The following is a 52201-nucleotide window of genomic DNA, read 5'->3' as shown; positions in this document are numbered from 1 at the left end:
TCACAAGTGTTGATTGTATGAATTAAACCAATATTTTGCATAAAAGAATTTTAGGACACGAAATCTTTGCAGATAATCAAAAATGTTTCAAAGTGCAAATAACATATATAAATATGCAAATATACCTGAAGCTATTGTTTAATGTTTCACATGCCCAGAGATGATATCCACCCCATCATTACAGTTTTAACACACCTTCCCATACCTACCCCATCGACAGTGCTGAGTCATTTCTGGACACATTTTACTGTAAAAAATAAAGTACTTTTGGGCATATTTTTAACATATATTTATATATGCTAAATCTGAATGCTTTCCATTTTTCTGGCATTCATTGCTAATTCATCCTTAAAAAAGTAAAAAGACAATGCAAAATACCTTAAAAGATGCTTACTGATTAATGAATGGTGACTTCTATATAAATTTAAATATTTAAAAGAAAAAGAAATTTTTGGGATTTGAACCCGATCCCGCTATTTAATAACATATGATTGACACATTTATTTTGCCACAAAAGTCTTTAAATATGCTTCATCTTTTGTTTCATATAAACATCAAAACAGGTTTTTAGCATGAATCAAGGCATATATACATGTAAATAATAACTGCTGGATGGTAATTTTATTTTTGATCTTCAAATAGGAGATTATTTTATGATATTTTGGCCATTACTGGCCCGAGATAGATGTGCTGAATGCCTGTAATTCTGGTGCAATATGTGAATATGTCAACCATATTTTTGTTAACAAGTTTTCAACACAATAGAATCAAATTGGACTGACTTCAAAAGACAATAATTCTTTCAATTATGGTATACTGAAGGTTTTAAAAGAATGATCTACATCTGTTTATTTAAAGTTACTCTGTTAAAAAAAATCTTTTTTTACAAGATACCCAAATTTACACAGAGGCACATTACTGGGTGTGTTTCTACGCATGTTTTCTTCTTTTGATTAAAGTTGTGTATTTCATTTCTTTTACTCCATTATTTTTTTTTTATTCTATTCTATTTTTTGCTTTTTTTTTATTAAAAAAATTGTGAGAACAAGATTACAATTTGTTATAATTTGTTTGTATGTTTGAAACAGGCCTCAATTTAGATAGTTTCGCCATTTGCCTGCTGTCTTAATTTAAAATATTAGATTGTGAAATTGTAATACATGTTTCTTAAAAATCAAGAATCTTGAAATTCCTTGATCTTGAACATACTATAGATATTAGAACTCTTATATCTTTAAATTTGTTATATTAGAAATCGTCTATCTTGAAATTCCTTATCTTGAACATACTATAAATATTGGAATCCTTATGTCCCCTTGAAAATAATAGTTCTTAAAGCTATTGCAAATCTTGAATTAGATTCTTAGATATCATAGAATATTATATAATATTGATAAATGGATCTTCAAATTTCGTACCTATAAGCAGGGGTTTTCAATATAAATTTTCTTACCCAAAACTTAGAGTAGTCTTATTGCTTTAATAAACATTTTACACCTATCAAGTCAGTCGAACAGTTTCATATTAAAGTAGTCTGAATAAATTATAATAAAATTAATGAGGACATTTTCAGTATAAACACAGCCGCACCTCTGTATACTATTTACGTTTAACTCAACGTCTATGTAAAATCAACACATAAAAAATAAATCACCAACAGATAAACCTGTCTAAATTAAGATGTTTTTAGTATCTTCTGATATGACATAATTATGCATTTCCTGTCAATCAAAACAACGTCTGCATGATAGCGCGTGGTGAAGAGTACCCATTTCCTGTGCTACACGATAAAACTAGTATTAAAGCACACATCGACACAAATTTATCGTGCATTACAAACATTTATCGTGGCATCGCCTAGCTCGAGGCATTTTGGACTGTTTCCAAACTTTAAAGCATGACTAATATACCATTCGTTTCTTTTTGACAGGTCACGTGAACATTCAGTATAAATACAACGTTTCGCGGGCTAAAGTGTTTAGTAGTGAAATAGGCGAGCAGTGTATTGGATTTATAAATAAGATACGCTACGAGAATGCTCGCGTAGTGGATGTAAAGCTGATGTTAAAACATAAACTACCATAAAGTAAACGTAGCTATCAGCTTAGCTTTTTGTGCATGGAAAGAAATATTGGATTTATACGCTATGAGAATGCTCGCGTAGTGGATGAAAACATAAACGTAGAGAATTGTTAAAGCTATCAGCTTAGCTTTTTGTGTACAGTGTTAGTACATGGAAAGGATCGACTTGTTTAAAACAGCAAGTTCATCGCTATTTAATGTTTACAAATTTCCGAAGGAAAACAACAATGTAAGTATATATAAAAAGTTCATAACATTTAACAGTATTAGATATTTTTAATATACGGAATAAATGTGTTTTCATTGTAAGCTGTTTTAACTGTCAGTTTACTTGTAGGGATTACGTTTAAGAAGAATAAGAGTGACTGCCCCCACCATTTATAAATAAGGATATAGAAGTGGGGATAACTTAAAAAACTCGTTTATTTCTTTTTTCGTTTTATTTTTTTGTTTTTGTTTAATAAGGCAGCATTTATAATAAACATAAATTATATCTCTGGGAATTTTATTTTGATTTTAAAACCTTAATAAAATCATATATATAAGATTGAAACTGATTGTATGAAGAAGAAAAATATATAGACAGTATAAGAAAATATTACTACTTAATTATCTGGTCATACCAGATTACTCATATAAAGCCAGGGATACATACTCAAGTACAAATATATGAAGCGTAAACCCTGTATAGCGTGGTAATTTGATAACTTTCACCTCAATATATTTACTCTATATTATGAGTTAACTCTAATAAACCACATTGAAATACAGACAAACATCTTGGTTCCCAGCCAGAAAAGTTATCAATAAGCAACATGCTGTTTTTATTCACCAGCATACACTATGCGATAAGCGTAAATACTGCTAAAGATTTGAAAAAGATTTATAGCAGTTTGCACCTTATCTGCAGAATATCTTCCTTTTATAAATACTTGTATCCCAGTCTCTTATGCTAACGTGAGCGTATAGAGTTCATTGACATGAAACCCAAAGGGTATCTGGCCTTTTCACATTTTGTATTTAAACAGCTAAACATACCACAAGTACATTATTTAATATATCTTAAAGGAATTTTGAACAGTTTCCGAACTTGACATTTCATTACAATGTTTTACTTTCCTTTTTATTCAAAATGTTTCAATTATGTAACTTGTTGTCTTTCTTTATTTTTTTTTCTTTTATTTTTTTTATCATTATATATTAATCAAAATCTCCACCAATTTCCAAAAGTAAGCATAGATATAAATATTGTATACTTAAAAAGGTTATAAATCGATGTATATTGTCAAGGGTCATTGACAGACCTAAATAAATCATTATTTTTCCATAGTTATACATTGTAAATGATATTAGTCGTTTGATGAATAAACTTTAAGAAAAGTTATCGTGGCGTAAAATTATATTATCAGAATTTCTGCGAATCATGAAACATCTCATCTGGACATCATTTTTAAAAAAAAAAATTGCAGGTTTGAAAATGCAGGATTTTATGGCCACTTTATGCCAAAGAGGTCAAATTGGCAGAATTCAAACTGGTATAATTTGCTTGTTATAGATAGGGTGTTAGCTGCTTATATTTTATCATGAATATCTGTGGATATTCGATTTTGGAATGGGATTTTCGTGCATGTATTTCTTGGAAACGCAGTCTCCCCCTTCTGTCATCCTTGTAATTTTGTTTTACTTAACTTTTGTATTGATATAAGTGCATGTATACGGTCGCAGGTGTTTCCCTGAAGAACAAAAAGCAATTTTCGGAACAGTATTTTTTTAAAATAAATGAATACATAATATATTATTTTTTCGAATATATTCAAAAAAGAATTTATTCAGTTTAAACCTGTCTAAGTTATTGCCTTTAATATCATATTCTTTCATTTAAAATTCTTTTTCTCTTGTAGTAGTAGTTTTAACAGATATATTTTTATAATATTAAATTCAGAAATAAATGAAATGCTCAAAAGTATTTCTCATATAATTTTTACAAGATGTCATGTGCATCATACTGTTACCTGTTTAATTTCTTTAAATAGGACCTGTCCCACCCTTTTACTTACAACTTAAGCTTTTATGAAAACGATTTCAAAATAGATTTCTAGTACCATAATTTATATGAAAAAAATGTATGAAAATATATAGAAATAAATAAAAATGTGATTAGTTTTCAAGAGGGCTGGAAAAAAGTTTTATAGTACTGAATTACTAAGTTGATCTTGATGGCACATCGGTAGAAATGTTATGTATATTACCTTAATAATTCCGAGCACAGCTTACATTGTAAACTAGTGGTTGACCGATCTACTCGTACTAAGAAAAAAGTTTTTTAAACGCCCAATCGGTTGATTATAGCAGTAATTAATCAACACATTTGTTTAATTTTTTCATAGAATAAGCAATAAATAAAATATTATTGTACTGACAGGTCGAGAGGAGGACATAATGGTTTCAAAAGATGGCCAGCGGATGGAAAACAGTATAGAGGATTTAATGAGAGGGATCGTTTTGAAAGAGATAATATGTTTCATAAACAGCAGCCATCTAGATTCCAATCAGGCTACCATCCCCAGGATCGTCGGTATAATACTGACCAGAATGCAAGATATGCGCAGTTCCAGCATGTACAGCATCGACAACACCCGCCTTCACAGGCTTGGAACTATGACTCATCTTACGATTCGAGACAAAAGTCATACCATGATAATAAAGAAAATAAGAATAATCCAAATTATCAAAGGTATACGCCACCGAGAAAAGAAGATAATCATGATCGTTTGCGGGATAAACGCAAGAGGTCTCACTCACCGCAAAGGCGTCGACGTGGTTCCCGGTCAAGAAGTTCAGAAAGTACTCATTCTAGAAAAAAACGAAGGATAAAAGAGAAAAGAAGACATTCGAAGTCACCTGCAAACAAAAGTGATTTTTTAAATAAAGGAAATTCATTTCAAAGGGAGAACAGAAGACAGAATGAAGATCAACCAGATGAAAGATATTATAATAGAGATCATAGAAACAGTAGAACACCAGTGGTGACAAAATTTCACAGAAACAGTCGGGCACCAGTGCCATGGACAAAATATCACAAGAAGAAAAAATTCTTTCCCAGTTATTTCATAAACAAAAATCGGTATACATGGAGAAAACCCACTGGTAAAAAACATGAAAATAGCAATGGAGTAAGTTTGGGGAAAAAACTTACAATACCACCAATATCAAATGATGAATTTAGCCAGCGGAGGGAGGAGGCTGAGAGTGAAGGCGACAATGAAGAAGGCTGTTTGACAGATGACTTGGAAGAAGGTGAAATTGATACTGGCAATGATAGTTTAAACGAAAGGGCAAGGAGAACAAAAAAGCAAAAACGGAGACAATCAGAAGAAAGTAAAATAAAGCAAGAAAGAGAAAGCAAAGGTAATTACACAGACGTTAAAGATGTTGTTGCATCCAACACTTGTCTCGAAGAGCTTAAGCAAGAACGTTTAAAAAAATTCCCAGTGGAGGATCTGAAAGCAGAAAAGAATGAACGACATTCTTATGTTCAAGACACATGCAAATTCTTCAATAGAGTAACCTCTGATAAAACGCTGAGCACAGGTGACAATAAAGATGTTGACTGTTTAAAAAAGGAAACAAACTTGGTAAGATTTGAAAACAATACACGTAAAGAAAATGATTCCAACCTCCCTGAAACTAATCCAGAAAAAAACAATACACTAAATTTAAGCAATGAAAAAACAAACGACCTCAAAGGTACAACAAATGCTAAAACCGATACTGAAGTATACGAAGATGTTACAGTACCATGTAAAATTAAATCAATTAAGCAAGGAAAAAGAGAATCGGTTGATAAGCTTGGAGAAACATTACGACTTACAAAAAGCAGTTTCATTTGTGAAAACAACATGATACAAAAAATTGTGTCATTGGCAAGCAAGTCATTAGTTGATAATAATTCTGATATTGAAAGTGAAATGGACGGCAAAGATTCAAAAAATGTTATCTTGCCAAAAAATAAAGGCCAAGTAACGGACGTAAGCAAAGAAGTAATGGAAAGTGGGGAAGGTGAATGTGACAAAATGTCAAGTGTTGAAGTTTGCAAAGATATGACAAAGCCTAATGCAATGAAATCAAGTGAAACCATTGAAATTCCTAAAAGGACTGGAAAAGATAATACAAATTTTGAACAAAACAAAATAAACAGACATATCAATGAAGTTCAAGTGAATGATTACTTAGATATAAAAAATGACGAGTCGCCTAACTCTTCACATAATGTACACGATGACAATCCTAGCGAAAAAGTTGAAAACAAAGTAAATGTGAAAGGAGGGACGTTGGAAAAGGTGATACTGACAAATAAGAATGAAACGTTTGTCAAAGATCAGAATTACATTGAACCGAAGACATTTTCTTCATCATGCGGAAATCAAAACTTATTTCCAATTAAAACCAATGGCAGTGAATTAAAAAGAAAGAAAACAGGTCAAGAAAAAAGTGAACCAGAATCTCGCGACAATGCAGTTGTTGAACGTCCGATTACCCCTCCTCCTTATACATCTCAATCAAGCAAACAAAACAAAAGGTATTATTTTGAAAATGGTCCTTCATTTGCCCGGTTCGGAGAACACCAGAATCAACCTGATCAATCTGATGCAATAGGAACACAATATAAAACAAAAAATTATGCAGAATCAAACAATCTAAGACATTCAGTAACGATTTCATCGTCTGAAGATGACAAAGAAACATTTTCGTCTTCTTCTAGAAATTTAGACAATGCAAAGAAAAATGAAAAGCTTGCATTCAAGCAAAGTACTTCTGTTAATAACAAAAATGGCTGCCCGACTGTGAATAAAAGTGGCTGCCATGACAGACAAAAGCTTTCACTTAAAAACAAGTCAAAGCACACAACATACATTGAATCAAGTAAGAACAATTCAAGAAAGCGCCATGGAGGTGTTCACTCAGCAACAGCAATTTTAAGTGGTAAGTATAATCCCAATTTTTAAGTAAAAATATTATAATAAAAAAATCTTAAATCGAATGCTAAAAATAGTTAGTTTCTCATATTCTAATTCGTATCTTAAGTTTTTTACTTAACATTGAAAAACTATCACTATGATACTTAAAAATAGTGTCTTAAATGTAAGAAACACATCTTTATGGCTAAAATGAAAAATAATTACACAAACGTATGTCATCTTTATTACTTGCGATCATGTTTTAAGCTGAATGCCTGGTTCTCTCAATTACTTTACAAAATTTATTCATATAACTGCTTTTTTACAGGAAGGAAAAACCAGCCAAGTGACGGTGTATTTTATCCACTTGGAAAACACATTGAAGACAAGCACAAAGTCATTAAAACTGTTCCAGCTGAACAGCAAACTGAATGTCCTAAAATACAAAATGAACAAAATCCAAAAGAAGGAAACGTAGAAGTAATTTGCGCTCAAGAAGGTGATAGTGTTCATCGTAGAAATTCAAAAGTTGAAGATTCAGAGAAAGAAGAGAGTGTTCCAAGGGTGAAGGAAAGTCTATTTAACAAAAACAAAAGAAGGATTTCACACTTTAATAGTAATAGTATTGAGTCTAATGCAAAAAAACCTAAAGTATTTCCAAGTGACACAAAAGCCAAGTCCAGCATATACAATGGTCCAGCATGTAAGTCTCCTATTGGTAATATTTTTGAAAAAATGGAAGACAAATTTCTCGTCAGCTCGAATGATAAAACTGGAACTAATCGCACGTTAGATAGGAAAATTTCTCTGGTCAGCGACAGAGATGCAAAAAAGAAAATGAGTAAAGAAAACGTTGAAAAATGTTTTAAACTTAAAACTAAAGGTGGCTTAAATGTACAAGAAATTGAGAAATCGAAACTGTTCTTTGTGAAAGAAAATGCAATGGAAACTGCCGAAACTAAATCTGTGAATGGTAAGAAAAATATAGCTATTGAAACCAACGAAACAAACAACAATATCCTTAACACTGTAACTGAGATAAAAATGTTGTCAAAAGACAACAATAGAACATGTTTGAATGTAAAAGAAGATGATAATGATAAAAAGATTGACAAGAAGAATGATGAAATGAATCTAAGTAATCCAAGTGAGAACACTGTTGAAATGAAAACAGTTCAGTGTACAGTCGAAGAAAATTCAACCGAACACAATGACAAAGAAAATCAAAATGCTTCTGGCATAAAACAAAATCATAAAGGATTACAAAATCATTCACAGAATTGGAACAAAGAACCAGACATTTGGATCAATGACACTTTGATAGGAAGAGAAGATTCGGACACATGTGAAACTCGGAAGAATTATCACGATGAAAGTGAAGGTATACAGAAAGAACAACGGAAGCCACTTGGTGAAAATGAAAAACATCCTAAATGTACAGCAAATGGATTGTTTTTAAATGAAAAAGCAGTCGAAAATGTATCAGAATCTGAAGATGACATGGATGACATTGAACCAATCGAAATGATTGGGTCAGTGTTCATGAATGATTTCAACATTGATGATGGTGATACTGAAAATAGTTTAACAAGTAAAAGAAGTATCGAAATTAATGAAAATGATTTGAAAGTCGACTATTGTGATGACAGCATAGTATTTCGAAGAACAAATTCAGATGGTGAATCAGAGATTATTGGCAACATTGACGAGGGGAAAGAAAATGAAACTAAAAATGAATCAGAAGGGTACAGTCAAGTTTCTCATTTAAATTCCCCAACGTCTAAAGAAAGCCTTTCTAAAAGTGATTCTAAGGGTGATATGTTAAGTTTCTCAAACACAGATATAGAAAAAAATGATGAAACCGGAAAAGAAGCTGGCTCCAATAGGTCTCCGACTAGATGTTTTAGAAAAACAGAGCGAAAGAGGTTTTCAGCTCAGCTTGAAACAATTGGAAAGAAGTTTGATGAGGAGAAAGCTGATGAAAATAAGGAAACTCAATTAAAAATTAACTCAAACTCGCTCAAAGAAATTATATCAGATAATGAAAAGACACAGAACGAAACCGAAAAGATACATTGCACAAAATCTACTGAATGGTTAAAGTTAGCTAAAACCAACATGCAAAATTTAGTCAAAGGGAAACCCAAAACACAGAAACAAACAGACACTTCTACTCAAGACGAAAATGATACATATGAAGAGGATTTACCGAGTGCCAAGAGAATCTTGCAATGGGTAAGTTTGATGTATATAACCATATGTTCGACATAACCTTGACCATGAAATAATTTCAATTTTATATCAGTGTATTTTTTGAATCTGTTTATAATCATTATATATGGTAATTATATGTACAGGGCTTTGACAAACTTTTTCTGGCATATTATGAAGCTCATGGAATGGAAAGCTGAAATTCTTAATATTCCTTATTGACTAAACTAATCTATGAATTAAACGAGAGTCCATGTTTTTATTGAGGTCTTTATCTTAAGTGGTCTATATATTCAGTTTTATTTGAATTTGCATATCAATAAGGAGATTGATACAGTGAAATTATTATTCAGGTATGTTTTATTTAAATATTAACGATTGACGTCTTTGTATGTCTTATTATCTATTTTTACTCTGTTTTCTAGGATGCCCAACAGCCAATTATGGAGAGTGTTAAAAGAAGTCAGTTTTACTTGTCTGCAACAATAACTACCTCATCTCAAAGCTTGTCAACGTCATCCCAGTCCGATAGCGGAAGGACTTTAAAAGCATCAAAATCTAAAGTTATATATAAAAGTCCTGATGGAACATCAAATCATGAGAGTCAATTAACTGCAAATTGCACTATCAAAGGAATACATATGTCTATCTCATCTTCAAATTGTGCTGAAGAAACTTACGAAACTAGTGCTTCTGTTCATAATCAAGCTGTCCAAAACTTAGAAACGTTGACGTCTTTGTCTAGTAATTTAGATACACATCAAAGTGTCACAAGGAAGGCGTCAAATATAAATTCTAAACAAAATGATGTTATAGCACAGAATCATTCTGTCATGAGAAGCCAAACTGGACAGTTTAGCCAACACAATCTGAAAGAAACAACAAATGAACGAGCACAAAAGCCAAACATGCCAGACAAACACTTGGACATAAATATTACAGCAAAAGAAGTTGTGTCAAACAATCCGTTGATAGATCAGCCATGCTTCGAAAATGGTTATCGTGATATCTCGGCACCAAGTAGTCAGAGCAAAAATGGTGCAGCTCTGTCACCTATTATTGCAAACGTGCCTATGTACAGTCAACTGACAGCACCATTGATGGATCGGAATACTCGTGTAGAAATAAATCAAGCTCCATTTAATTTGATGTGTCAAACTAATCCTGATGCCACGAACAACAATTTCATGACAAAACCACCAGTTATGAGTAGCAATCTACCGATAACTAATCATAACGCGGTGACACCAGAAAACTTTACATTGGCGTATGCACAAGTTGAAATGCCTGGAGTGCGGGAACCAGTTGGGCCGAATACCAGTCCGCAAACAACAAAACCAGTTTCAAGACCGGATGCAAAACATCCAGGTACTGATGTCCAAGATTTACAGACACAACTTCTCCGTGAAGTTTCAAAAGAAGAAAGACGATGCCAATTGTATAGAGAACTCTGTGACCTAGACAACATCAACACTGGTGATTGTAAGTATAATACAAAGCCTTTTTACATATTATTCCATTATAAAACCTGATGTTATGAATTTAATAAATTTGCAAGCAGTATATGGAGGTATATGTATTTAATACATTTATTTCATTTTAAAATTTGTTTGATCTTCTACATGCAAACAGTCAATGACTGAGCATTTATAGATTAACATTCATTTCATTCTAAATAATCGGTTCATTATTTAAACAATTAAAAGAAAAGAAATGAATGCTTACATTATTTTTATTGGCATCTTATATTTTTACAGTTGGACTGGACTTATTGCTTTTGTCAAAGAAAAGCGAATTAAGAGGATTAGCGTACGTTAATAAAGGTTTGCTATTTTTTTTTATTTACAAAACAAATATTTACGGTACAATAAGTAATTTATTTTAATTTCGATAACTTTATGGAATCGCGATATTATTAATGATAACATTTATTTAAATAAGTTGTTTTCAATGAATTAATTCGATTTGTTTTACCAATTATGTACATGTATGCGGTTAACGTTTACATCTTTATGCATTTTAGAATATTTACGTATGAGAACAGAACGATACGCGAACAACTTTCAACAACAACAAAATCAACAACAACAACAGTCATTTCAGTCAAGTAGTGGACATAGAAATACAGAAGGTTGGTTTCCTAATTAAGTTTATAATGAATGTTTGTAAGAGACACAATACTAAGTGTCGGAAATAATCTTATAAGTCAATGAATGAAAGAATATGAAAAGGTTACGAAAACTCCATACTGAACATACATGATCATCCTGACATAGAGTCTAGTGATTATAAGCTAGTTTAATGACTTAAGTAAGGATACAGTTTAATTGACTCTTACACATTATTTGTAAGATTTCAGCTTTTAAAGAGTTAACGTTATTGAAGGTATTTTAATTGGAACAGGAGAGTTAAATTGTAAAATAAAGATAACACCTTGTTGTATTTGAAGTACACGGAAGCTGTGTGGCATAATGGGTTTTGACCATGTGCTCAACTTTTTTGTGATGCTTCAAAAAAATATTCCGCTTTCATCATTCAAAATATATCTCAGTTATAAAGGATATCGTTTCAGAGAGAATTCATTACTTGGGTAACCTTAAACGAAGTCAAAAGTAGACATACAACAGAAGTGTTATGTAGTCTGTAAAGAGTTCAAACCATTACGTCATCAAAGCTGTTTTAGCTTTCTGCACAACAACAAACAACAACAACAACAAAGCAAGGACGACCATCGATAGCGTCAAAGGTTCAAGAATGAAAATATTTATAAACAACATCAAAGCTAGAAACAGAGCTAGACTGCTCTTCAACGCATCAAAGCTAAAACATTTAGCAATTACATCAACGCTTACTGACAACGTCAAAGCTAAAATGTTTTATTTACAACATCAAACCTAGACTGTGTATCATCAAAACAAAGCTAAAACGTTCATCAACAACATCAAAACCAGACTATAACTGATTTCAACAACATAGAAGGTGAAAACTTCATGAAGCCAGACACCAAAGCTAGAAACTTAAGCTTATCCCAACATTTTAGCCAGAAGGTTTATCAACAATATAAAGCTATTACCAACAGAAAAGCTAGAACCTTATCAAAAACATCTAAAGTTACAAAAGGATATGGTCGGCAAAGATTATCTTCAGAGATGAAATATTAAAAAAAAAAGACGTGAAAGATTTGATATACATGTATACTAGCTTATGTAATGGAAGAAAAACAACCCTGGTATATTGAGACCACATGTACATTTGTCTTTATATATGGTGAAGGTGTAATTATTAGGGTATATTGAGACCATTTATGTACATTTTTCTTTAAATATTGTTTTGTAAAGTGGTGACGGTGTATTTATTGTTCAGTGTTCAACGTATCTCTTTATAACGTTTATACCTGGTGTTTTAATTAGTACTTATAATCAAAACAAAGCAGAAAGTTTCAGTGTACTTCTAAACCAATAATGGTAAAGCTGTTCCGTTTTAAATGAAAGACATAGTCAAAATATTGTGTTCACTGTATACATTACATTTCTTAAATATGTTTATAAGATTATTATATATAGGTTTGGGTTTTGTTTTGTTTTTAAATAAAAGATATTTGTCTTTTTCGAAATACCGCTAGTCCGAATGTTTTTTTATGAAGACAGAATTGTATTATTTCATACAAAATAGTTTTACTTTTAATAAATACATAGGTATCGGTTTATTTACCTTGATAATTACCTTTATTATTTGTTGAATCATTTACTATGATATTTTTTAACCTCTTCAAGTTCTACAGTTTTACATATGTAAATACATGTACATTGTACTTAAAACATGAAAGCATTGTAAGATAAACCTGCAGCACGTTTTATCGTAAGCAATTGCATCAATTATATCGGATTTATTGGATGATTTTAAGTCAAACTGTTTATTATTAAGTAATCAATATCATGAACATTTTTAAAAGGCAGCTATATATTTGTTAAATAAGACACATTGACCTCATAATTATGCACTGCTGATATTTTTACCCAGCGTGTTTAAGCCAGATGTAAATCATCAAATTGTTGTTATCGTGAGGCACATCCTTACAGCTTCTATGATATCATAAACATCAATGTAGTTTTTATGTAGCCTAGATTTGTGACGGGTTTTATGCTAGCTAGTTTGTATTGCATTATAAGGGTTTTAAAATTGAGTACAATAATATTACACCAGTCATTATTTAGACGTTGTCCTAAGTTTTCATCTTATGAGGTTGTTTATAGATTCACATTGTGCTGGTAAAATGTGAATGTACGGTAAAGAAAATAGAATTAATAGCTTACATTCCGCATGTGCAACAAATTTAAGTTTAATTGTTTCCTTTTTCTCACAGGTCAACATCTAATTCGGTATCGTAGAAATGTTTCTATACAGAAATGTTTCTATACGAGTTCTAACCTATACATAGACAGTAGATTTGCCGGAATATATTTGTTAAAATCAATTTTTATTATCCATATTTTTGCATCTTAGTGATTAGAACGTTAGAATTTATATTAAATATACTACATGTTTTCTGCGTTTGTCTTTCTTTACTCCCCAGTATGTCAATCTATGGAAGTCGTTACGAACGATATTTTTCAATATTATCGCTTCACGGCACCTGCACAATTAAAAATATCATTATTTATCCATCACTATGAAAATAACATTATAAATGGATATCATTGTGCCAAATTATCACATTAATATGCTTTTATGTTTGGGGTTATTATCCGAGCATGATCTTAATCAGTTTCTACCAGCTGAAAATTTATAGTACCATCGAAGAAAAAAATATCAGAGAAGAAGAAACCATGATTGCTTATTTCCAAGACTTGGGATTTTTGCATATAAATTTTGTTTAAACCGCGAGGATATTTAAAGACGTCGTTAATGGACTAAATTGTTTAACTGGCACGATTTTTTTTTTTTGCTTTTTACCTTACATTTGTAAAGAAAGCGGTCGCAATGTAGGCGCACGCTATTTAGAGAACGTAATCTTTAGAGAGTCGAGGATATGTCAAATTTCATTACCCCATTTACTGAATGTTAAAATACATCTCGTAACTAGATACCTTTACTATCTCAAGTTAGGTCTCTCGCCCAATAGTTATCCTAGTTATCGCAGTCATATCCTAAACTCTTTTATCATGTTGAAATAACCGTCCTTATTCTTTTTATATGTGACATAGACCGTAAATGTGACATATGAATGAAAGATGCAATTATTAATGTCGGTTAACAGGTGGAACTAATTGACCATTAATTTATCAAAAGTCACATAAAGATGAAGCATTACGCGAATATACAAACTGTTAATGACTGTTGTCTTCCTTATGATGAATGACAGCGCAAGCTAGACGGTCTCACTAAACCCCAAGCAAACGACGCACAGAGCAAGAGCGTTTGACTGAATAGGGCGATCGGGGTTCGATTCCCGGACGGTCCAGGTCACTTTCGTTGTGTTTGATCATGAAATCCTTTCAACGATCATTCGCACTGTACTTCTACTCTGGTATGTACAGAAGTTATCAGTTCACTGCGAAAGTGAAGGCAACTTTGAAGTACGCGTAAACTGCTTGACAGACTGACCAGGAACGATGTGGTGGCTGAACTGTGCTCTGGTAATTCAGTATGCTTACTTTCGCGATCAGGAGTGAAAACTACCTACACAACCGCACAAAGCATACATTATTAGGTATGTTTCACAAGAAACGCATGCAGACGAAACAAATCTGTGAAGGATATCAACGGGTACAATGTGTTTAAGTGCACACAAACGAGAAAGCAACATGGGTAAGAGCTGAAGTAATTAGCTGATCGCGTGTGCATTAAACACATTCAGTTAATATTTGTTATACATTGTATATGAATTGAACTCGGTAAAGAATTTCATGTTTTATTGCAGCAGCATATCGGATATTATAGTATGTCTACTACCTGGCCAGTCATAGCATGTCAGATGAAAAATTGCGGGTGGAAGATATTTGGCCTATTCCCACTGCTACACGAGGCGTCCGTGTTCAACAAATAACATTGGCCGTATGGCGGATAAAAACGCATAGTATTAAACAGTTAATACACGAAAAATAAAAAAATATAAGAAAAACACGTGGATTGAATTTAACGCTTGGAAAGGAAAACAAAAAAAATCCCCATTCATTGCACGTGTTAGTGTCCGAAATATCTTCCAAATCAAGAAGCAAAACTAGCACTCCGACTACACTACCTGTCCAGAGAAAAACGGTAAGCACAATATTGCCATATAAAACGCAATCAATGTACATGAAAGGCCTTTGTCCGATGAAATTTATTTTGTGCATGCAGAAAATCTTCCGCCCGATACACCTGCAATTAAGAGTAAACGAGACAGCTGATTCGCCTTAAGCAATGGATATACACAAAGTTAAATGTAGCTCCTAGCTCAGAGCTGTCAGAAAACTTCAATAACTCTGCATAATACAGTAACAATTAATGTCGTGGTAATTTATAGTATCTATGGATTGGTCATCTAAGATCTATAGATGAGTCAGGCAGGTTGTTGAAAATATTGGGTAATAATTAAAGTACAATCAACAATGTCAGTTTTCATTTTAGAGAAGATAGCTTTCTGATAAACATATACATGCAAATCGTCTGCAACAGCTAATCTGTGAAAGACTTAAATAAACGAGCCACAACAAGCGGGAACAATGTCAGTTATATCAAATGCGTTATTTTGTCAAAGTATGAAGACAATTCATTCAATTCATTAAATTTAAAGTTTTTGCCAGTTACAACACTTCAAGGTCAAGGTCATATATGAGTTAAGGTCAGTTTGGTTATCTTGAATAAGAATGAGGACAACCAATCATTAGAAGCCAAGTAGTTTGCATCGGACTAGTAATCTTGTAAGGGCAGTCCATGTGGTTACAAACTTAGGGAAGACGTTACTTGAGCAAGAAATACACACGTACATTGCTTAGTACTGGTTGGTTTCAGTTACACAGATTTTATATAAACTAATTTACTAGTATTCATTTATAACAAAGCTATTGTCAGTTACAGCAAAAATCAAGAAAACTACTATAATTTGATCTTCACGGAAATAGGTCGCGGCCATTTATGAGCAAAGGTCAAGTTCAGTCTGGTCTTTGTGAAGGGGTTGTACAAAGGGTTGTCGTGTCCAGGTACGAAAACAATCTATTAAGATGTAAAACGAATATGATCAGTGAGGGTGTAACATTAAATTTAGAAATGAATACATGGGCCATTTTCCAACGTTAAAAACCCTTGGTCATTTTCCATCATTTAAAATCGACTAACATTAAATTGGCAAACTCAATGACATCAGCGATAGCTTGACTTGTTTTAGTCTAAATAATAGAGCTAAATAATAATAATAATAATAATATCAATTGTATGTCCTTTATAAGAAGAGCACATTCTATACAGTTACGGATATAAGGTAAGCTATATACTTTCAATGCCAATCGTATATATAGAAAAACACAGTACATAATTATGTATTACATGTATTTGTATATGAATTAACACCATGTATATATGAAATGATTTTATTTCTTGTATGTATGTATGTATATATTCTTACGCATTAACTTTAGATCACAAGTATACATACAAGTATATATTTAATTGCTCCAAATTCGACAAAGCTTGGAAAATCCATTATGTTTATAAGGGTAAGATAAAACAGCAAATAATTTAAAGGTGCTAAGATGATGTGATTAATTAAGAAACTGTAGAAAGAATATCTTACGGATACCAGGGAGGTATCAGTCGTTGACGATAGTTTTGTTTTGTCCAAACATTACAAAGATATAGCCAATTTTAGCAAAATTCAATGATTTGCATTTGAAGGTCAAGCTCGTTTTAAAATCAAGGTCAAATTCAGTTTGTACTATACTTGAAGGTGCTATATAAAGGGTTGTATTGTCCAAGTATGAGGATAGTTCATTCACTTATGTCGGAATTGTAACCAATAACAGCAAAATTTAAGCAAAAAAAAAATAATTTGATCTATTAAAGGGCAATAACTTTATGTATGATCTGACCGGGACATGCCAATGATATCTCTTTTTGGTATTGATGGTTCCTATAAAGCTTCGTTGAAATCCGCTTAACAGTTACAGAGAAATAGTGCGGAAACTAATGTTAATCTGAATACAAATCAGGGGCCATAACTCTGAGTTGAATGGTCCTGCCCTGACTAACAAGTGAGATGCGCATCTCCTTTTTGCTCAAATAAAGTCTCATTGAAATCAAGTCATAACTTGCCGAGAAAAAGAAAAATTCGGACGGACGGATGGACAGACATTCTCCTTAAATCTGGGGTTATTTCGAGATAAATGTTCTATTTGATACAGGTCTAACTACACCCCTTGACTTGTGCTCGAAATTTCAGATCATTCGTTCCCTGTAACAATATGCCTTTAAAGTTACAACTGATGTTGTTGTTATTGTTGTTATTGGTTTATTTATATTCTACTGATTATACTCTAGAAGATATATTAATATATTTCTTTGCTATAGGAACGCCTCTTACTAGTGATTGGTTAATTGATTTCTGCGTTGATATTATCGATATACAATTCTCCTTTCGGGGAGAAGCGATAGAGAGATGGATTAAAACAGATCATAAAAATAAATGACCTGGGTTGTTGTCGTAGTTAGGGAAATAAACTTAGAAATGACTTTGTAGTTGTTGTTTAACTCCCATCTTGTTACATGGTGGCTTATTTACCTTTACCATATATTCCAACAGCAAACTTTATAATACCGGACAAACAGGACAGAAATATGCATGACCTTAACCTAGTTGCATCATACCAAGTAGAGAGTAATGCAATGATGATTAATAAAGCAAGAACAAAGTATGCTCTCCTTGATCACGACGAGTTTGAAAAATGCTCACACTCTAAGTGGTGTACTACAAAATCCCCAGTTTACCCCGTCAATCTTGCAAAATTATGTTTAATTAGTTTATTTTTAATGAATAATGACGCAGTTGAAAAGAACTGTGAAGTAACGGTTACTTTGGACAGGAAATTACCTATGGGAATTACTCTTTTTTCAAATCAATGGGCTATTGTGACTAGAGAAAACCTAACTTAATTTATAAACTAATTATACTTTTAACTGTAACATTATATAAACTAATTATTATGTCGTATGGATGTACAGCTCTGGTTCATTAGAGGAAAATAAACACGGTTTAACTAGGAAATATTATCGTTTTCATTGTACATTACGTTATTGTACTTTTAATTGTCGTAGAGGTTGAAGATTAAAACAAAACTGTTAGCCATGCATAAAGACTGGACAAAAAGAAATGGCAACCCAGGGTATAAAAAGGCAATTTTAACTTGTTTCGCCTCTTTTCCTTCATTCTCAAAATTTCTGAGAAAACGGTCATCAAAGTGATTTTACAGAATCTCACAATTGAAGAAAGAAATATCATAGTAAAATGCTGAGAACATCAACTTTAATCATAGCATAAACAAAGCAGTCCCCCTGACCAAATGCGAAAGGAAAATTAATGTTCGACAAACTTTGTTTAATCAACAACCAACACCGTGACGAACAATAGAGTAGTTAATAGTTCCTCATCTCAATGACTATCAAACAGATGTGATTGTTCACACCGTGATTTATTGTGGATTATTAAAAAATATAATCTTTAAAAGAATATACAGTTTTGCTGATTACATTGCTAATAGAATATTGGTGCTTTATTATTCCAAGAGGACTTCCATTGTTAGGACGCCAATAACTGGATTAATTTCCCGGAACTTTAGAACTTTAGTGACATATTTTTCTTCATATCATATGTGTCTATGATTAATCTTCGGAATCATTATTCTTAAGTTGAGTCGTTCAAAGAAAAATATCTTGATTAATTCTCTACTTGTAAATTGACTCAGTTAAAAAATATCATCATAAATCAAAGATCCGTAGAGAATAACTAAGTATTTGAAAAGGTGTCATGTGTATGACATTCTTTTAAACTAAAATAATGTCTTAAGTGAGGGGCGAATCTGTAACAATATGCCTTTACATAACTGATTTGTTGTTACTGTTATTCCCTGCGGTCTGGAACCGCAGGGTTATTTACGCGTATAACTTATTGATGGCATGGAGGAGCACGCTAGACCTGTTTTCGGTACTTGGAGGAGGTGATCTGTAAAACACGATTGAATTGACCTTTTCGAAACTGGCTAAATCCGGTTGTCGGTACGCGTTAAAATTATCATTGTATCTAAAAAAAACTTTTGATATTTCTAATTTTTCTAAACAACCGGTTTAAAAAAACTTGAATGGATGTTTGAAATTATCTTGTATCTCAAACAAACAATAAATTGTTTATACAAAATTTAAACAAGGAAACAAGGAACATCGCAAGCGATGCAACCAGGTTTTCAAGGCAAAATATTTCAGCAGAAGCTTGTCATTGAAGGGGCATTTGTTTTTTAATTGAACTTTTAGGAGGAATTATGGCTTTTTTAATATTCCTCAAACAAAAATTGAAAATTGAGAAATTTTATGTTGTCTATTCAGCCTTTTTTTTCCCAAAAATGTTTTGAAAAAAGGTAAACATCTTTATTTTTGCTTAATTTTTGCGTCCTTGTCATTTTCTTTTTTTCAAACAAATATTGGCGTGTGGTGTTTTTGGTGCGATATCAAGAAAAGTATGTTCACAATTTTAAAAAAAATACTTGAATGATGTCTTGGAAGAAACATGGGAATATAGTGAGCGCCAGGGCACTTGATGACAAAGCTTCTGTGAAAGTTTGGTCAAAATCCATTGAGAAATGTAGAGAAGTTGCGCACTGTAGAAATTGTTCACTATATATTCTGTATAAGGAAAAAATATACAAAGGGCCATAATTCGGTCAAATATTATCCAATCAACAAAACCCCGACAATATGTGCCAGGCACTGATAAACAAAGCTTCTAAGAAAGTTTGGTCAAAATCCGTTGAGAAATGAAGGAGGAGTTGAGCACAGAAGAAATTGTTCTCTATATATTCTGTATAAGGAAAAAATATACAAAGGGCCATATGCGGTCAAATATTATCCAATACAAAACCCCGACAATATGTGCCAGCACTTGATACAAAACAGCTTCTAAGAAAGTTTGGTCAAAATCCGTTGAGAAATGTAGGAGGAGTTGCGCACAGAAGAAATTGTTCACTATATATTGTATATAAGGATAAAAACAAAGGGCCATAATTAGGTCAAATATATACCATTGCAAACCCTGGCAATATGTGTCAGGGCACTTGATGACAAAGCTTCTGAGAAAGTTTGGTCAAAATCCGTTGAGAAATGTAGGGAGTTGCGCACAGAAGAAATTGTTCACTATATATTTGATATAGTAGGAAAAAAAACAAAGGGCCATAATTAGGTCATAATATTATCTAATCGCAAAACCCACCGACAATATGCGCCAGGGCACTTGATGAAAGGCTTCTGTGATAAAAAAACCTTGGTCAAAATTCCTGACAAATGTAGGAGGAGTTGCGCACAGAAGAAATTGTTTACGCCCACCCGCCCGCCGACATACCTCAATCTAATAACCAGTTTTTTCCTTCGGAAAACCTGGTTAAATAGTCGTAGTGGCATCTGCCAATAATAAAAAGAGATATTTTCTGCGTAAATTTGTGTGTTTACTTTATTTTATTTTTTTTTGCTTGGAATTATTCATAAAGAATGGTAGGCTTATTTAATCATTTTCTTTTAAAAAAGAAATAATTGTTTAATGTTCGACCTTCTCCTGTCATCAACGGTCACCAGTTTCCAAAGACCTTCTTCTATTTTGATCGATTATTGTCAACTATATTCCTGATACAAACGTTTATTTATTCCCCTCTCCCAAAACAATGTTGAAAATAGTTAAATGAAATATCTTTATATCATTCCCCGCAGGAAACCATTTTACTTGTTTATATTCTACTGATTATACTCTAGAAGATATATTAATATATTTCTTGGCTATAGGAACGCCCCCTTACTAGTGATTGGTTAATTGATTTCTGCGTTGATATTGTCGATATACAATTCTCCTTTCGGGGAGAAGCGATAGCGAGATGGATTAGAACATATCATAAAAATAAATGACCTGGGTTGTTGTCGTAGTTAGGGAAATAAACTTAGAAATGACTTTGTATTTGTTGTTTAACTCCCATCCTGTTACATGGGGGTTAATTTATACACTGTGCCGTTCTACAGAAATTAGAAACTTCGACATACTTAATGTCAAGCTTTATTTAGTTTCATTAATATTCAGAAGAAAATGCATATCGTATTTATAATATTGTTAAAATCTAAGCTATGCCTTCTGTAATGATCCCAAAATATTATTTATTATCGTGTCAGTAAACGACTGGTACAATTACCATTTTAGTAAATGAATAATAATGTCATAACTTGAAAAATACTGTTCTATTTTAGACGATGACTTGCAAATATTTGAATAATTATGGCTGTTCTATTTTTGACGATGCCTTGCAAAAATATGATTTATTACTGCACTTGTAAATGACCGTTCTATTTTTGATGATGACTTGCAAATATTTGATTAATTACTGTTCTAGCAAATGACCGTTCCATTTTTGACGATGACTTACAAAAGTATTTGATTAATTACCGTTCTAATAAATGACCGTTCTATTTTTGATGATGACTTGCAAATATGTGATTTATTACTGCACTTGTAAATGACCGTTCTATTTTTGATGATGACTTGCAAATATTTGATTAATTACTATTCTAGCAAATGACTGTTCTATTTTTGACGATGACTTGCAAATATTTGATTCATTACTGCACTTGTAAATGACCGTTCTATTTTTGAGATGACTTACAAAATTATGATTAATTACTGTTAAGAAAATGACCGTTCTATTTTTAACGATGACTTGGAAATATTTGACTAATTACTGTTTAAGTAAATGACCGTTCCATTTTTGGCGATGACTTACAAAAGTATTTGATAAATTACCGTTCTAATAAATGACCGTTCAATTGGACGATGACTTACCAAAAATATTTGATTTATTACTGTTCTTATAAATGAACGGTCTATTTTTTGACGATGACTTACAAAAGTATTTGATTAATTACCGTTCTAATAAATGACCGTTCTATTTTTGACGATGACTTGCAAAAATTTGATTAATTACCGTTCTAATTAATGACCGTTCTATTTTTGACGATGACTTGCAAATATTTGATTAATTACCCCTGTTCTATTTTAGACGACTTGCAAATATTTGATTACCATTCTAGTAAATGACTCTTAATTTAGACGATGACTTGCAAAACTATTTAATTACCGTTGTGATAAATGACTGTTCTTTTTTAGCCGACCACATCAAATATGTTTTATTGGTTACCAATAAAATAATACATTTAAGAATTGAGGCATTTGTTTTTAATGATAACAACTAGTTACTTCTTTCTTATGATTCATAATCATATGTTTTCCACGTTTTAGATCCATATGAGACGAGTTGGAAACCAAGTAAATTTATTCCTATTCAATCACACAGCAACATAAATAACAAACTCAACATAACATCAACAGTTTAATGTTAAAGTTCAGTTTAACTACATGACATGTTCTTATATATGGTTTATAACATTACATAATAAGTGTCAATTTTAAAATTAAAATATTTTTCCATTAAAACATTTTAAATATGTTAATCGACATACAATATATGTTTACTGTTTATTTTTCATGATGGATTGGCACAGCTCTTGTTGGATTTCAATATCAAAGTACAAATAATAAGTTACCAACAGTATAGAGCCTGGTCAGATTGTACAAAAGTGCAGGCTGGCCTGGCTCTATACTGGTTGAAAAGACTTATCACTTATAGTTCCAGCATGACAAATACGACCTAGAAGTACAAAATAATATATATTCCTTTCATGTACTGTTAAGTTCACCTGTTAAGTGTATTTATTTTGAGAAATAGTTACATAGTACATAAGGTATGAACATAGTATTTACGGTATTTACAAGAAACAATTCTTAACCTTATAACAATAACAAATATGTTACAAACTAAACTATTATAACAGTAAAAGCAACAAATGTAACATTTAAGGCACATTTCATCATCATAAAAAATAAACACACAAGAGGTGGTAATACCAGCACTATAAATTTTTGAGTATTAAAAATCCAATTAACACATTGAGGGGGGTAATACCAGCAATATGGACTGTTGAGTATTGAAGAAACCAATGAACACATACTCAGGGGGTAAGGGGGGTAATACCAGCAATATGGACTGTTGAGTATTGAAGAAACCAATGACCACATACATGGTGGTTTCACAAGTAAAATGGACGGCAGAATACTGAAGGTTCAAGATATCGATGAACACATGACAAATAGATTAAACAGCAATATGTACAGTTGAGTTTTAAAAAATTGTGATTAAAACAACAGGGGAAGTATCAGAAACCTTGACTATTATGTTTTGACCATAATGGTTTTGATAGTTGCCGAGGTATATTGACGATTAATAACTGAGCATGATGCACAGGACTGGTGACAGGAACAGTTAATCTACCTAAATATTTGTTTCTCTATTTTCAAAAACACATGTTTTTAATAAAAATATTGTTCTAATTCAGCGTTTCATGTTCTGGCACGCCAAGATTTTCAGCAAGCTTTCCTTGTTGCTTTTCAAAAATCAAAACAACCAAAAAATATAACAATAAACTGAGTTTTGTCACCAAAGCTTACAAATCTCAAGAATAAATCTCAAGGAAAAACACCAACAATAAACTGAGTTTTGTCACCAAAGCTTACAAATCTCAAGAAAAAAAGCTCAAGGAAAACACCAAACTAAGGGAAAACACCATACTAAGTCAACAAAATGTGGAGAAACAATATCTAACTTTCAGTCCAAGCCTTTTCTATGTTAAGATGTGCCATGTTTTCATGATATTCAGTTTTTATAATGTGGAATGCTGTATGAAGTAATGTTCCCTGAGAAAAGTGCAATCTTGTAAACAGCACATCACTCCATGCTAACTATTTCTGCCACCAGTGCAAGATTATAAGGTAATTTGTCTTTTGTGACCTGTGCAACACCATGAGGTAACTAGTTTTTTTACCAGTGCAAAAGTGTATGAGGTGACTGATGTTGTTTTTTAATGACATCATGCAATCCTGTGACTCTAATTCAGTTACACTTAAGGTGGAACAACTGTTTGTATTCAGTTCTCAACAACCATCATTGTATCCACTTCGATACAACATAAGGTAAACCATCACTGTATCCAGTTCAACACTGTATTAGGTAAAGTTTCGCTGTCTCAAGGTCAACACTATATAATATAAGGGAACAATTCACTGTGACTTCTTCAACACTTTATAAAAATTCACTGACTGTTCAATTCAACACTATTATCAGGTAGTGGTTTCTTGCTACAAGAGGAACACAATATGGTAACTATTTCTTGTGTGTAGTTCAATACTACATTAGGTTTCAATTAACTGTGACTAGTTTAACACTCACTATACTGGGTTACTATCCCTATATCAACACTATATCACATAATCATTACCTGCAACTACTGCAACACTGTGATATAACACTCGTTTTTTTTTGCAGTTAGTGCAATATTGTATTAAACAAACTGTCTGAGGTAATCATTTGATTGGTTAAAATTGTAATAAAACAACAACAAACTGTTGTTTTAAGAGATCTTTAAAAAAGAATTGTCACCGTAATTTTCATATTCTCACAATATCCCTGAGTTTCTATCTATGCTGCATACACATCTTGATCATTATTCTTTATTCTTCCTCTGTCTAATACAAACATTATCACATTTAAATTATCTATAAGCTTGTTATGTAGGGGCGCATAACTCAATTTTCATCCATACAAAGTCCATCAGTTTATTCATTCTTCTTCTGTTTCAACTGTCCTAAGTAATGGGCTCTTTCTGAAATGAGCAATTTAAAAAGAAATCACAAATAGTCAGAGCATAGTTGGTGTATTAATCTTTAGCCTGCTGGTAGCAACCAATTCTTCCCATGTGACACGTGCAGATTTAGATTAGCAGGCACATCTGAAATTTAAATTTTTTCCCTGAAATGGGTGAATGGTTTTGTCCAGATTGAAATATGGACAAGTCCATTTCAGTTATTTGGAGTGGTATAGGATAAATAGCAGATGAACACAGTCTTAGTATCACAATTAACTATCTTGTCTATATTGTACTGACCTCCAGCTGTATATAAAATACTGATGGATGGCCACCCCTCACAAAAAATGAAAATTTATTACTTTGCTTAAATTAAGTTGTTTTTTTAGGGTTTTTTTTCTAATTTACTCAAATAACATCAACCTAATGTTTGGTATATAGATAATATTGTTGTTCTGGCAAAATGCATTACAAAAGAAGGTATTTACTGTGAACAAAATGAATAGTTATTCTTATTATTAAAGAAGTTCTTCAATATTATTTTTTAACACAATCAAATTACAAACTTGACTTGACATGGCAATATTTGTAGCCTTTTTCAAACAACACATTTGTTTAACCAACCTTCTATGCTTTGTTGTTCTTTTTGATTGGAAGTTTGTTGTGGCCCTGACTTTTTGCTCAATGCTTCTGCACTATTTAAAATATCTGAAATATCATAACAAATGCATTAATCTTGTATTACAGTAGTGATATATTTTTAAATTGGAATTTCAATTTTGTATAATACCCTTTTATTATCATATTTAAGTAAATCTGGGATTTTAAAATTAATTGGTATAATTTAAAAAATTTTTAAAATCAAACAGGAAAAACTGTACATTTATTATTTTTCAATTTGGAAAAAACGTATTTTTTAATTATCTTTTAAAAATGTCTTTATACATTATCTGGAAATTCCCCGTATCTATATATCAATCTGAAAAATTCTTATATAAAACAATTCTCTGGAATTAGTGTATTTATTAAGTAATTTGATATAACTGTATTTAATATCATGGCAAACTTTTATCACTTTTTCTTGAAATAAAATATATGCTTAATGACTATATAAAAATACCTTTGTTTATCATCATCATTCCTCTCAGGTAACTTTTCTCTGCCAAAAGCATTATATCCAATCCAACTGCAAACAAACATATGCATGTATTTTAATTTGTATTAAAATCTATGTAATGTAAAAACCAAGAAAACACATTCAAATGCATTATCAAAATCTATAAAACTTCAAGACTCATTTAAAGAATTTAAAATCTACGTTACACATATTTCAAGCCCTCATTTCACCTGTTATTTCTGCTTTGAACTACACAAAGCTTAAAAGTCTTTTCAATTAGGCTTAAACTAATCATGAAACTTATCATGAAATCAACAAACACCAGGTTTAAAGGTTACAAAGATTTTTTCTAAGCTCAAACTTGAATCTCAGGTATTTGATTGGTCAGAAACCAACCCAAAATGTATATTGACCAATAAAACTCCTTCCTGTGATTTAAGACAGAAGTTTTATAACCTTGAGGCCAGATATTGTCTGGAAGAATACTAAAAAAAATGACAAGTATATATAATAATATTGCTATATTTTACAAAATAATTGCCATATAAATGACTAAACTTACCATCACCAGTTTTTATGTTGTCCAAAGCACAAAGTTCTTTATAAAGGGCAAGCTTCCGTAGCTCTGTTGATGCTTCATGCACTGCTGTCTTCAATGTTTGCCTTGAAAAAGCTTCACTGGCTGAATTGGACTCTTCCTTTAAAGCATGCTGCTTTAAGTTAAAATCTGACTTGACTGGTTCCTGCACAACTGACATTTCAATCTCTCCATGCACTGTAGGAGAATTCACATTTTTTCCCCATTCTTTATTACTTTCTAACTGACAAGGAGCTTTCTGTACCGTCTGAGAAATTTCTTTCGCCTGGGATATGTTTACCGACTGGGACATGTTTACGGGGACACTTGTCTGGCCATTGCTGATAACGGGTAGATTACTTTGATTTCTCACACTGGTGTGCCCATCATTTATTTCTGCTGGATACTTTTCATTCACAAGTTTTGCAGTCAATGCATTGAGCATTGGTGTATTTGAAACATTTTGTATGGATGAAGCAACATAACCTTCCTGCCCTGAAATTGTGTTCCTTTGATGAATGACAGTCTTAAATTGTTGAAGCCCAGAATTTTGTAACAACCGGTTTGAGTGTTGATCCTTTTGAGTCTCATAATTGCATGGTTGGATTTGTTGAGACTGATGTACCCTTTGCTTTGTAAATGAACATGGCTCCTGGGAATGCTCTACTGAATTATGATTAATAACTTGGGACTTGGTAGTCTGTGCATCATTCCAAGGCTGAAAGAACTGTGTTGGAGTCCTTTGCATATTAAGATTTTCCTCACAACTTTTGGTATCTGTAGTGCAAGTTGTTGCAATTTGTATTGAAAGTTTTGTAACTTTAGACTCAGCATTAGAACTGTCATTTCTGAACTCTAACTCATGTTGGAAAGCATTTTGTGACATTAAGTTTGTAGGAACCTTAACATTTGTTTTGGCTTTCTTTAACCATTCAGTAGTTTTTGTTTGTTTAGATGGGGTTAATTCAGAGCCACTTGAAATCAAATCTGCATCATCATTGTCATCACTAAGTATTTCTCCAGTATTTTCTGTCTTTTGATATTTGCTGTGTGGAATGTCTCTCATTTCTTCTTCACTTCTATTTATTTCATTAAGTTCAGTGTCCGTTTCTTCTTCTATTTTCTTTCCCAAAATATTAAGCTGAGATGTGAATCTCTTACGAACTGCATTTTTCGCAAGTCTATTTGGTAAATTTGATCTTCTAGTGCTTTCATTTACATCACTTCTATTAAAATCAGTAAGTTCATTTTCATTACCTTTAGTCAATTCATCTTCATTTATTGTCTTAGTATTAGTAATAGAGTCTCCAACAACACGTTCTGTAATATAACATCTATCTGAAGCATTTTCTAAATGATTACCTTTGTTAACAACACTCTTATCATCACCATCTAATACATTTCCATTTCCAATTACAATTTTACTATCATATTTGACACAATTGTGGATTATAACAGAATCATCACTGTACTTAGTTTTAGGACAGGTTTCACTACATTTCATATTTATTTCAGAGTCAGATATTATACTTTCATTTTTCTCTTCAGCAGAAACATCATTCATAAACGCAAAACCCATCAATTGTATAGGTTCAATATCATCCATGTCAGAATCACTGTCTTGGTAAGTAGTGTCCTCTTCAAGTTCCCTTAATAAATAATTTCCATCATCATTATTTTGTTCCATCTCATTATCCACTTTTTCACAAAGATTTTCAGAATTTTTCATTTTATCATTTACTGCATCAAAACTATATGCTTTAAAAATGTTTTGTCTATTGTCCGTCAATTCATTTGCACTATTCTTACTTTTATTTTCTCCAATTGTCTTAATTCCTATTTTCTTATTTTCTTCAGCACTATTTTCCAAATGTTTTACAACACTTCCTATTACGTCACAATCAGCATCTTTAACATTTGGCACCAGTGTTTCACTTTCTTTAGATGTACAATTATCCCCAAATGAGTGTTTCAAATTTCCAGAGCTAGCTTCTACAGATGTGTTTCTAACAGGAGATTCAGCCAATTTATCGTTTAATCTCTGTGTATCATTATTTTTGATTTCATTTGTTTGTATGTTTTCTAATTTTGCTGTTTTTTCCACTTCCTTTGCTTTTTCATTTGAAAGAATATTTTTTCTATGTTTGTCTTTAAAAAGTCTTTTAACTTTAGCACTAACTATATTTTGAACTTTAGGAACTTTTTCTTCACAAGTAACTTCTGTTTCATTCTGTTTTTCAGACAAATTAAGAACACCCTGTTTTTCAGTCAAGTTTTCAACTTCTGATGACTTACTATTACTCAACAAATTAAGATTACTGCTATGTTCTTGCATAACAATTTCTGAGCAACCTTTTGTTTCTTTTTCCTTTAAAACTTCTTTAACAGATTCAAACAACATTTCAGAACTAATTATTTTTGCTTCACTTTTATCATGTTTCTCAGATTTATCATTTTTTAATTTATTCACCTCCTCATCACAACCAGTACTAATATCTTTAGTTTTGTCTGCCTTTACATCTGCACTTTTTTCACGTTTGGAAGCATCTGAAGATGAGAAGTTCATTTCATCATATACTTTGTGTGCACTTTTACTAGCTTTAGGTGTTGATCTATTGTCAAGTAAATCACCTTCAACTTTTCTTTTATTTGATTTAGACTTTGAATTTGATTTTTGGTGCTGTAGGTTATTCTCTGCAACTTTTCTATCACTTTGATCATCCGCTTTAATACTGTTTGGAAAGTTTTGGTCATAAGTTTCTTCTGAACCAACTAAATTACTACCTTTTGTAGACTTCTCAGATATGGTATCATCTTTTTTTCTCTTTTTTCCAATTGTATGAATTGTAGAATCCTCATGTACCCTTTTCACCACAGGTCTGTTTTTACCATCATTTACCTTCTTACCTACATTTCTGTCAAAAGTATTTTCTTCCATTTTCTCAAAAATATTATCTATTGGAGACAGCACAGCTGGAGATTCTGAGGGTTTTGTCCTACTGTTGGAAGTTTCATTTGAATTCTCATTAATCCTAGAAGATTCCTCCTGCACATTTATATTTTTTATCTGTTTAGACACTGGACTGCGGTTGGAATATTTGTTAATTGGAAATTGCTTAAATGGGTGTTTTTGCCTTTTCACTGGACTCTCTCTTATAAATGATCTGAGCAGTTTCTTTTTATTCTCATGACTTATTTTGGGTCTTTTTGCGGGGCTCTCTTTCATCAATGGATTAGTCAGTTTTGTTTTATAATCATTATTAGTTTCCAGTGGACTCTTTGTTAGGCATGTACTGAACAGGTTTGTTCGATTCTCATCACTTGTTTTTACAGACTTGGCATCTTTATCATTGAAGTGAGAAATTCTCCTTTTGTTCTTCCCAAAAAGATTTCTCTTAGGTCCTGTGTCAGCTGCTTCACCTGATTTTACATTCTTTTCAGGCTCTCTAGAACCAATATCTTCATCATTCACTTCTGTTTGTAAAGCAGTCTCTACTTCTTTGATAGGTTCTGTCTGGTCTTTTACCTTTGTGTTATCAAAATCAGGCACTTGTGGAGCTGACACTTGTTTAGCTGGTGGAGTAAGCTTGCGTTTCTCTGTGGGTTTTCCAAGTGGGATATACACGCCAAAACTTGGTCTGTTTGTGGTTCCTGTAAAAAGAACAATTCTGCTCATGCACTCAGATCAAATACAATTTATGAGTGTTTAACTGTATTCATTAATGTTTAACTGCTTGCTCTTGATACATCTATAACTTTGATTTTTTTATAACAATTCCAGTTCTAGTTAAATGCTATAAACAGACCTTTATTCATACTATTAAATGTAATGCTGATAATGAGGACACTTTATTAAGGGTGTCTTACTTTTAAAGAGGGTAATAATATTATTTAAACTAAAACTGCTACTATCCTGAATGAGCTAAACTGTCATAAGGATATTATGACAGTTAATGATGATATTGTTTACATTATAATAACTGACTAAAAGATACATGTAAGCTTTAGTAAGGCAAAAGTATGAAGAGTTACAAAGGGTAATAACTCATTGCTCTTCTCCTAAATGAAATCTACCAAGCTAAGAAGTTTTAAATTATAATGTCAGTACTTTTTAGTTATGCTCCAGGCAATAAAACTAAGTTAAGAATGAAAAATTAAAAAGGGCAAAAGAGAGTTATGGTTCTTATACATTTTTAATTTCCATAAGATCTCTCTATAGATATAATATAGATATAATGAAGTTTTAAGTTGATTCCACATATACTCTTCAGTTATGCTGCAGATTATAAAATTAACTAAAAAAATATGGAAAAAGAGTTATGGTTCTTAAGCACTGCATCATTCAATTATGTGATCTCTGAAGTTCATATCTCCTATACTTTTGTGTTGTGACTTGAAAAATAATCAGAACATAAAAAAATTACAAAATACAATAACTCTAAAATTATGCAAACAATGTTTTTTCAGCACTGCACAACTTCTCAATGAGATATTCTTTCATCTATAAAGTCTCAAGATGATTTTAATACTGTTTGAGTTTTACCCTGAACAAAAAAATTCTAACATGCTTCACACTATTCGCCTATCAAACAGATAAGGCTGTCAAGTGCATTATTAAATTTATTATACGATACAAGCAAATTTGTTGAATTTATATCCCCCGCCAAGTACTGGATATTACTAGCACAACAACTGGAGACATAATGCTTTCTTTATTTATTTATCATAAAGAAAACAGTAATATTCTTTGTACATGATAAAAATTCAGGGCAATAACAGAGGCCATAACTAAGTGTTAAAAAGTATTATCTGGACTTGCCAATGAGATGCAAAGTGCCTTTTTGTATTGATGGGTCCCATAAACTTTTGTTGAAATCAAGTAATGCAAAGAAATAGCAAAATTGCTCTACATGCATACTACATAACTAATCATGGGCCATAACTCTGTGTTGAAGAGTCTGACCTGACCAAGACAAGGATACGCACATCTCCTCTTTGTATCAATGGCTTCCATAAAGTTTAATTGAATTCCAGCCAGTTGTTGCAGAGAAACCGCGCGGAAACAATTATTGCTCTATATGCATACTGCATAACTAATTAAGGGCCATAACTCTGTGATGAAGGGTCTGTCCGGAACACGGTGACGATATGAGCATCTCATCTTGGTATTGATGGTTCCCATAAAGTTTGGTTGAATTCCAGCCAGTAGTTGCAGAGAAGTAGCGCAGAAACGATGATTGCTCTATCTGCATAACTTATCAAGGGCCATAACTATGTGTTGAAGGGTCAGACAGTAACAAGGCTACAATATCCGCATCTCATCTAGATATAGATGGTTCCCGTAATGTTTCATTGAATTCCAGCCAGTACTTGCAGAGAAGTTGTGAGGAAACAAATTCAGACCGACGTTGGTCAAAACAATATCCCTCTTCCGATGTCTTCTGGGGGGGGGGGGGGGGGGGGGGGGGGGGTAATAAGCACAGCACTAAACACAACGCTTACATGCCATATGACATCAAATATGACATTTATAAACCAAATGACGTCAGGACAATTACTTTAAACGCTCAATGTAGTTAAGCATATTTTTATCAGAATGAAAATAGATATTAATTTTTCTTGCATTATAATAAAATAATGCCCGGTTTATCGTTCATATGCTTTGTAATCAATAATTACATTAAATTATATTCTTGCCCATTTGAACTTGAACCATGCATTTTTCTACAATGCACTCAAAATTGGTATGGTATCTATTTCCTAAGTAAGTTCAAGGGCAATAACTCCAAACTAATGCAAAAGAGAGTTATTAATTTTGAGTGCTCCACTTCTTTGTAACATGTATATATTTATTAATTTTCAAGTTGATACCATTTAGTTATGCTTCAGAAAAAAAAAAGACAAAAAAAAAAGACAAACAAGCAATTATCATAGTATTGCAAGCAATCCATAAGTCCCCTACCGGTAAGAGCCCAAGCAACATTCTGAAGGGCCATTGGCCATTCACTTAGGTTCCTATTTTAAGTAAATTTGTTGAAAAAGTTCTTTTAAAGTGATCACAGGAAACAGTTTTTATGTACAGACAGACGGACTGAAGGACACTCTAAAGTTATTTTTTAAACATCCCTGTTATCAAAATATAACATTTTTAAAATCCTATCATGATTGAAGAAGTTGGAGTAAAAATTACCAATTTCTCAAAAAAAAAGTCTAAGTTCAAAAGGGGCATAATTCTGGAAATAGTCTTGCTAGAGTATTGAACACTCACAAATGTTGAGTGATAATAAGAAACATTTATATGAAGTTTGAAGTAGATACATTCAGAAAAAGAAGTTATTAAAAAAAACAATGTTTTTTACATGAAAATTTTAAGTTCAAGGGAGGTAACTCTGATAAATTTTATGCTAGAGGTGTAAACCTTGTCACATATGATGTGGTTGATGACAAGCAACTTATATTTAAAGTTTGAAGAAAATACCTTATGAAATAAAGAACTTATAGTGAAAAAACTTAAAAACTAGAATCAGAAATCTTGAAATTCAGTCTATTTGTTGCCATAGCAACCAGAATTTTCAACATAGGAAGATAAGAAAAGGATGTGCATAATTTCCATACTGCCATCTACCCATATGTCAAGTTTCATAAACATATTTTCAGTACTTTTTGTGTTATCACTGGATCCAGGTTATGTGTAAAATTTGCCATATTTTCAGTCTATTTGTTGCCATAGCAACCAGAATTTTCAACATAGGAAGAAAATAAAAAGACGTGCATAATCTCCATACTGCCATCTATCCATATATCAAGTTTCATTAAACTATTTTCAGTACTTTTTGCGTTATCGCGGGATCCAGTTTTGTGGACGGACGGACTGACGGACGGACGGACGGACGGACGGACAGACAGACAGACAGACAGACGGACGGAGGGTAAACCTAAAGTCCCCTCCGGTTAACCGGTAGGGGACTAAAAAAGTATAAAAATTACAATCGGCAATAATTCCAGAATTATATAAAAGAGAGTTATGGTTCTAAAATACTGCATCATTCCGATATGTGATCTATTAATCAATGAAGCTCCAAGTTAATATCTCCATAACTTTTTTTGAGTTATGCTCGAGACAATAACCTAAGTATGAAAAATTTTAAAATGGCAATAATTTTAAATTATACAATTAAGAGTTTTGGTTCTTGGACACCGACCTCCTCAGTGAGTTCTATCCATTATAAAGTTTCAAAATGATATACAGTTTTTGAGTTAGGCCTTAGACAAACATAACTTGTTGGAAGATAAACTAATTATATACTTAAGTAATAATAGCTCAATAAAATAAAAAATAAAATTCTGCATATAATTATGGTAATAGAAAAACAGCTCACAGTTTATGAATAATAATTTCTCTGCCTTAGATATACATCTACACCATTCATGCAGATAAGCAAGGTTTGCTTGTGTTTCGCCTTGCCCAAGGATTAAACCAAATCCAATATTTCCCCCATTAAGCTTAGCAGATGGACACAGTTCCCCAAAGTTTCTGAAGTAATTCAAGTTAAATTCACAAAAATTTTGAAGACTACATTTATAACTATAGTGTTTCAATAGACATACATGCATAAATCAATAAATTGAAATTGCAACAACTACTGAACTAGGCTTAACGAACATGACAATCAGATATTTATTAACTGGCATACCTTTCACTATAATTGGTGGTGCTGATTCACTACCATGACGTTTTCTTGTGCTAGGTTGGTCTCCGATGCTAGAATTTCTTCTTTCTTTTGAATATCTATTTTCTGCAACACCAGAAAGTCTACGTCCTCTTGAATCTTGACTTTCTCCAATTTCAAATGACCTCCTTTCTTTTGGCATTTTTTTCCCAACAATGTCAGAAAAGTTTCCTTCCATTAAATTGCTGTTTTCTATAATTCCAGACAACTTTCGTTCTCTTGAATCATTACTTTTGACAGCTTCTGGTGACTTTCCAACACCAGACATTCTTCTTTCTCTTGAATCATTACTTTTAACAGCTTCTGGTGACTTTCCAACACCAGACATTTTTCTTTCTCTTAAATCGTTATTACCTTTAATAGCTTCAAGTGACTTTCCAACTCCAGACAACCTTCTTTCTCTTGAATCATTACCTTTAACAGTTGCCGGTGACTTTCCAACATCAGACAACCTTCTTTCTCTTGAATCATTACTTTTAACAGCTTCTGGTGACTTTCCAACTCCAGACAACCTTCTTTCTCTTGAATCATTACCTTTAACAGCTGTCGGCGACTTTCCAACACCAGACATTCTTCTTTCTCTTGAATCATTACTTTTAACAGCTTCTGGTGACTTTCCAACACCAGACATTCTTCTTTCTCTTGAATCATTACTTTTAACAGCTTCTGGTGACTTTACAACACCAGACATTCTTCTTTCTCTTGAATCATTACTTTTAACAGCTTCTGGTGACTTTACAACACCAGACATTCTTCTTTCTCTTGAATCATTACCTTTAGCAGCTTTTGGTGACTCTCCACCACCAGATTTTTTTCTGTCTCTTGCTTTACTTTCAACATCTTTATACCTTATTTCTTTGGAAATTGAACTATTATTTTCAATAGCTTCAGATAGCATTTTTTCCTTTTTATCACTTGTTTTGGCTTCCAACTGATTTCCTTCTGTCAGATTTTCAAAATCGTCCATGCCAGACATCTTTCTTTCTCTTGAAGTAGTATTTTCAACAACTCTAGATATTTTCCCATCCTTATTGTGACTTTCATTCATTCTGGACATTTTTCTTTCTTTCAAATTGTCATTTCCTTCAACAGTAGACTTCTTTTTTTCTTTAACATTACCATCTTCTATGACACCTGGCATCTTTCTCTCCTTTAATTTTATATTTCCAGCACTTCCAGAAATTCTTAATTCTTTTAAATTATTACTATCTGCAGTTATACTCTCTTTTAAATTTCTATCTTCATTGTCACCAGACAACATATGTTGTTTTATATATTCATCTTCTTTTACACTAGATATATTTTTGTCTTTTGAATAGCCTGACATTTTCTTTTCCTTTATTTTGCCATTTCTATCCTCTCCAAACATTCCTCTTTCATTAGAATTGTCATTATCTTTGACCCCAGACATTTTCATTTCCATAACTTTGCTCTCATCGTTAACACCAGGCTTCCTTCTTTCTTTTAAATTGCCACTGTCTTTGACACTGGATAATTGTCTTTCTTTTAAACTGACTTTGTCTTTAACATTAGACATTTTTTCATTAAAATTGTCATCTTTTTTTACATAAGACACTCTATTTTCTTCAAAATTGACATCACCTTTGGAACCTGAAATTCTTTGTTCCTTCACATTGTTATTTTCTTTGACACTGGCCTTTTTGTTTTCCTTTAAGTTGCTACCTTCTTTGATATCAGAGATTTTTCTTTCTTTTGAATAGCTATTTTCTTGGACATCGGGCAATTCCCTTTCTTTAAAACTGCCATCTTTATTGACTTTTTTTTCCCTTTCTTTAGAGGTATTTCTTTCATTAAGTCCTGATAATTTTCTTTTCTTATGACTTTCTTTCACTCTAGAATGACCTGATTTATGAGATTCTTTTCTCTCCTTAACACTAGAATGTTGTATTTCTTTTAAACCTTTGATTTCTGAAACTTTTGATTGTTTTTGTTTACTTTTCATAACATCCATGAAGACATTTTTTCTTGAATCATTACTAGATTCTAAATCTACAGAATTTTTATTAGATATTTTGATAGCAGAAACACTTTTTCCCTTTGAATTGTTATTACTTTTCAAGTCTTCACAAATTCTTCCTTCAGCATTGTTAAAGTTATCAACAATTTCAGAAACACTTTTTCTCTTTGAATCATCACTTGATTCTTTGTCTGAAAGACTGACCGATTTATTTGAAGGTGGACTCATCTGTTGTGAAAATTTGCCTACATCAATTCTATTAAGAGATACACTTAGTGTTTTGTCCATATGATTTTTCCTTTCTCTGATGTCCTTTTTTGTTTCAACATTCATATCAACTTGCACTTTATTTTGGTCTTTATCATTTGATTTCATTCGTGCCTCGAAGAATTTTCTTTTATCACTCAAACTTAAAGTATGTGATTTTGATTGATTTAAATCCTGTGCTGCCAAACTTTTACTTTCTTTATCATTTGACAATTTTCCTTGTGAATTATTGGGTTTATCAAGTCTTTTGTTACTCTTATTATACTGCTTTTCATCTATTTTACCTACTTTTCCAGTTATTCCATTTTGCCTGTCTGATTTTTTGTGACTTATTTCAGAATCTGTTTTGCATCCCTCTTTATTTCCAATAAAAGCTTGTTTCTCATCAATCAAATGATCCTGCTGTGAACTTTTATCTACAAGCATTCTGTGACTCTTCACATTTGCTACTTCCTTTACTTTCTGCTTCAATTCATTTATTTCTTTGTCAACAAACGTGTCCCTTTTTGTAAATGGATGTTCATCAATAATCGTTTGGTTTGTATCTTCCTTACGTTTCCTTGATTCTGATTGCTTCATTTTATTTATTGTTACCTCAAAACCTTCATCTGCAGGCTGTTTGCTGTTTACTTTATCATCTGATTCAGAAACATGTGCATTCCTCACTTTTGTTTTAATACCTTTGTTTTCAAAATGTTTGCTCTTCTCATTTAGATGTTCAGTCTTTGAGCTGTCAATACTTATCTTTTCTGAAGACTTTTTATTTACATGACTATCTCCTAAACTTTCTTCTGACTTCTCTAATATCTTTGAAACCGGAGAACAAGTTTGTTCCAGTGCCGATTCTTTATTGCTCTTTGATTTGCTTGCCATTAATAAAACAATTTTGTCTACCATTTCATTATCCATGTTTGATTGAAGTAGAGTGTCTTTAAGCTCTTGAAATGAGCCTTTCTTTTTATGTTCAGTTTTTGTATCATTGTATTTCTCATTTTTATCCCTAGTGTCATCATTATTATGATCAATTACAGATGTTTTGTTGACATCATTGCATATTGTTGATTGTATGCTGGAAGATGGTGATACTGTTTTTGTAAGGTTTGTTAAATCAGAAAAATTACCACATATTTCACTGTTCTTTAAGTTCTTTATTCCTGTCACTGGCTTTTTGGTCCCATCAACTGACTTTTTGGAACCAACACTACTACAATTTTCTAATTCATTTGAATTTTTCTCCAGGTTTGACTTGGTCTTATTCTTAACACTCTCACCTTTTTCAAATGACGTTCTTTTATTTTTATGAGATTTCAGATTTTCATCTGCAACATTTTCAGCCCTGCTTTTGTCTTTTTCATGAGTAACAGATTTCTTTTCTTGATGCTCATTTTTTTCTGCTTTTTTGTTTCCAATTTTAATTGTATCTTCTATTACTACTTGCTGGCAATGAATGCTTGATTTTGAATCCATTGTTTTATTTTTATCAGTATGATTAACCGAAGGATTATTACTTTTAACTCTTTCAGGCAATTTCCTGTTTACTTCATTTTCTGGCTCCTCACTTTGTCCACTGCATTCATCATTAGATATTTGTGACATTTCCTTTGGAATTGTCTCCAGGTTTGATTTAGTCTTAGTCTTAGTCTTACCATCCTTCTCACCTTTTTCAAATGACTTTCTTTTACTTTTTAAAGTTTTATGCCTTTCATCTGTAACATTTATAATTCTCCTATTGTACTTTTCAAGTGTCACAAAGTTATCTTCTTGTTGCTCACTAATTTCTTCTCTTTTCTTTCCATTCTTTGTTGTATTTTCTATTATTACTTTCTGCAAATTATTGCTTGACTTTGAATCTTTTGTCTTCTTGTTGTCAGTATCGCTGACTAAAGAAGAATCACTGTCTATTTTGCTTTGCAGTTTTCTGTCTAACATATCTTCTTTGTCAGCTTCACTTTCAGCCTCCTCACTTCGTTGACTAAAATCATCACTTGATATTGGTGACATTGTAAGATCTCCTATAGTGACTTCAACTTTTGTGCTTTCTTTTTCAGAATTATTATTCCTTCTATTATTACCTCGTGAAAATGAATCTGCATACTTCTTTTCATACATTCTTGATATAACCGAATTTGGTTGCTTTGACGAATAACCCCTATTTAAGTTTTTATCATTTATTTTTACATTTCTCTTATCAGAAGAATTTCTGGCAGGACTATTTGAGCTAACAGAAGAAGCTGATTCGGATCTTGTTGATGAAGATGATGATTTGGACCTGCTTCTTCTATATTCCCTAATTCTATGTCTTCTAGTACCTCTTGAGGTAGATCCAGAGGAATTTCCTCTGGGACTTGAAGATCTATAGCTTCTTCTTGGGCTGTTTGAATACCTCCTACGTGAGCTACTCCCTCTTCTATCAACTCTTCTCTCTTCATAACGTGATCTATTTGGAGAATAAAAGTGTCTTTTATTTTTTGAATGGCCACGTTCAGATTCATCTCTTTCAGCCATATAATAGTCAAGATTATAATGATCAGTTTTATTTTCTTTATCATTATGATTGGTTCTTTGCCTAGAATCAGACACACTATTGAGTCTATCTTGTGGCGAATATTGTCTATAGTCTTCATGCTGGTACCCTGCATAGTGAGCTCCCTGCTTTTGCCTATAGAAATGACCTTGATACTGTTGATAGCTTATTTGATGATGCTGTTCGTGTGATTGATGTTGGTAGTTTTGACGATACATTTCATCATTTTCTAATAATTCTGTTTCTGCTAAGCTATCAATCTTTTCAACATCCTCCGCCCTTCCACTGAAACTTTTTCTCGCTGTTCTAGTCCTGCAAAGAAAAGAACATACATACATTGTTCCCATTATCTAAATTATTTCTCAAAAGATAAAGCCTTCAACAACAAAACAAAAGAGTAGAACTGTATCAAAATACAAACGTCAAAAGTTACTGCCTACATTAAAGGCACATTATGATTCAGAAATCTGTATTTCTTTAGTTCTTTAGAAATGTTGAACATGTATTTAATTATGTTATAACAATGGAATAAGAACACTTTAGATGTTAAATAACTGAAGAAAGTAGCAATAAATTTGCAGTTATCTGTCGCAAAGATAGCACAATGTAAGCAAACAGAGCAAAAGAAGAAGATATTTCATGTGTATGGTATAGAGGATATTTGTTTGTTTTGCATGTAAAATCGAAATATATTTTACCCAGTGGATACCAGATGCAATATTTTCACGAGTGGCATAGCCACAAGTAAAAATATAATAGCTGGTGTTCACAAGTGAAATATATTATAATCTTACATGTAAAACAAACAAACTTTCTATTTATTTCATGTTTTTTAGTGATTTTAAGTCATTTTACTTATTTTGCTGCATAATGTCATGCATTTTTCTTCATGATGTTGTCACATCATGACATCACAGTACCAAGGTTTGAAATTTTGTTCTGTAAAATTTCTCGAATTTTGTTACATTTTTAACACAATGTATGCAATGTACTTGCTTGCTTCTCCTAAAGAAGCAAAATTTACATACCACAGAATTTATTCCTGTTGATAATTCCATTTAGTTATGAAATATTATTTTCATCCGCATTCAAATATAGTCAGGCTACAGTGAAAATTATCAAATATAATTTCACTGTAAAAATAATCAAATATAATTTCACTGTGAAAATTATCAAATATAATTTCACTTCCATTGCAAAGCATGTTATAAAAGTATTTTTTGGAAACTGTAACATGATATCAAAAATAAAAAGTTTTTTAGTTAGCATTAATTAATGAGGCATAATGGGCCTTTAATATTATATGGCAGGCAAAGTTTAACATAGTTCATCATAATTTTTTCCTAAAACCAATGATTGCTTTTGTCCGGATTGTTAATTAAGTTCACAAAGGAATATATATCACAACCAATTTTGAACATAAAGACATTTATGAAAATTAAAGTGAACCTACGGTATGTGGTTAATGAGAAAGAAGTTTGATGCAGGCTTAGCTTAAAGCAACATGCCTCCAGATTCATCCTAAATTTAATGAAAATTTTGAAAATGTATCTAAAAGTAAAATATTGTGAAATGAACAAAGAAAGTAATTTACACATTGCAATCGGGACTTATAATCCACATAAATTACCAAAACGAGGTCAAAATATGCAAAAATAGCCCTTACTGCATTAGTAACGCAGTAGAAATATGGTGAAAAATACTGCAAAAAACAGTCATTAATTGCACATAAGATATAAATTATCCCTGGAATCTTTAATCTGTTTACTTTTCTTAAAATATTAATACAGTTTTTCCAAGTTTAATATTCTTGAAATATTTTGGCTCATCTGGAGGCATGCAGCTTTAATAAAGAGATGTTATATAAATAATAATATAAATAAATTCTTTTTAGCTATTTATTCACAGTACATCCCCCTGTGAGATCTGCATATTGAATTTTTGTGATACATATGTCTTTTTCAATAAATGAGACCGAGGACTTCATAATATAGAGGATAGCGTAAGATCAGAATATATTTCACCAGATGAGCACCAAAAGGTATATTTCATGAGTGGTGCAGCCACGAGTGAAATATGAACTTTTGGTGTTCACAAGGTGAAATATATTTCGATCATACACTAAACTAAACAAATTTTCTTTTTATTATATGCAAAGAAACGTTTTAAAAAGACATTAAACCTAATACCGAATGAAAAGCGCGCCAAATAATAATATAATGTGACGTCATTCACGATGTCAAATCATTATGTTGGTTCCCAGTACTGTGCACGCTGTATTTCACTGAAACAATGTAAGGGGCTTAAATTCGAAACAGTGAAATTATCAAATTGATAATTTCACTGTTTAAAACAGTGAAATTATCAGTTTTATATCACTGATATATTTCTACAAACCACCTAGTCTATACCGCAATCACAGCAATCACCTTTGTTGTTATATTGTAATAAGCTGTACACAATTGTACCATTCTTACATAATCTACTGAAAATCAGTTTTATTTAGATAATATATTACCAGGTCATCTAGCTCTGAGATGACCATGAATTTCTTAACTTTTTAGAGCAAACCCCTCTTTATAACAACAACACCATTTATTCCAAAAGTAAGACTTAAATAATAAAATAATAACAATAATAATAAATTTAACCTCTGAAGAGCAACACCTTTAAGCAGGAGATCAAACCTTTGTCACACAAAGCGAGTTTCTCTACAAAGGTTGTACTGTTATTTTGTTTGAGCTAGTCTGCATTTAAAAATTCATGTAATATTATGAAATATGCACAAATACCCTTTGCCTCATTTGATTTTTTTGTTTCTGTTGGGTTTCAAGTCACACTGTCAAAGTAAAAGTCAAATTGTGACTTACTAGCTTTACCTGTGGAAAAAAACCTGAGGTGTCTGGTCTCTTTGTGCATTATTTCAGGCACAAGCAGGCACTGAGAAGAACCACCAATCTCTCTATAAGCTAGCTGGATAGCTTCCTCACATGAAAGAATTCAAAGTCCCTGACAAGATTCAAACCCACAGCAGTGACGGCCAAATGACCTTAACCACTTGGTCCTGGCTTGATAAGAAATGCAATAATGGGGTTACTTTAACAGACTGGTGAAAATGTCCAATCGAGCTTATGAAAAATAATAAAGAGATTTCTTTTAAACTTTGTTTGTTTATTGATCATAATATATGACATAAACAGAAAGAAAAATAATTGGTTACTGTCACTTTTGTGAGAATTATTTTTCCCTTTCTCATGTAATTTTTGAAGTCCTTAAAAATATGTTGCAATGTGAAATTCATAACAGAAATGTGTTTAACATCTTCATTTTGCTAGAAATTATTGCACCAGTACATTTATTCTATATATTTGGATTTAATATTCTGTTTCTGGTATAAATACTTTGACAATTCTTTGAAACTGAACATTATACTTTGAAGTTTTGAAATGTATGCTGACAGGTGTTGGCGAAATGAATTGGATCATAAAGAAGTTATTTAACTAATTAAATTATGTGTTATATAAACATGAAAAAGGGGAAATAATTCTCACAAAAGTGCTAGTTATCAAATATTTTTCTTTTTGTTTATGTTATACATTATGCTCAATAAAGAAATAAGCCCACCAGCCTGTTTAATCCTATTGAATTATGTAAGGACTAAACCTGTTACTGCACTAAGGTGATGAAATATTATAATTGACATAAAATATGCAGATTTATGCAGATCCACAAAAAAAGACCCCCCCCCCCCCCCAAAAAAACAACAAAAACACCAAACATCACCAAAATTGTTTTCAGCTCTTCACACCTATTTTTCAGAAATTTTACTTGCTTAATAATTAACATTACATACATTTGTAATTATGAACTCAATGCCTAACCTATAGGAATGCATATTTTAATGACATCTTAAGCTTCTACATACCATATAATCATCTTTACAATCTTTTCTTACTCCACAAATTGTTATCCAATCCTCTCATACATGAATGTGTACATAATACCGGTAATGCGGTTTGTATAGCAGCCCCTGTAAATCTTCCCCAGGGTATAATACATTGTACCTAGTCTATACAGCAATCACCTTTGTTGTTATATTGTAATAAGCTGTACACAATTGTACCATTCTTACATAATCTACTGAAAATTGGTTTATTTAGATAATATATTACCAGGTCATCTTGCTCTGAGATGACCATGAATTTGTTAACTGACCCATAACTTTTTCAAGTGGCTATTATTATCCATTATTGAGTAAGCATAGAATTTTTTCATCATTTTTGCCATTTTTTCGCACAAGGTGAAATGAAAAAGATGTGATAAAAGGCCTGTCAGATCCGTATAAAGATCAGTTTGTTATCATACTTAATCTGGGCAACATAAGTGTTGCACAATGACAGCTCTTATTCACTAAGTTTCTAATTCACCATTTAGCATGTCTACATAGCAATAAAAATGTCTTGAACTTTGACAGTAAAGTTAAATATTGTTTGAATTTATGATTATAAACAAACATTCATGAGTTCACTTCAGGGTTCATATGATATGACAAAAAACTATTAAAATAGGGAATTAAACCAAAATAGATTTTCTTTTATAATATTAACTCATTACTTTATGGACAATAAATAACCATTTTGTAACATAACTAGAATGTTAATATTTCAAGATCTGTTTCACCCTGTGCCAAACCTGATATTACATAGATGTTTGCAAAGAGTGACCAACATTTATTTTTTAAAAAAGCCCTGGCGCATAATTTGTTTACACAGGTTTGATTCCCGAACGGCTTGGGTCACTCTTGTTGTGATAGATCATAAAATCCTTTCCACAGCCATTCACACTGTACTGCTGCCATAGCATATACATAAGTTATCACTTCCTTGCAAAAGTGAAGGCACTATTGTACTGGTAGATTTTTGACAGTCTGTAAAGAACAGTGTGGTTGCTGAACTGTGCTCTGGTGAATTCTAACTATCAAAGTAGCATACTGCCCTGATCAAGAGGGTAAACTACCAAACAGCCACCAGAGTTGCCTGATAACAGTCCTGACTCCTGTTGTCCTGTTTCATGTCTGGCTTTATTCATATTATTATACCATTATCAGCATTTTGCTGCAGCTCAGAAATAATTTCCCTAAGAAACTTGACAAAATTTCTTCATCTCTCTTGCTGAATTTTCAATTTATGGATAAATTAACAAATCACATTTGCAAAATTTCACTGCTTTTAATCCAACTTTATTTAATATCCATGCTTTTTGAAATTTTTCATAAGCTTACACATGTATTTCATAAAATCAAACAATTTGCTTAAACCATTTAAACTAATTTGACTATTTACAGCAGATAATGTGTTTTTGTGTGTGTTTTTCCTTCTTCTTTTAACACAAATTTTAAAGATAAGTTATTAATTAATTACAATTTCATCAATAATGAAATCTTTATCCACACTGAAAATCTAAGAAACTAAATAAAAACAAATCCATCAACACAAATCTGAACAGAAAATCACATACAATAAGTTAATTATCATTTACATCCACTTACTTTTTGACAAATCTCATTTTTTCACAATGATTATATTACATTTATCCATAGATTACTGAGCTGCCCCTGTCTAAAACAAGTATGTTTGCACAAATGTCAGAAAATGTACCCCAGTCATATGAGACAGGTCTTTGCTTTATGACCTTTACACTCCAGAAAGCACCAGATTTATCTCTCCTCAAGGAATTTTACTGTTCCCACATTGATAGGGATATTTCTATCACTCCAATTAACCTATTATAATATGAGGTCAAAGTGTTAACCAGTTAAACAGATATCACTATCAACTTGCAATCAGACAAAACTGTGAAAACATTTATCACTTCAGACAATTTAAATTAAGCCTGGATTTTGGCATTCATATACTTGATAATTATAAACAATGAAAGTGACAATTTATAATTGCTCTCAAAGGAAAACAGATCTGAATAAAATAACTCAAACATCCCACCTGCTGAGCTGATAAAGTTCTGATTATGAGAAACATCTTGCCACATTGTAACACAACACTGATATGATAAGGAGAAAGTTTTACAAGTTTCAGCACATGTGGTGTGTAAAATCTGCAAATCACAACAAACACATGTAAATCATGAAAATTGTGAAAGTTCATGTACAGCTATATTCATTTTATTGTTTATTTAGATAAGAGCTGTGAAAACAGGTTTCGGTGTGTAAAAAGACAGTGTAAATATTAAATGAGCAATGTTGTGTTATTCAAAAATGTAAGGCATAAAAATTAAGTTACCCTTCCAAAGTTTTTAATTTAGCATTTGCAAAAAGAACTTATTATGCAGCAGGGGGAAGGGTGGATGCTTAAGGTCTTTTCTAATCAATACCTTAAAGATAGACTGATATCAAGCTTATAATAGACTAGGATATTGAATGATTCTTTGCCAACTAAACCCATGTAGGGCTTCCTTCCTGCCAGATGCTATCTTAGGCTAGTGGCTATGTATGATTTGGAGTGCTTTGATATCATTCGGGACAGCATTATCAGTTAGTGCATGAGACTTGTAATCTCGACATTATGAGTTCAATTCCTGGTCTGGCCAACTAAAATTATTAATCAGTCTTCGGATGAGGCTTTAAATCGAGTTCCTGTGTAGGAAAGCTTAAACACTTGGCAAAATAAAGAAGCTTCTGGAACTAGGCATCTTTCTGTATCATGCACTACAATCATCATTTTCTAAATGTTCTTGTTTGTTGAAAAAATAAATTTTGAGTTACAAAGTAGGGATAATTTTAATATTTAAAATCAAGCAAAATAACATGTAGAAATTTTAACCAAAACATAAAACAAGAGGGCCATGATGGCCCTGAGGTCGCTCACCTGTATATAGCCCCCCCCCCCCGGCCCAATTTTTACCCAAGGGCTTTTATTTGTTTATTTGAACAGACTTGGTAGACACCCATAAGAAGATGTTTCATGCAAAACATCTAAGTTCTAGCTCATTGGGTTTTTTAAAAGAAGATTTTTTAAGTTTTTACTATACACATAGAGTAAAAAACAATGACACCCCTCGGGCAGGGCCAGTTTTGACCCCTGGGCTTTTATTTGAACAAACTTTGTAGATATTTACTTAAAGATGTTTCATGCTTAATATCTAAACTCTAGTTATTTGGGTTTTTTCAAAGAAGATTTTTAAGTTTTTGCTATGCATATAAGGAAAATCAATGACCCCCGGGGCGGGGCCAGTTTTGACCCCAGGGCTTTTATTTGAACATACTTGGTAGACACCCATTAGAACATGTCTCATGCTAAATATCTTAGCTCTAGCTCTTTGGGTTCTTTAAAAGAAGATTTTATAAGTTTTTACTATATGCATATAAGGAAAATCAATGACCCCTGGGGAGGGGCCAATTTGGACCCCAGGGGTTTTATTTGAACAAACTTGGTAGACATTCACTAAAAGATGTTTCATGCCAAATATATAAGCTTTAGCTCTTACAGTTCTTTAAAAGAAGATTTTTAAGTTTTTACTATATGCATATAGGGAAAATAAATGACCCCCTGGGGCGGGGCCAATTTTGACCCCAGGGCTTTTATTTGAACAAACTTGGTAGACATTTACTAGAAGATGTTTTATGCCAAATATCTAAGCTCTAGCTCTTACAGTTCTTTAAAAGAAGATTTTTTAAGTTTAAACTATATGCATATAGGGAAAATCAATTACCCCCCAGGGCGGGGCCAATTTTGACCCCAGGGCTTTTATTTGAACAAACTTGGTAGACATTCACTAGAAGATGTTTCATGCCAAATATCTAAGCTCTAGCTCTTTGGGTTCTTTAAAAGAAGATTTTTTTAAGTTTTTACTTTATGCATATAGGGAAAATCAATGACCCCCTGGGGCGGGGCCAATTTTGACCCCAGGGCTTTTATTTGAACAAACTTGGTAGACATTCACTAGAAGATGTTTCATGCCAAATATCTAAGCTCTAGCTCTTACAGTTCTTTAAAGGAAGATTTTTTAAGTGTTTACTATATGCATATAGGGAAAATCAATGACCCCCCGGGGCGGGGCCAATTTTGACCCCAGGGCTTTTATTTGAACAAACTTGGTAGACACTCACTAGAAGATGTTCCATGCCAAAAATCTTAGCTCTAGCTCTTACAGTTCTTTAAAAGAAGATCTTTTAAGTTTTTACTATATGCATATAGGGAAAATCAATGACCCCCCGGGGGCGGGGCCAATTTTGACCCCAGGGCTTTTATTTGAACAAACTTGGTAGACACTCATTAGAAGATGTTTCATGCCAAATATCTAAGCTCTAGCTCTTAGGGTTGTTTAAAAGAAGAAATTGAAAGATTTTTCTTTCGGTTGCCATGGCAACCAGAGTTCTGCATGGAATTAAATTCTTTGAACAATTTTTAAAGGTGACCACCAAAGGAACATTCCTGTGAAGTTTGGATGAAATTGGCTCAGTGGTTTATGAGGAGATGTCATTTAAAGCAAAAGTTTACGGACGGACGACGGACGGACGCCGGACGGACGGACGGACGGACGCCGGACGAAAAGCGATCACAAAAGCTCACCCTGTCACTTTGTGACAGGTGAGCTAAAAACTGAACTGTAACACCATTACCGTGATTTTAAATTATAACATACTGTTTTCAAAATGGCCGACATATGGTCTATGTTTGGTAAATTAAAATTGACTTTGAGTTTAACTGAATATATTTTTTCCTTGTGCAATACAGCAGAAAATACCTCAGAGATCTGCCGAGGACGCGATTTTGCGCCATTGGCGCTAAAAAAATGAGAATGGCGCAGGAAAATCGGCAGCAAAGGGCCATGGGCGCATCTAAAATCTGTGCAAGACTTATAAGAAAACAAAACTGTCTGCTGGGTTATTTAGTCATCCAGTCAAAACTGGTACCAACAGCAACATGTTACCCATGCTCCTGTAATTACACATATTCTTGAGTTTATCCATTCCCCTATAGCTTTTGTCCATGTTATCTAGTATATAATCTACTTACCGCATTTCTTCTCATAATCCCTTTCCCACACAGATACTCATTTCTACTACCGTAAATTTAATCCAATAAAACAAACAAACAAATTATACAACTACTTAATATTTAAAATGATTATCGGTAACTGAAAAAAAAATGTTGCTATTTTAAGAAATGCTGTAAGTTACAGTATAATCTGACAGGTGTTCAACTTGATCAACCCTAAGGTCACTCAAGTTCACGCAAGTTTTGGCTGATGAAGTGTAAAAAAAGATGTATATTTCGTCATCAGAATGTTTGACAGGGTGATTAACCAATCAGAGAAACATTGTGCATGACTTTTTTCATGATCAAAAGGTCTGTCGGCAAATGTCTTTGATGTATGCTGTCTACACAGAGGCATACAAGGGGCGATAAAATTCGTCAATATACAGTAGTAAGGGACATTTGGTGCAAAGTAGGAACAATTAAATGGATAATGCACAATATAAGACATTACAAGTAAGAACCAGCAATTATGTGAATAAATTTGCATATCAAATTTTTGAGCAGCCATTTAAAAAATATTTTCATTTTTGCCTGCAATTAATATTAGTTAGAAAGTTACCATGTAGGCATAATTTTAATTATTGGTAAAGTACTGAATTATAAGTGAACCACTTGTCATAAAATAAGATTTAAGTTTTATTACCGGGGCAATTCAATTATCTACAAACTTTTTAACAGTTTTTTTTGGTCAATGTTTACTTATTTTCCAAAGGCCCATACTTTGGTAAAAATGGCCCATCATTTTCAGACCAAGTGGGCCCAGGGCCCAGTACTTTCAAATTCTTGGCAGATCTCTGTACCTAGTATACGTTTTAGCTTTATTATGACAATTTTTGTACCATAAATTTCATTTGTTGTTTTCTTTCTGGTTTCAAAGCGTTATGTACCGTGAACTAAGAGGAGCACAGCAGCATGCCCAGAAACGCACAAATGTTGGTTTTTCACGCAGAAAATACAATGCCTACGCACATTTTTCAAAGTCAAGTATGTGCGTCCAAAAACGCACTTTTTTTGCCGTTGGTAAATGAACTAAATCGGCAATAAATTGGTGGCCCGCAACCTATAGGTAAATAGCCAAAATATCCCGGCTTTACTATAGGTGATCCCCGGATTTTCCCCCAACCAAAATAGGGTGGCCGGTAACCAAATTTGAGCAGGTGCTTGTTACGTCATTATACTGACAATTTTCTAAAGAGTTAATAGTTAATTATTTACGTTGCAGAAGGTAATTACCTTTAATTACCTGTATTTATCTCAAATAACTATGTAAAAACTACGCATTGACAACAAAACAAATAAAAATCTAGAAGATTCCACAGCTGTCATGGCCAAATTTTCCGCCGCGGTCAGGCCAAAACAACAACTGTGAGCTGACATGTCACATGACCAATGACTTTCGTAAAACTTAATGTCTGTCTTTATTTTGAATGTATAAAAATAATACATTGTCATTGCTTGATCTGTTATAATATATATATTTTTGTCTTTTTAATTCGCTGAAAATTTTGGTTTTTGGTTGCCATGAATGATTTTATTATACGATATTTATAGGGCTGTTCTTCTACCGGCTTATAGATCTTCTGTAATAAAATTAATAAAAAAATATATAATAATGAAAAAAAATGTAAATACACCATTTATTGTAATTTATTGAATAATGGTAATTCAATAAACATTTTATTACTTTGGTGAAAATACATTTTCAATCAAATAAAAAATTCATTTTGGTAACTAGCAATTTTTGTAGTGCTATAATTTTAGTATTTTACATTTCTACTGATACAGGTGATTACAAATCAGATTCTAACCCAAAAAAATTCAAAGCATAAACTGAAGCTAGTGTTGAAATTGTGATTGTATGCATCAAGGCATTTGAATTTATTAAAATCTGAATATAAAATGAGTTGTACTTGCCGTTATTTTTTCATCATTTTATTTGTCTGGAAAAGTGTACCCACATTTTCTAAGCTGGACCCACATTTTTCAAAACAGATGGGTACTGTACCCACTTTTAAACAAGAAAAATATTACATACATTCGTATGTAATATAGGTACGATTGCATACTACTTTTTGTGAAGACTTTATGTTTGCTGAATTAAAGGTGTAATGTAAAATGAACAAACATGTCATGAGATATTTTATATCTTTAAACATTTTCATGGAATGTAATTAATGTATCACCATATTAAAGTTGCATGCCTTCAGATGAGAAAAATGATTTCAAGGAAATCAAAATATCAAAAGAAAATTCACGGTCAATTGACTGCTTTGAAGCATAATCACAAAATAAAATTACAGGAAATTAAAAACTTTTTAATACACTTAAGGTAGAATTTCATTGTAAATCATTGTCAAAGATTCGAGATATGTTTATTTATTCATATTAACCTCATTATTGGGTATATATTGATAAAAAAAAAACCCGAAAGACACAGTTTGTAAATACTTATTACAATAAAATATGAAAAAGGTATACGCGCCGATGTTAGCTATAATTAAAATTCCCGCGCTAAGTCGCGGTGGTGCTTGGGATAATCACTTGATACTGTTAAATGGCAGCCATTTTACGATACGAATCCTCGAAAAGTTTATTCTGCCGAAAAGATATGAAAAAATACTTGCAATTCAAAGTTTGCTGGCTACATAACTTTAGATTATCGATTTACTCTTTGCACACTTTTTCTCTGCCTGAGTATAATAATATTGACGTGTTTTCATTAGCTAAAACCATCACGTTACCAATACACATGCAGGTGTGAACTAATTTCGTGTTCATTAAAATAATTCCGTTAATACACATATTATAACAATCTTATTTACAAATGAATTGATAAAACAACAATCCCAGAAGCATTTAAGATAATAACAATCATTGGAAAAAAATAAATGCATATAAATTGTAAATTTGTGTATGACAACTCAACCCCCTAAACAAAACATAATAGACTCAACCAAAACAAGCGCCTGCTTCTTCAACTAACTATGTAGTTGCATGACCATGATTAGCAATTTAGCAAACCAAATCTAAGAGATAAACCTATTGTAAAAATAATACTATGACCACAGCAGATTTCGTACAGAAAATCCAGTGGGCATGCTGGCACAGTATACCTAGGTTTATCATTTCTTTTATGATGGCAAATTGCCAATACATGAAATATTAAATATTCATGTTTTTCTAAAAAAAAAAACACACACACACTCAGATTATTGCTACGGTTAGGTTAGGGTTAGTGTTATAGGTAAGGGTAATGGAATAGGATTATAGGGTTAGGATTTTAAGCATGGATATTGCTGCGGTGCTCCGCAAGTTATATTTTCGTAAGTTTATCTGAAAATTTATCTCATCTGACAACAATTTGACTATTTCAGCAGTACCATTTTTTAATGTTATTAATTTTGTTCTCAAACAAAGTTCATACATGTGACATATCTAGTCTTACCGTTAAAATGGAATTAAAAAGAGAAGACGACGGCTCTTTCGTCGTCGTTGTTGTTGTTGTTGTTGTTTGAAAAACTGCGTTCGATTTATTTGCTTTATGACTATACATGTAATCGAACGAAACACGCAAAGTGGATTAATAAAATGACACTAAATACTCATGACTATCATCCTTTGTGACACTTAGACCCTTGATTTGATTTGATTTATTTTAACATCTATTTTTGATTTCGGGATTTATTAATCATAGCGTCATGTATGATTTTTGGCATGATGCCATCCTTGGCA

At 32.3% G+C, this 52201-nt stretch overlaps 2 protein-coding genes across 6 annotated transcripts; one reads left to right on the top strand and one right to left on the bottom strand.

Annotated features, from left to right (window-relative positions):
- Positions 1 to 1816: 1816 nt before the first annotated feature.
- On the top strand, positions 1817 to 13795 carry LOC132758372 (uncharacterized protein MAL13P1.304-like). 2 transcript variants are annotated; one of them, XM_060749997.1, is made up of 7 exons: positions 1817 to 2311; positions 4505 to 7065; positions 7369 to 9275; positions 9677 to 10733; positions 11009 to 11074; positions 11275 to 11382; positions 11824 to 13795. In XM_060749997.1, the coding sequence occupies exons 1-7, from the start codon at positions 2280 to 2282 to the stop codon at positions 11865 to 11867; spliced, it is 5775 nt and encodes a 1924-aa protein (XP_060605980.1). In that variant the 5' UTR covers positions 1817 to 2279; the 3' UTR covers positions 11868 to 13795. The 2 variants fall into 2 exon arrangements, with proteins under 2 accessions (XP_060605980.1, XP_060605979.1); XM_060749996.1 differs by lacking the exon at positions 1817 to 2311 and adding an exon at positions 3559 to 3617.
- Positions 13796 to 22839: 9044 nt separating this feature from the next.
- On the bottom strand, positions 22840 to 51992 carry LOC132758371 (repetitive organellar protein-like). 4 transcript variants are annotated; one of them, XM_060749994.1, is made up of 7 exons: positions 51915 to 51946; positions 45413 to 45524; positions 34609 to 39725; positions 26900 to 30565; positions 26341 to 26406; positions 25845 to 25928; positions 22840 to 25238 (listed from the first exon to the last, which is right to left on the bottom strand). In XM_060749994.1, exons 3-7 carry the CDS (start codon positions 39629 to 39631, stop codon positions 25192 to 25194), a joined length of 8886 nt encoding a protein of 2961 aa, XP_060605977.1. In that variant the 5' UTR covers positions 39632 to 39725; positions 45413 to 45524; positions 51915 to 51946; the 3' UTR covers positions 22840 to 25191. The 4 variants fall into 4 exon arrangements, with proteins under 4 accessions (XP_060605977.1, XP_060605978.1, XP_060605975.1 ...); XM_060749995.1 differs by lacking the exon at positions 45413 to 45524 and having other exon boundaries at positions 51915 to 51992; XM_060749992.1 differs by lacking the exons at positions 45413 to 45524; positions 51915 to 51946 and adding an exon at positions 44962 to 45357.
- Between the last annotated feature and the right edge of the window lie 209 nt (positions 51993 to 52201).

Source organism: Ruditapes philippinarum, unplaced genomic scaffold (assembly GCF_026571515.1).
Source record: "Ruditapes philippinarum isolate M1 unplaced genomic scaffold, ASM2657151v2 ctg75_1_1_1_1, whole genome shotgun sequence".
Taxonomy (NCBI): Eukaryota; Metazoa; Mollusca; class Bivalvia; order Venerida; family Veneridae; genus Ruditapes; species Ruditapes philippinarum.
The sequence above is the reverse complement of the archived record's forward strand: the minus strand, read 5'-3'. Positions and strand labels throughout refer to the sequence as shown.

Excerpts from the sequence above, each read along its gene's own strand:
- LOC132758372 (XM_060749996.1), top strand. The coding sequence starts at position 3,583 with ATGCCAAAGAGGTCAAATTGGCAGAATTCAAACTG. Across the intron at positions 9,276-9,676 it reads CCAAGAGAATCTTGCAATGG|GATGCCCAACAGCCAATTAT; the intron begins GTAAGTTTGATG and ends TCTGTTTTCTAG. Across the intron at positions 11,383-11,823 it reads TGGACATAGAAATACAGAAG|AGAGAATTCATTACTTGGGT; the intron begins GTTGGTTTCCTA and ends ATATCGTTTCAG.
- LOC132758371 (XM_060749992.1), bottom strand. Across the intron at positions 30,566-34,608 it reads ACCACCAATTATAGTGAAAG|GAACCACAAACAGACCAAGT; the intron begins GTATGCCAGTTA and ends TTCTTTTTACAG. Across the intron at positions 26,407-26,899 it reads CAACATAAAAACTGGTGATG|TTGGATTGGATATAATGCTT; the intron begins GTAAGTTTAGTC and ends GTTTGTTTGCAG.